Here is a 72089-nt window from a genome sequence, read left to right as displayed (position 1 = left end):
GGGGGGGGGGCTTTCAGTACCAACAGCTAGATTTACTTTCTCATGAGGAAAAATGTTCAGAAAACTTTGTATATCGGGAAATAATTCCTAATCCACTAGAACATGCCACCTGAGAGACTATCAATGATTTTGAAAATGATGACATCAAATATCATCCAGTAGAAGAAATATTACCTTCAAGTAATTTGGTTCAGTTTCTTTCCCAATGTCTAGTGACTGAATAGATATCTCATGTAAGACACAGGCCACAGTATACACAGCACTGTATATGTCATAACTGCCATCACTAAAAGCCATGTCAAAAGTCTGTACCATTAGCCATACCAATAAGGCATTGGATGCACAATTCTTCAGTGTCTCACACCTAGAAGCAGAGACTTCACAGTTAAAGTTCATTCACTCCAGCCTTGCCAGATACTCATCTGAGTATTTCAGAGAGTTGAGTGTCTGGAGAGAATTTTTAAAACCTCAAATCTCAGCATGATGGTTTGCAAAAGCTATAGTCCCATACGATGATTCAAGAGTGAAGTCACTCTTGTAATGACACCCACTGTGGGGTGGTGACCCATCTTTTCTGTATACCTAGAGATTCCCAAATTCTAAACCTCACAGCTAGAATATTGTCTGTGTCACCATAAATGATAATAACATTTTGGATGATGTCATAATCTGGTTATAATACACTTCAGGTGTTGACATGTATAAATGCAAGTTGACTGGAATCATGTTCACAAAGGCAAAGATGTCTGTATTTATTTCTATCTCTCTTCTCAAATATGAGAGAAATTGAATACCATGATCATTATGTGAGATGGTCTGACCAACCCAATTCTAGTTGAAGTGAAACATGAGAGACCATGGTCAGGGCTATAAATGTGTCATTGGGGGCCATCTGATGCAGCTAAGGAAATTGTTTATTTTTTTAATTTTTATTTATTTTTTTCTATTATCTGCTTGATACCGTACAAATTTTTATACTAATGGTGAAATGTTTCATTGTGGCTTGCCCATTATTTGAGTAAAACCAAAACTTCTTATAAGCCACATTCATCCTAGGGTCCCCCCTACTATATAGCCTAAATGGTTCTGTGGGTTGCAGTCTGATTGTTCTTTGCTTTATATCAAGTATCCACTTATGGGTGAGTACATAACATTTTGTCATTTTGGGTTTGGGGTACCTCACTCAGGATGATATTTTCTGGTTCTATCCATTTGCCTGCAAATTTCATGCTGTCATTGTTTTTCTCTGCTGAGTACTACTCCATTGTGTATATGTACCACATTTTCTTAATCCATTCTTCATTTGACAAGCTTGTACATTGTTTCCATGTTCTGGTTATTAGTAATAGTGCTGCTATGAACATAGTTGAGCTTGTATTTTTGTGGTATGATTGAGCATTCCTTGGGTATATTCCCAAGATAGGTATTGCAGGGTATTGAGGAAGATTGATTCCCAATTTTCTGAGACACCAACATACTGAACCCCACATCTGACAGAAGACTGATCTCCAAAATATATATAGAACTCAAGAAAATAGACATCAAAATATTGAACAATCCAATTAAAAAATGGGACAAAGAGCTAAACAGAGAATTCTCAAAAGAAGAATCTCAAATGGCTGAAAGACATTTAAAGAAATGTTCAACATCCTTAATCATGAGAGAAATGCAAATCAAAATGACTCTGAGATACCACCTTACACCTGTCAGAATGGCTATGGTCTAAAACGTTAATGATTGTCAACGTGGGAGAGGAGGTGGAGCAAAGGGAATACTCCTTCACTGTTGATGGGAATGCAAACTTGTACAACAAAGTTTTATAATCACTCAGTATAGGATGATAGCATCCAAAGGTAAGGCAAAGTGCTAGAACACGGTGAGTAGCATGAGGTAGTATTCAGTCTTATGAACTTGTTAAACACACTTTCCACAAAGAGTTCTTAAATACCCCCACCTGTTACTTCTTCCCTCATATCTATTTCTAAAAAATGAAATATGGAATGTCCATTAAAAATCTCTGAATAGTATTCCTGAACTACATACTTTGACATAAGTTTAAGGTCAATTTCCCCATCACATTCTTTTTAGCATTTGGGAATATAACCAATGGAGACAGGATTTCTCACAAACCCACCACAAGAAAACTCACCTGCTGAGGGGATAAGTGGCCCATGGCTTTGACAATCATCAAAGCTTTTGCCCGGTTTGCCCATGAAAGCACTGATAAACACAGGGTCTCTCCAACACAGTTATAATTGGGGTGTGTCTGTGTGTGTTACATTTTACCAAAGATTGAATGTGACTGTACAATTGTGACATCATCTTATAATCAAATGATAGAAAATCAAATCTTAAAGAAATATTTGGTAAAAGATCTGAGTTCCTTTTGACTTCATCCATAGAATAAGCTAAGGCCAGTAAAAACTGATCATGTACTTATGCTGCTCTGTAAACATGCACAGTGATTAATAGGGACAGAGATATAGAAGTAATCATATGTTATCAATACTAGGAATACCCTGCCCTGGATTATTTTACCATCAACTCCCAAAGATAAAAAAAAAAAAAATGTTCTGTTCTGGGATGCTGGGATGACATAAGAAGATGGAAGATTGTGTCCCTGTGTAAGCCCAAGGTTCCAAACATCCAGCTCATGCACTAAGGACAGGTCCTGGTCCCACAGCCTGGATGCCTCCCAAAGAGTTCAAGCTATTCAGTTGTCTCATTTATCCAGAGGGCCTGATCCAGCTGGGGGCTCCGCAGCCGTTGGTTCATAATTCATGTGCTTCCATTCGATTGGCTATTTGACCCTGTGCTTTTTACAATCTTGCATTCAACAATTCACACTCTTACAGTCCCTCCTTTTTCTCGCCAGTTGGACACCTGGAGCTCCACCTAAGGTATGGCTGAGGATCTCTGCATCCACTTCACAGGGACACATGTTCAGCCTGGAAGGAGGGGACTGGACCTGTACTGAATCCATCAGGTTTAAATGAATCCCCAGGGGAGTCTTGGTCCTACAGTACATGGAAATGGAGGGGAGGGGCTTGGGGGAATGTGGGGGTGGGTGCAGGAAGGGGGAAGACAGTGGAACCCATGACTGATGTGTAAAATTAAAACACATAATAATAATAATAATAATAATAATAATATTAATATTAATAACAATAATAATAAATATCCTTACTCTACCAGAGAAGTAATAGCTTTATTTTCTCTGACCATTCAGTGCTCTGAGTTAGGAAAATAATAAAGAAGAATATTTTTCCTGGAAAAAAAAAAGAAGATGGGAGTTTACAAAAAAACTATAAAAATTCATGACATTGCATCTACTATAAACAAGATGAGCCATCAGCACCTCCAACAGAGAGCCTTGTCCATCTCTGGTTTTGGAGTGCTTGCTCAGAAGGTAAGGCAAGGCCACAGGCTTTGTCTAAACAGTAAATCTGATAGTACTTTCATTTTCAAATTATTGAGCAATATGAAAAATGCACATGATGTATGAGCTGTTAGGCTTAAGGTATTTTTAATGAAATTAACTGAATTTCATAAGGCAAACATAAAGGTCTGATGTACATACAATAATCTAGGTAATATTTGTCTCCTGTGCTTACCTTTCTCTATAATCAGTGGGTAACATAGCTAACATATCTCCTTTTGTCCATCATTTTTTTTTTCTTTCTGGTTTATCTATTGGAGTGATAAAATATTTTTAAGATTTAATTTTAAATAAGTTTAAATACCAGTGATATATTTGCTTAAGATCTATGTCTGTTTTCCTCTATGGCAATGAATAGTATCAATGCTCAGCCCACGAATTGGGAATAGACTCCATGGTTTTGAATAGTGATTAGATTTATACTAGATTGATCTCAAATGCACAGGGATACACTTACTCTAGGTCCTGAGCACAGAGATTATGGGCATAAACTACCTCCTCAGTATAGTTCACCTATTTTATGTTTACATTGTCACTTCATTTATTCACACTAGGTATATCTGACCAACATAAATTTTCTCCTAGAAAAAAATCTTTTGAATACTTCCAGTTACACTAACACAAGACTAGTATCCTACTGGGATTTTTATGTGCCAGTATCACATGTTTGTAAAATAGAATAGTCTAAAATGTAAAATGTATGAAAAAATTTTGAGTATTCTATAATAAAATTGGGTAAGAAGTCAGTTCAAAAAGAATAATACCAGTTGTTGCTTATGTTTATGGGAAGAATAATAACTCCTATGTCTTTCTAGTCATTTCATACCATCTGACCAATAATGAGCAAGTATGTATCTTCACTCTGAAGAATTAACTCTGATTTAAATAAAATCTTTTTCCCACTTAGAAATTTTAAAACAGTAGTCAATTTACATATGAAAATTGGGATTTACGTATATATTTTTAAAATAAGATTTATTTTAGAATATTCTGTATTACCAGACAGTAGAAGTATTATTGAAAATAAAGTAACTCAAACAGGAATTTGAAATTAGAACTTGTGAAATGTAAACACTAACTCCAGCCCACTAAACGATAAGAAACATCAATTCTTCTAAGCTGTTTATGCTCTCACACTTATATTACATTTACCTCATGTTTTCCTTTAAGAAATTTTATTAATTATACAGAAAATAAACCACAAGCTCTCGTTGGATCAACACATGAGGGACTCAACTCATACACAGAGAGCCCCGCCCCTTGGACCTATCCCTGGGACATAGCCCATCTCCAGGAACCCACAGCCAACTCTCCCAGTTGCCAGTCAGCAGACAGGGTGTAGTAGAAATCTTAAAGGGTCTTATTAATAAAATCAAACCTGAGGCAAGTTATTGGGATGAATGCTGGAAGATCAGAGAGACAGAACAAGCCACAGCTACCTCACCTCACCAGTTCCTCGGCTGATCCTGTTTTCCCAGACTGGAAGCCTCTAAGTCTTTAACCAAATGAATCTTAGCTGAACTGCTGCTCAAAGCCTACAAGCTTAATCAGCCAAATTGCTTCTAGTTTCTGGTCTTCATGCCTTATATATCTTTCTCTTCCTGTCATCACTCCCTGGGATTAAAGGCTCAATTTTTGGGATAAAAGGCATGTGTTACCATGCTTGGCTATATCCTTGAACACATGTAATTCTACCTCTGGAATGTTAGGATTAAAGGTGTGTGCTACCACTGTCTATACTCCTGTTTAACATTGTGGCTGTTCTTTCTCTGACCCCAGATAAGTTTATTACGGTGCACAATATTTGGGGGAACACAATACGACCACATTTCCCCTATTTTGTCTAAAATTTATCAATGCAGCTGGACGTTGGTGACACACACCTTTAATCCCAGCACTCAGGAGGCAGAGCCAGGCAGAACTTTGAGTTTCAGGCCAGCCTGGTCTACAGAGTGAGCTCCAGGAAAGGCTTAAAGCTGCACAGAGAAACCCTGTCTCAAAAAACCAAACAAACAAACAAACAAATAAAAAGATTGTAACTAATACAAGAAAATCTATATCCAATAAGTATATAAAATATATACAGTCAAGAAATACATTAATGATGTTGAGTCCATTAACATTTGACAGATTCAGATAAAAATTTATATATATATATATACAATGTCCAGTCCAGTAACATTTGATAAACTCAGACAAAAAAATTTTCATTACTTATCCTATTTAAAACAAGTAGTACCTTTTTAAAAGTAGATTCAAAAACTGACCTTTTTAAACTTATTTTTTATTATATTTGTATTTTAATTTTACACATCAGCCATGGATTACCCTGTCCTCCACCTTCCCGCCCAGCCCCCAACTTCTACCCATCCTGTCCCCTCCATGTCCATCTCCTCCTGGGCAAAGAATCTCCTGGTGGATTCAGTACAGGCAGGTCCAGCGCCCTCTTTCCAGGCTGAGCGAAGTGTCTCTGTGTAAGCCCAAGGTTCCAAACATCCAGCTCATGAACTAAGGACAAGTTCTGGTCCCACAGCCTGGATGTCTGTCAAACAGTTGAGGCTATTCAATTGTCTCACTTATCCAGAGGGCCTGATCCAGCTGGGGGCTCCACAGCCTTTGGTTCATAATTCATGTGCTTCCATTCATTTGGCAATTTGTCCCTGTGCCTCTCCAATCTTGGTCTCAACAATTCACACTCTTACAGTCACTCCTCTTTCTTGACAATTGGACACCTGGAGCTCACCCTGGGGCCTGGCTGAGGATCTCTGCATCCACTTCCATCAGTTATTCGATGAGAGTTGCAGCATGACTGTTAAGGTGTTTGGCCATCTGATCACCAGACTAGGCCAGATCAGGTTTTCTCTCAATCATTGCCAGCAGTCTACAGAGGATGTATCATTGTGGATTTCTGGGGATGTCTCCAGCACTCTGCCCATTCCTGTTCTCATGTGGTCATCATTTATCATGATCTGTTATTCATTTTTCTCCCTTGCTGTTCTTGATCCAGCTGGAATTTCCTGTTCCCCTAAGCTTTCTTTTCCTCGAACCTTGCCCTTCATTACTCCCACTGTCTTCCATGTTGTTCATGTAGAACTCATCCATTTTTCTGTCATTGGAAGATCCATGTGTCTTTCCTAGAGTCCCATTTTCTAGGTAGCCACCCTGGACTTGTGTAGCAGTCTAGTCATCTTTGTTTTACATCTAGTATCCTCCTATGAGTGAGTACTTATCATGTTTGTTCTTCTGAGTCTGGGTTACCACACTCAGGATGATTTGTTGTAGATCCATCCATTTTCCTGCAAACCTCATGATGTCATTGTTTTTTCTCCACTGAGTAGTACTCCATTGTGTATATGTACCACATTTTCTTTATCCATTCTTCAGTTGAAGGGCATCTAGGTTGTTTCCAGGTTCTGGCTATTATAAACAATGCTGATATGAACATAGCTGAACAAAAGTCCTTGTGGTATGATTGAGCTTTCCTTGGGTATATGCCCAAGAGTGCTACAGCTGGGTCTTGGGGGAGATTGATACCCAATTTTCTAAGGAAGTGCCATATTGATTTCCAAAGTGGCTGTACAAGTTTGCATTCCCACCATCAGTGGAAGAGAGTTCCCCTTGCTCCACATCCTCTCCAGCATAAGCTGTCTTCTGTGTTTTAAGACAGAGAACTACAGACCGATCTCTTTCATGAACATTGATGCAAAAATACTCAATAAAATACTGGCAGACTCCATGAACACTTCAAAACAATTATCCAACATGATCAAGTAGGCTTCATCCCAAGGATGCAAGGGTGGTTCATCATACGAAAATCTGTCAATGGAATACACCATATAAACAAGCACAAAGAAAAAAAAAAACTACATGATCATGTCACTAGATGCAGAAAAGGCATTTGACAAAATTCAACAAACCTTCATGATAAAGGTCTTGGAGTGATCAGGAATACAGGGAACATACTTAAACATAATAAAGGCAATCTACAGCAAGCCAACAGCCAACATCAAATTAAATGGAGAGAAACACAAAGCAAAACCAGTAAAATCAGGAACAAGGCAAGGCTGTCCTCTCTCCATGTACTTAATTAATATAGTACCTGAAGTTCTAGCCAGAGCTATAAGAAAACCTAAGGAGATTAAGGGGATACAAATTGGAAAGTAACAAGTCAAGCTTTCCCTATTTGCAGATGACATGATAGTATATATGAGTGACCCCCAAAATTCATCCAAGGAACTGATAGAGCTTATAAACACATTCAGTAACATAGCCAGATACAAGATCAACTCAAAATTCAGTAGCCCTCCTATATACAATAGACAAACACACTGAGAAGGAAATCAGAGATACATCACCCTTTACAATAGCCACAAATGATATAAAATATTGTGGGGTTACTCTAACTAAGGAGGTGAAGGACCTATATGACAAGAACTTTAAGTTCCTGGAAAAAGAAATTGAAGATGTCAGAAAATGGAAAGATCTCCCATGCTTATGGATAGGCAGGATTAACATAGTGAAAATGGTGATCTTACCAAAAGCAATCTATAGATTCATTGCAATCCCCATCAAATTACCAACACAATTCTTCACAAATCTGGAAAGAATAATACTCAACTGCATATGGAAAAACAAAAAACCCAGCATAGCCAAAATAATCCTGTACAATAAAATAACCTCTGGAGGCATCACAATCCCCAATCTCAAGCTCCACTATACAGCTACTATAATAAAAACAGCCTGGTACTGGCACAAAAACTGAAATGTAGACCAATGGAATGGAATTGAAGACCCTGACATTAACTCACACACCTATGAACATATAATTTTTGACAAAGTAGCCAAAAATATACAATGGAAAAAAGAAAGCATCTTCAACAAATGGTGCTGGCATAACTGGATGTCAATGTGTAGAAGGCTGCAAATAGATCCATATCTGTCACCATGCACAAAACTTAAGTCCGAGTGGATCAAAGACCTCAACATAAATCCAGTTACTCTGAACTTGATAGAAGAGAAAGTAGGAAGCAGTCTTGAATGCACTGACACCAGAGAGTACTTTCTAAATATAACACCAGTAGCACAGACACTGAGAGAAACAATCAATCAATGGGACCAGTTGAAACTGAGAGTCTTTTGTAGAGCAAAGGACATGGTCAACAAGATAAAGCAACAGCCTATAGAATGGGAGAAGGTCTTCACCAAACCCACATCTGACAGAGGGCTGATATCCAGAATATATAAAGAACTCAAGAACTTAGACATCAAAATTCCCAACAGTCCAATTAAGAAATGGGATATAGAACTAAACAGAGAATTCCCCACACAGGAAGTTCACATGGATGAAAAACCTTTAAGGAATTGCTCAACATCTCTAATTATCCGGGAAATGCAAATCAAAATGACTCTGAGATACCACCTTACACCTGCCAGAATAGCTAAGATCAAAAATCGACCTTTTTATCTTATCATATTCATATCCTCTCATTTTTCTTTTCATAAAAGTTTCAATAATCTACCTTTCATCATTTTTATAACTTCCTCTTTTTCTTTTTAGAGTAGATCCAGTTACTACTAATTTATCCTATTATTTCTTTATCTTTTTTCTCAGGGTAGATTCAGTGATATACTTCACATCTATATTGTTTTTTTAAACAAAAGCTCTGAATCTAATCTCCTTGTTCAGCCTTTTTGCTGACCATTAACAATTAATAACTTGTAACTAACCATCATAAACACTAACAATTATCCATAAGCCAATGAAGGACCAAAACACACCCACCCCACTTCTTGGGTATATGGACCTTCTTAAAATTACTCCCTGCATTCTGGGGATGAAGACATCTTTAGTGGAATCCTGAAAAGAAAAATTTTTGGAGTTAATTGTCAAGTTCTAAGAGAGTTAGTTGTGTCATTTTTTCCAGTCTCTGCATAATGGGAAAGTGCAGGGCTTGTTTCAAGTCCTTGTTCCAGTACTTCATTGCACTGGATCATATCAGGTAGCCATCTTGCAATTGTCCTGAGCAGCTTATAGTCCAAAGATGATCTCTCTGTGGTGTTAATCAGCTAATGGCCTTACTATAGTCCATGGATCATTGTGGAGTCCCATCATCCTTCTGAAGGTTTCAATGTCACTGTTAGGCATGGTCATGGTTCCCTTTAGAATTTTTTTTTGGTGTCTCCTCTGTGGTTTGGGTCAATCACAGTCTGATAAATGTCTGTCTTTCAGAACCACAAATTTTCTTCACTAGGAGAGAAAATCTTCACAGCCATTTCTCCCCACCATTTGTCTTACCAAACTTTTCCAAACTGACCATTGACAATGCATTCTTGTAACAAGATGGTCCAGGCAATTCTTCTCTGCACAAGCAGCCATAAACTCTTTATACCATGTAGCAGCATCACCACAGTCATCAACACAATGAGAAGGAGCTTGCAACTCAGAGAAGCAGTTGCTGCCTCCATGGTCCCACTGCTGTAGGTAGAGTTTTCCTGCCTAGCCCACAGTCAGGACAAATCTCTCTTACCCATCAGTCCCACAGTCACTCAGATGCAACCAAGTAAGCACACAGAGACTTATATTGTTTACAAACTGTATGGCTGTGGCAGGCTTCTTGTTATCTACTTCTTCTATCTTAAATTAACCCATTTCTATTAATCTATACTTTGCCACATGGCTTGTGGCTTACCAGTACCTTACATCTCATTTGTTATGGCTGTGGCTGGCAGTGTCTCTCTGACTCAGCCTTCCTATTCCCAGAATTCTCGTCTTTGTTTGTCCTGCCTATACTTCCTGCCGGGCTACTGGCCAGTCAGCATTTTATTTACACAGAATGATATCCACAGCACACTGCCATGTTTTGAGGCTACTCACCAAACAGCTGTAGCTTCCCCAAACCTCCTAGGCCAGCCTCAAACTCTGATTATTCCTGCTTCTGCCTCCTTCATTAAATCCAACCAGTGTGCCACCACAACCAGCTGAGAGTAGCTTGAGCTTGAGTTGGGGCCCACAAGGCGACAGGCAACAGGCTTTTTCATGAATTTGTACCACGAACTTTGGGCACCCGATGTAGCAGGAAACTTAAATGGTCTTATTAATAAAATCAAACCTGAGGCCAGTTATTGGGATGAATGCTGGAAGATCAGAGAGACTGAACAAGCCACAGCTACCTAACCTTGCCAGTTCCTCAGCTGATCCTTTCTTCTCAGACTGGAAGACTCTAAGTCCTTAACCAAATGAATCTCACCTGAACTGCTGCTCAAAGCCTACAAGCTGAACCAGCTAAATTGCTTCTAGTTTCTGGTCTTCACAACTTACATATCTTTCTCTTTCTGCCATAACTCCCTGGGATTAAAGGCTCACTTTCTGGGATAAAAGGCATGTGTCACCATGCTTGGCTGTATCCTTGAACAGGTGGATTTCTGCCTCTGGAGTGCTAGGATTAAAGGTGTGTGCTGTCTATCCTCATGTTTAATATTGTGGCTGTTCTGTTTCTGTCCTCAGATTAGTTTATTTGGGTGCAAATATTTTGGGGAACACAATATTACCACAACAGGTCACCTGGGGAAGGCACCACCCCACAAAGACCCCATACTGGACCCTGCAACTTCTATGCCCTCCCACCATACTCATCCACCTGAGAACCTAGATACTTCCTGAGGCATGGAAATCAAACTACCAGCTCTCTTGGATCAAGAGAGCTCTCATTGGACCAACAGACCCTGGAATCTACATGCCCTGCCCCATACCCATCTGCCTGAGACCCCAGCCACTTCCTGAGGCACTGAAACCAAACCGCCAGCTTTCATAGGACCAAGAGCTCTCATTGGAAGAAGAGTAACCTCCTGAGACAAGGAATCTGCCACCCCTTATTAGACAAAGAGTGGCTTTCTGAGGTGTAGAGTCTGTCACCTCTCACTGGACCAAGAGAGTCTTCCTGAAACACAGAATCCATCAGCTCTGACTAGACCAAGAGCCCTGATAAGACCAAGAGCAGCTCCACGAGTCACAGAATCAGCAAGCTTGGGTTGACCCAAGAGCAGCTCCCTGAGACACAGAATCTGCCTGCTCCAATTAGACCAAGAACTAAGATGGACCCAGAGAGAACCACTGAGACACAGACACAACAAGCACACAGTGAACCAATAGCAACTCTCTCAGACACAGGGAACTTTTATTCCTATTAGAGGAGGAAATTGGCATATATCAAGGCAAAATTATGTACAAAAATATAAAGAGCAATATGGCATCACCAGAATCGAGCCCTCCTCCAACAGCAAAACCTAAACATCACAATATAGAAGAAACAGAAGAAAATCACCTTAAAATAGCAGCGTGAAGATGCTAGAGGCGTTTCAAGAAAAAATGAAATTGAGGAAAAGACAAACAAAAAATTGGAAGAAAGCAATAATGAACTAGAGGAAAAGATAAATAAAATATTGGAAGAAATCAACAAATCCCTTAAAGACAGCCAAGAAAACCATGAAAAAGCAATGAAACATGTGAGAGAAACAGATCCAGACTTGAAAAGGGAAATAGAAACAATGAAGACACAAACAGATGGAGTGCTGGAAATAGAAAATCTGAGTAAACAAAGAGAAAACACAGATGCAAGCATAACCAACAGAATACAAGAGATGGAAAAGAGGATCTCTGGTGTAGAGGATACAATGAAGGAAATGGATTCATAAGTCAAAGAAAATACCAATGCCAAAAAAAAATCATAACACAAAAAGTCCAAGAAATCTGGTACACCATAAAAAGACCAAACTTAAGAATAATAGGGATAGAGGAAGGAGAAGAATACCAAGTCAAAGGCACAGAAAATATATTCAACTAGATTGTAGAAGACAACTTTCTCAACTTAAAGAAGGAAATGCCTATGAAGTTACAAGAAACCTACAGAACACCAAACAGATTAGAGCCTCAAAAAACGTACCCTTGCCACATAATAATTAAACAACTAAACTTACAGAATAAATAATGTTCAGAACAGCAAAGGAAAAAGGACAAAGTAACTTTTAAAGGCAAACCCATCAGAATAACACCTGATTTCTCAACGTAGACTTTAAAAGCCAGAAGGACCTGGATAGATATAATGCAGACACTAAGAGACCATGGATGCCAGCGTAGACTAATATACCCAGCAAAACTTCCAATCATTATGGACAGAGTGAAGAAGCCATTTCAAGACAAAACCAGATTTAAACAATATCTATCCACAAATCCAGCACTATAGAAAGCACTAGAAGGGAAATTCCAACCTAAGGAAGTCAGATACACCCTAGAAAATACAGACAATAGATAATCCCAGAGTAGTAAATCTTAAAGAAAAGAAATACACACACATACTACCACCAAAAGATAACAGGAACTAACAGCCAATGGTCATTGATATCCCTGAATATCAATGGACTTAATTCACCTATGAAAAAACACAGGCTAACAGAATTCATATGAAAACAAGACCTATCTTTCTGCTTCATACAGGAAACGCATCTCAGTTTCAAAGACAGACACTACCTCAGAATAAAAGGCTAGGAAAAGTCTTACCAATCTAATGGTCTTAAGAAGCAAGCTGTTGTAGCCATCCTAATATCCACTAAAAAGAGTTCAAACTAAATCCATCAAAAGAAATTAACAAGGACATTGTATACTCATAATAGGAAAGATACACCAAGATGAAGTTTCAATTCTGAACATTTATGCCCCAAACACAAGGGCACCCACATATGTAAAAGAAACATTACTAAAGCTTAAATCACATATAAAACTTCAAACATTAATAGTGTGAGACTTCAACACCCAACTCTCATCATTGGACAGATTTGCCAAAATGAAATTTAACAGAGAAATAAGGGTCTAAACTGATGTTATGAATCAAATGGACTTAATAGATATGTACAGAACATTCCACCCTATCAAAAAAAAAAAGAATATACCCCATGGAACCTTCTCCAAGAACGAACACATACTCATTCACTATGAAAACCTAAACATATAAAAAAATTGGAATAACCACCTGTATTCTATCAGACCACCATAGATTGAAGTTAGATTTCAACAACAAAAATTACAGAAAGCCTGCAACCTCATGGAAACTGAATAATGCTCAATTGAATCATGAATGGGTCAAGGAAGAAATAAAGAAATAAAGACTTCCTAGAGATCAATGAAAATGAATGTACTACAAACCTAAACTTATAGGATGCTAGGAAAGCAGTGCTAAGAGGGAAATTCATAGCACTAAATGCACACATAAAGAAGTTGGAGAAATCACACATTAGTTACTTAACAGCACATTTTAACGCTCTAGAACAAAGTCACCCAGGAGGAATAGACACCATGAAATAATCAAATTGAGAGCTGAAATATATAAAATAGAAACAAGATGAATAATACAAAGAGACAATGACAGAAACAGTTGGCTATTTGCTAAAATTAACAAGGTAGACAAGCACTTATCCAGACTACCCAAAAGGCAGAGAGAGAGAGCATTCAAATTAGCAAAATCAGAAATGAAATGGGAGATATAACAATTGACAATGAGGAAATCCAGAGAATCATCAGGCCATACTTAAAGAACTGTACTCCACAAAATTGGAAAAATATAAAAGCAATGGCCAATTTTCTTGATAGATACCACATACCTCAGTTAAATAAAGACCATATAAACTATTTAAATTGATCAATAATCTTTAAGGAAATAGAAACAGTTATTAGAAACCTCCCAACCAAAAAAAGCCCAGAAGCAGATGGTTTCAATGCAGAATTCTACCAGATCTTCAAAGAAAAGTTAATACATTTTAAATTGTTCCACACAATAGAAGAAGGAACATTACCAAACTCCTCCTATGAGGCTAAAATTACCCTGGTTCCTAAATAAAACAAAGAAAGAGAATTACAGACTGATCTCGCTCAGGAACATTGATGCAAAAATACTCAATAAAATATTGGCAAAAAGACTCCAAGAACACATCAAAACAATTATCCACCATGATCAAGTAGGCTTCATTCCAGAGATGCAAGTGTGCTACAGCATAGGAAAGTCTGTCAATGTAATACACCATATAAACAAACTGAAAGAAAAATAGCACATGATCATTTCATTAGACGCTGACAGGGCAGTTGACAAAATCCAACACTCCTTCATGATAAAGGTCTTGGAGAGATCAGGAATACAGGGAACATACCTAAACATAACAAACGCAATTTACAGCAAGCAAACAGCCAACATCAAATTAAATGAAAAGAAACTCAAAGCAATTCCACTACAATAAGAAACAAGAAAAGGCTCTCTGTTCTCCCCATATTTATTCAATATAGTACTTTAAGTTCTAGCTAGAGCAATAAGACAAGAAAAGGACATCAAGTGGATACAAATTGGAAAGGAAGAAGTCAAACTTTGACTATTTGCAGATGACATGATAGTATACAAAAGTGACCTCAAAAATTTGACCAAGGAACTCTTACAGCTGAGGAACACCTTCAGAAATGTGGCAAGATACAAGATTAACTCCAAGAAAAAAATCAGTAGCCCTCCTACAAACAAATGACAAATGGGCTGAGAAAGAAAACAGAAAAACATCACCATTTACAATAGCCACAAATAATATAAAACACTTTGGGGTAAATCTTATTAAGCAAGCAAGGACCTGTATGACAAGAACTTTAAGTCCCCAAAGAAAGAAATTGAAGAAGATATCAGAAAATGGAAAGATCTCCCAAGCTCATGGATAGGCAGGATAAACATAGTAAAAATGATAACCTTACCAAAAGCAATTACAGATTCAATGCAATCCCCATCAAATTACCAACACAATTCTTCCCAGCCCTGGAAAGAACAATACTCAACTTCACATGGAAAAAAAAACAAAGAAACCAGGATATCCAAAAGAATCCTGTGCAATAAAACAACCTCTGGAGGCATCACAATCCCTGATTTAAAGCTCTAATATAGAGATACAATAATAAAAACAGCTTGGTACTGGCATAAAAACAGACATGAAAACCAAGGGAACAGAACTGAAGACCCTGAGATTAATCTACGTAAGTATAAACACCTAATTATAGAGATAATGAGTAGCTCAAAATTACCATATAAATTAATGAACATGTAGGAGTTGTTGGGCTTCCCTTGAATATTTTTTTCTGTAAGTAGAAACTTAGAGCCCATAGAGGAAGGGACATACAACTAATACAGTAACTAAATGTAAGAGTATTCTTCTGGTCCATCATAGGACTTTCTGAAAGTATCTAAGTCAGCACAGCACATAGACACTTGTCTGTCCTGGTTTATTTTAGTATTATGAAGAATATTAAAGATAAGTTTCAACCAAGATGCCCCTCAGCCTATGAGGAAATAAAGCAAGTTTTCTTCTAAATTTTGTGGTCTTATTTTTATATGTACAAAGATTCATGATTGCTATTTACAATGCATTCTTAGAGTTATGAAAGTTTAATTCCATGATTTACCACACTTAAATATACAGTTATTTTAACTAAATCTTATGCACCAATTTTAGAGAAGTTTAAATAAATAACTGCTGTGTAACTCATAAATGATTGAAATCAGTGATGTAATTAAAAAATTAAGATTACTGGATAGAGAAATATCTTGGTTATATTGGAATTCAGATGAAAGCTTCACAGAATTTATGTACAAATAAAGCAGATGTCCTTAACCTGGAAGAATTAAATGATGTCACTAACAGGAGTTGAGGATGGAGTAGGTGGTCATCATGTTAACTAAACAGACAGGCTCTGGAAATTCTGATTTTTCACTGACTCTAGATTTAACATAGTTGTGTGTGTGTGTGTGTGTGTGTGTGTGTGTGTGTGTGTGTGTGTGTGTGTGTGAGACCATGTATTTGTGTGCATATACACACTTACTTTTTACCTAAAGCATGTAGGAGAAGTGTGATTTGAGCACTGAAGGCCTGAATGAATTGGGCATGGTCTACGATCTGAAGCCAGTATAAAGATATTATCACACCTGTCTCATGAACTGAACAAGCACACAAAAGTTACAAAATAAAAAGTAAGCTGTTTGAACTGAGGAATGGAATCACTAGCCAGATGAGCAAAAGATGTTGGTGACAGAAGGACAAATATCGACACAGGACATGCTATACAAGTGTGAATTGCCTGAATAAACTATTCTATGCTGTATATTAATTAAAAATGATTATCCAAAGGAAACAAAACTCCATACTGTGCTGAATCTGAACCACTATAATTTTTATTTGCATCCTCCTTGAATGCTTAATCTTATCTATTTTTCTATGAAAGAATTTGTCTGTCAAAGTCTTTATATCTACATCTTAAGCCCACAGGGTAACTGATCACAAAACAGGAGGTCATATACTTTTTACATGTTTATTATTAAATGTACAATTGAGGAGAGCAATAGTCCTGTATGCCTTATCTCAAAATTAAATAGAACATATCAGCACACACCAAATCTTTCCCTACATTTGTACTATATCCTCTGAAGTCCATTTCCACTGAGGGAGGCTCATCACCCCTTTCTCAGCAGAACATTATCACATTGGCAGTGCAGGCCCTGGAATGCAAGTGAAGAAGATGAGTAGGATAATAGTATGGGAAGTATTTGCACATAAAACACAGGGTCGCTTTCCAGGTTCTATTTGCTGCTAAATATTCAATAAGGCTTCTTTGCAGCCACTGATGGATTATAAAATGATCAAAAACAATATAGGAAACCACAGATAAACAAGAAATGGGTCAATACTTGTACTGATTTCTGAGAACTGAGAATCATGGAGGAGGATCTTGGTTTAGAAATCAAATATTCAACTTAGGTTCTCATTAATAATGATTGGATTTGAGGAGGAGTGATAAGTCTTATGTAGTATGTGAAATGAAGCACACATATAGTGATACTTTATTTGTATTGAAATGTGATTTTATTTGTATGCCAATAAAGTTGCCTTGAGGTCAGAGCAAGCCAGAGCAGAAGCTGAGCAGTAGTGGGGCATGCCTTTAATCCCAGCACTTGGGAGGCAGAGCTATGTGGATCTCTGTGTGTACAAGGACACAGCCAGTATGGCAGACACACGCCTTTAATCTCAATACCAACCATAGAAGACCTGGAGGTCTGTACAAACAGGCAGTGATGAGGAGGTCATGTGGCTGGGTTTACAGCCAATAAGAAAACATAACAGAAAGTCTTTAAATAGACAGGATGCACAGAAGAAGGTCTCTTGCGGAGAGGAAGAACAGCAGAAGCAGTGAAGGGTAAGGTTTTCCCCTCTTGCTCTGACCTCGTGGTTTTTAACTCTGCAATCGGTTCTTTGTTTCTTATTTAACAAGCCTGTTGCATCTACACACAGAGATCTGGCGTTCTTTCTGGAGCTCTTCGAATATTTAAAAAAATCAAAATTTAAATTATAAATGAACTGTGATTCTTTGATGAACTAAATAGTTTGGAAGAGCAGTATTCAGGAAATTAAATGATTTGGACTTATTTTTGGTTTTCAAGACAATGGAATCACAGGCTTTGGTTAGATATTCTGTACCTGTCACTGGTATAGAGTAGGCACCACTGTGAATGCTGTGTAGAACTCAATTGCTCTAAACATGATGCTGCTTTTTCATGACATGAAATTTGTAATACAGTCCCATGATTTCATATTTTGTGAGTCCTCCAGAACCTATAATGCATGTCACTTTAGATAATCTAACAAAATCCATTGACATCATTTGCTGTGGGATGTCTTTCTTTATGCTGTGAATATGTGTTGCTCTGATTGGTTGATAAATTAAGCTGTTTGGCCAATAATTCTGTTTGGTGAGGCAGAATAAGGTTACATGGTACATTCCAACTGAAGAGAGAGGAAGAAGGCAGAGGTACAGGAGTTGCCAGTTGCCACCAAAGGAACAATATGCCAGCAGACTGGTAAAACACAAAACATTAAGCAAAATATAGATTAAGAATTATGGGTTAATTTAAGCTTTACAGCTAGTCATTAATAAGGCTGAGCTAATGGCCAAGCAGTTACAAATAATATAAGCTTCTCAGTGATTATTTTATAAGCAACTATGGGGCCATGGGGCCTGGGCTGGACTGGAGAAAACTTCTGGCTGTAATCATTTGTAAAGCTGTTAACATTAAGAGATTACTGAGGCAGTCAAGGGAACAAATTTTCCCAAAATGTCATCTTCCATGAGGTATTAATTCCAAAAATTGAGTGATGTCATGAAACTAGCTGAACTATCATCCTATATATTTATCATCCACTTGTATGTCTTGGAAAACAGACAGCAGATGAAGAGCCCCAGGGAAGAAGTTTCAAAGTATTCTGAATGTGTGAGTAAACAACTACACACAAAATGAAACGGAGACATGAAAACACAAGAAGCCTCTTATTTTCCTTTAGAAATAAAAACAGGTGGGGAAATCTGGATGCCCATTTCATGTTCTGATCAGCATAGCATGTCACAATCCAAATTTCCCAGGGTTAGGTTAGAAAAAAATGTTCATTTCAGTTTTGCTCTTGTTGCTCCTGAAGATTCTCCTTCATGTGGCAAGTTTCATTCATCCCAGGTGCTTTTGGACAAGGAAACAGAGTGAAGACAAGGATGGAAAATTGGAGTCATGTGCTTTCATGCTTGATGTAGTGCCTGGTCCAGTGGAGATAGCAGATTTGATACAACCTTTCAAAGAATGGTAAGTGCCTTGAACTTTCTATGTAGATGTCATGAATATTGAATGAGGGATCAAGAGGAAAAGGATCAGAGCAATGCCTTGAATATTCTGCCCTGTTCTCTGAACCTGCACACCATTAAACAACCCCAAATTCTTTTAGAGACCCAATGCTATTTCAACTTTTAATTTTTCCAGAAAGTGTTTTGTTTTTCTCCCAGTTACCCTAAAACTTCCAAGTCTGGATGCTGAGTGAAGAAAGGACACTATACATTGTTCCATCACATATATTCTGCCTCTTCACAGTTTGTATACCATATTGTCCTCATTCAATTCTCTGTTGGTGGACACCAAGATTAATTTACAAATTTCTTTATTCCCCCTCACTTTCCTACTTAGATTTTGAAAAAATAAAAAAATAAAACATTCTCCAAGACTTTTATCATGAAGGGCTGTTGTAATTTCTTAAAGGTTATTTCAACATTTAATGAGATTAGTATATGATTTTTTTTCAGTTTTTTTACATGGTGGATTACATTGAAAGATTTCCTGATGTTGAATCATATTTAAATCTCTTGGATAAAGGCTATTTGGTCATGATGGATGATTTTTTTCATGTTTTCTACAATTTGAAAATGTTTTATTGAATATTTTTATCTATGTTCATAAAGGGAATTTGTAATCTTTCATGCTTGAATTATTTGTGTTTTTTGAATCAGGAGACTCTGGCCTCATAAAATGAAGTTGTTAGTCTTCCTTCTCTTTTTATTTTGTGGAATAATTTGAAGAGAACTGGTGTTAGCTCTCACTGGAATGTCTGGTAAAACTGTGTGCTAAAATCATCTCACTCTGTTTTTTATTGTTTGGGAGACTATTTAAGACAGCTCTCATTTTCTTAGGGTTTGTAGGTGTGTGGCAATTTTTTAACTGATCTTTGTTTAACTTGGTAAGGGTATCTACTGAGAAAATTATCCATTTCTGTTTGATTTTTCAATTTTGTTTATTACGAGTTTTTAGAATATGACCTAATGATTATTCAGATTTACTTGATGTCTCTTGTTATTTCTCTTTTTTATTTTATGTTTAGGTTAATTTGAATATTCTGTCTTTTAGATAGTTTGTCTATCTTCTTGACTTTTTCAAAAAAACAATTCTTTGTTTCATTGAATTTTTATTGTTCACTTTTTTTCTATCTTCTAGATTACAGATTTCAGTTTGATTATACTACAGTCCATTCTTCTTGGATGTGCTAACTTCTTTTCATTCTAGAGCATTCAGGTGTATTGTACATTGCTATTATCAGATCTCTCCAATTTATTCTGTAAAAAGCTAGATGAATGAACCCTATTTTACCATCACTGTCACTTTGTCCTGTAACTTTGGGTGTATGTTACATTCATATTCATTTAATTCTATGAAGTCTTTACTTTCTTTATTCTTATCTTGATCCCCTAGTCATTTATTAGAGAGTTCAGTTTCCATGAGTTTGAAAGCCGTCTGTTTTTTTTTTCTCTTTTTGTTGAAGTTTAGGAATAATCTGTAGTAGTCTGTTAGAATGCAAGGGGTTGTTTCAATATTCTTACATTGTTTGAAACTTGCTTTGTGACTAAGTGTTTGGTCAATTTTGGACAAAGTTCCATGAGGTCCTGAAAAGAAGAAGTGTTCTTTTGTGTTTGAGTGCAATGTTCTGTAGATGTGTTAGGATTTTGTTTATAACATCTGTTGGCATGAGTATTACTCCACTTTGCTTTTGTCTGGATGACTTGTCCTTTGGATAGAGTGGGATAATGAAATCTCCTACTACAAATGTCTAAGAGTCAATGTGTGATTTAAGCTATAGTTACACTTCTTTTTCATACTTTTTAAGGTATGTTTTGTTCAATAATGTGAGTGACCTTGCATTTAGAGCACAGATGTTGAGAAGTGAAATGTTATCTGTATGGATTTCCCCTATATAAATATATAGTATTCATTCTCATCTTCTTTGATTAATTTGGGTTTGAAGTTTATTTTGTTAGATGTCAGAAATGCTTCCCTCTCTTCTTTTCTACATCATTTTGCTAAAATTTTCAAGCCTTTAACTCTGAGGTAGACTATTATGAACCAAAGGCTATGGAGCCCCCAGCTGGATCAGGCCCTCTGGATAAGTGAGACAATTGAATAGCTTGAACTGTTTGGGAGGCATCCAGGCTGTGGGACCTATACCTATCCTTAGTGCCTGAGCTGGCTGTTTGGAACCTTGGGCTTACACAGGGACACTTTGCTCAGCATGGGAGGAGGAGACTGGACATGCCTGTACTGAATCCACCAGGTTGAAATGAATCCCCAGGGGAATCTTGGCCCTGGAGGAAATGGGAATAGAGGGGAGGGAATGAGGGGAAGCTAGGGATGGGGGTGGGAGGGGGGAAGACAGGGGAACCCTTGGCTGATATGTAAAATTAAAACAAGAATATAATAATAAAAATATCTTTGATTTTGAGATATATTTATTATTATTTCCAGAAGGAGAGATACTCTTTCCACATTCAGTCTGTAATTCTGTGTCTTTTTATATTGGAGGTGATACTCATGACATATCAAAACTGTCTTGAAAAGACAAAAAAATTCAAACAAGTTGTTGTTCTTTAAAAGAAGATTTAATAATCTACCCTTTTTATCCTATCATATCTATATCCCTCTTTTTTTCTCTAGAAAGATATTGTATTTATTAACAACCCCCTTTAAATAAAAATAAACATTTATAAACAATATTTTGGGAATTCGGGCATAGTTTTTCATATTAATTCCTGCTAATTGGAGATGTTGGCCATCCTATTGCAATCCTGAGAAAATTCCAATAATGGTCAAGTTCTGAGACTATAAAATTTGTTGATAGGTACCATCCGTTAAGGTTCAGGAGATCTCATTTGATCAAATCTGATCCATAGCCTCTGGCTTCCTGTGGAAAATAAGCAGAACCTTCTTTCCAAAGCAACATATCCTTAGATCCAAATTTTGAAGTCAAGATAACATGTGTGTGTGCGTGTGTGTGTGTGTGTGTGTGTGTGTGTGTGTGTGTGTGTGTTTGTGTGTGTGTGTGTGTTTAATTTAGCAGACTTAATAATCAAATGTCTTCTTGCATTTAAAAATTCCCAAGATAACATAATTCAGACTCTCTGTGTAATATCCATCTTCATGAGGCTGTTTTAATATATCATTTTATTTTTTTACTTTATTTTATTTTTATGACTATCTATATCTTTTATCTTCTTTCCCTTAAGCATACATACCTTTTACACATATTGTAAACCATTTAGCGGACTATTCCACCAGAATCTGTCTTCGTTTATCTATAATACTTTTCTGATCATTGCCTTAAATGGCAGCCTGGCCAGGACTGAAGCAATGACTTTGGCTACTGGCTCTGCCCATCTCAGCTTCCCAACATAGCAGAGGTATACTTATTGCCAGCTCTGGAGAGTGGGTGTATGTCTCCAAAAGCAACATGCATCCAAGAATCCATTTTTATTTATTTATTTTTCATTTTTCTTTATTAAGAATTTTTCTACTCACTCCATATGCTATCCACAGACTCACCTCCTCCCTCCTCCCACCTGTGCCCTCTTTCCCAACGCATCCAGCATCCCCACATCCCCCAAATTGAGGTCAGCCATGAGGAATCAGCAGAGCCCAGCACACTGAGCCTAGGCAAGTCCAAGACCCTTCCCGCTGCACCAAGGCTATGCAAAGTGTCACACTTTATATTGCTATGGATTTTAGATTATTGATACAAATTTAAAGTTAATTTAGTTATATTGAATGTTTATTTCAACTCTTGTATAAAGTATTATGCTTATGCAACTCATTTAAAATTGTAATGCATAACTAAGAAATATAGGTTAATATTTAGTCATCTATAGGATAATCAAATTTATAATCATGTTAATAAGTTTTCTAGATAGATGTAGATATATTTCAATTCAGTATTTGATCTTCAAACACTTCAAAGATTTACAGAATATGGCATTTAAAATGTTTTCAGAACTTTGACTTTCTGAACATTGAGACATGTCTGCTCCGGGCAGCACCAATTCACTTCAGAAAAGGTGAGGGGCCATCAAAGAACCTTCATATGGAGTTTGCTTTTTTTATGAAGAAAAGGGCAAGAAACTGCTATTGCCTGACCTGTTTGACAGGGTGTTGTATAAACTAGATACACAGGATCCATAGTAATATGACCACTGAATTTTGCCAAAACAATGTGAGATGGTTCTTCAGGTTCCTGTTTCACAGAGGAGACTGTCAGAACAGGGGAAGTGCTATGTAATCTCTTTCTGTATGCTTTGAATATATACTGTTTCCATTGGTTAATAAAGAATACTATTTTGGCCTATAGCAAGAGAGCTTATAGCCAGGAAGGAAATCCAAAAATACAAAAAGAAGGCAGGAGTGGGGGAAATGCAGGCCTGCTGCCCAAGGAGCAACTTGTAATGGGACACAGGTAAAGCTATAGAATATGTGGTGTTACATAGATTAATAGTTAAGGGTTGAGTTAAGTTATAAGAGCTAGTTTGTAAGAAGCCTAAACCATAGGCCATATAATTCACAATTAAAAAAAATCTTTCTCCAAAACTGATGACATAATTAGACATAAATTAGGTCACTATACATACATGAATATTAAAAACAAATCTCACCACATTCTGTCAGATAATCATGGATTAAGGCTGGATATAAAAACAATAGCAACAACATGAGACTTACAATATCATGGAAATGTAACAATTCTTTAATGAATTAAAAATGGATCAAAATTTTAAAAAGACACTTAACACATTCTAGAACTCAGTAAAAATGAACACAGTGTACACAAACACTTTAGATATACTGATAGCCTTTGTAAGAGGCAAGTTTATGTCACTAACTGCCTACTTAAAAAGTAATTGGTTTCATATCAGTTATTTAACAGGATTCATCCATTGGCTTAAAGCAATAAACATACTTCAACATCAAGGATAGACATTACCTCAGGATAAATTGTTGGATATTATTTCAAGGAAATGCACCTAAGAAGCAAGGTTGTGTAGACATTTTAATATTTGACAAAAAAGGATTTCAAACCAAAGCGAGCCAAAAGTGTTAAGAAGGCCACTGCATACTCATGAAAGGAAAAATGACATTTCAGGTTTGTTTGCAAGACAGGGTTTCTCTGTGTAGTTTTGGAACTTGTCCTGCTTCTCACTCTGTAGACCACGCTGGCCTCGAGCTCACAGAGATCCTCCTGGATTAAATTTATCCCAGAGGAGTAGAGAGGAAAATATAATCATATATATGTCTGAAATAAATAAAATAGAATCAAACTGAAAAAAATAAAGAATCAATGAATCAAGGAGCTGATTCTTGGGGAAAGTTATTAGAATAAACAAATCCTTATCTATCCTAACTAATAGAAATAGAGAGAATATTCAGATTAAAACATGAATTAGAAATGAAAGGGGTGCAAACAATAGACACAAAGGAAATCCAGAGAATCATAGGGACATACTTTTATAACCTATATTCCACCAAATTGGAAAATATAAAATCAATGGATAATTTTCTTGATAGATCTCCCTACCAAATCTGACTCAATATCAGATATATAACTTAAATAGACCTACAAATCCTAGTGAAATAGAAGCAGTCATTATAAGTCTCCTATGGGGAGGGGGAAGCCCACAGTCATAGGGTTTTAGTGAAAAACTGAACTAGACTTTCAAAGATGAGTTAACATCAATTCTTTTTTTAAAATTTTTTCTTTATTTTTATGTGTGTTTAAATTTTATACATCAGCCATGGGTTCCCCTGTCCTCCTCCCTCCCGCCCCACCCCCACCTTCTCCTCAGCCCCTCCCCTCCATTCCCATGTCCTCCAGGATCAAGACACCCCTGGGGATTCATTTAAATCTGGTGGATTCATCAATTCTTTTAAAATTACTCAACATGACAGAAACAAAATCAATATTACCTAATTCATATTATGAGATAGAGTTACCCTGATCACCAAAACACAGATGAGCCTAATAAAGAGATAATGGCAGATCAATTTTCCTGGTGAACATCAAAGCAGAAATACTCAATAAAATACTTGTAAACCTAATCCAATATCTTATCAAAATGATCATCCCAGAGATGCAGGGATGGTTCAATAGCTGAAAACCAACTAAGGTGTCAACCATATAAACAAAATGAAAAAAAAAAAAAGAACTAACACATGGCCATGTCATTAGATGACAAAACCAACACCATTTCATCATAAAAGTTTGGAACAGAACTGGTATGTAAGGGATCTGCCTCAACAGTTGACAGCAAGTACATGGCCAACACAAAACAATTAGTAATGCTGATTTCTTTATAGCCAGTATTTTTCACTTCCCTTTTTTAAATCATATAAGACAATGTGAGTATGAAAGTACATTCAAATGTTTTAGCTGTAATAATGGAAAACCATAGTTAAGATGTCCCAGTTTACAGTGAGAATGAATAGCTAACAAAAGACCAAATAAATTAATGAACATGTAGGAGTTGTGGGAATTCCCATCATTGTTTTAGTATGAGTAGAAACTAATGTCCTCATTGTTGTAAGTACATACATCTAATTCAGTCAGTAAATGTATCAATACCTTAAGGTCCACCCATACCATCTATGGAACTTTCTGAAGGTAGATAAGTCAGCACAGCACATAAACACTTGTCTGCCCATGTTTATTTCAGCTTTATTCAGAATATAGAAGACATGATATCAAGCTTAATGCCCCTTAACAGGAAATAAAATACTTCATGTAAAATTTTATTTTTATTTCATATAAATAAAGATTAATTATTGCTATTTCCACTTCATTCATAGAATTTTAAATGTTTCATTTCATTAATCACTACAATTATTCATATACACAATGATTTCTTTTTTGCCTTTTTGAGAGAGGGTTTCTTTGTGAAATAGTCCTATCTGTACTGAAACTCACGCTATATAACAGGCTGGTCTTGAAATAAGAGAGTTCTACTTTCCTCTGCCTCCAGAAAGCTGGGTATAAAGGAGTGTGCCACTACCATCTGGCCAAGTGATTTTTTACTATACCATATACATTAATTTTAGAGAACTTTCAATAAATAGCTTATATGCAATTCACAAATGACTAAACCAGTGATGAAAATTAACAAATATGATTACTTGGCACAGAATGCTCTTAGGCATATGCAAATTCAGATGAAAGTCTCACAGGATTTATATACACATAGTGAAGTTGTCCCCAATCTGAAATAAGTAGATGATATCTTTAGCAGGAATAGGGGATGAGGCAGGATGTCATTATAACTAAAGAGAAAGACTCTGGAAATATAGATGTTTTGCAGATTCTAGATATCATGTTATGCCTGTCTCTTTGGTTGTGCATATATACACATATACACATATTTTTACATGAACATAGTAGGAGAGGTATTATCTGAGACAGAAGGCCTAAAGGAATTGGGACTGGTATACTATGTGAAATAAGTATGAAGAAAACCTCACACATGTCTCATAAATTAAACAAGCTCACATACATAATAAAGTGAAAATAAAGGTGTTCTAACTAAGAAATGGAATCAGTATTTATGTGAGCAATAGGTGTGGGTAACAGAGGGGCAAATACCAACAAATGATATGCTATACATGTGTCAATGGCCATAATGAAACCATTTATGATGTATGTTAAATAAAAATCATTATTGCACCAAAAACAAAATTAGAAACAACCCTGATTTTAAACCACTGGAATGTAATTTGCATTCTATAATAAAGGTGAATTTGCTCTGTCTTCATATGAAAGAATCTTCTTTCGTATTCCTCCATATCTACATCTTAGGATCCCAGAATAGCTTGTAACAGGACCAGAGGTCATGTACATTTTAAATATTTCTATTTAAATGTTCAATAAGATCTAGAATAGGACAGTAGTCCCATTTTCCTCATCTCAAATACTAAATAAGACATATCACCACACATGGCAAAGACTTGCTTCATATATTCCTACTTTCTCTGAAGTCCATGTCCACTGACAGAGGCTCATCATTCCATACTCATCAGAACACTCTCACACAGGCAGTACATGTCTTAGAATGCAGACTAAGTAGAAGACTGAGAACATGGTATAAGGAGGTCACATGCCAGTTTCTATTTGCTCATAAGAAACTCAAAATAGTCTTCTTTGCAGCCACTACTGGATTATAAAGTGAGCCAAAACAATGTAGGAAATCAAAGACAAAGAAGAATCAATGGGTTATTGCAAAGGTATTGATCTGTGAGATGCAAGAATCAGGAGGGAATACCATGTTACAAAATCAAATATTCAGCTTGTCTTTTCATTAAGAATGTTTGATTATGAGGAGGAGGAGAAGAGATATGTCTCATATAGTATATTAAAAGAGGAACAGTGGTCTGGTGTTCTCTCTGGGCCTTGTTGACTGTTTAAAAATCTTTTTTTTTTTTTTTTTTTTTTTTTGTTTGTTTTTTGAGACAGGGTTTCTCTGCAGCTTTGGAGGCTGTTCTGGGACTCACTTTGTAGACCAGGATGGCCTTGAACTCACAGAGATCCACCAGCCTCTGCCTCCTGAGTGCTGGGATTAGGGGCATCTACCACCACTGCCCAGCTTAAAAATCAATATTTAATGTACAAATGAACTGTGATTCTTTGATGAGCTGCATAGTTTTGGAACAGCAGAATTCATGGAATTTCTGAATTTGGCCTGATTACTGGTTCTCAAGAGAGTAGAAACACAAGATTTGGTAAATAGTCTGTACCTGTCATTTTGTAGCATAGGGCCCACTCTACATGTTGTTTAAGTTGCTCCAAATATGAAGCTGCTTTACCCTGACAAGAACTTTGTGATACAATGCCCAGTGTGTAACCATGGATTCTGACTTGTTGAGTTCTCCTGAACTAATAATGCATGCCTAACTGTGGATCATCTTTGAAATTCCATGACAACCCATCTAAAGGCATTAATATTAATGGGTTGATGAGGCAGTCCTGCTCCCTAATAATTTTTGCATGATTGCATCCTACCAGTGGCATTAATTTCCACAAAGATGAGTTATGTCATGATACTACCTGAACTCCCTTCATATATATTTATCAACCAAATTTATTCACATGGACTGCAGACATCAGATGCAGAGCCACAGAGAAGAAAGTGTCAGAGATTGTTCAAGGGTTGAGGAAACACCAGAAAAAATTCATAAATGCACAGGTGTCTCTTCTCCGTCCACAGAAATAAAAGTAGATTGGAATACATGACTGCCCATTTGATGTACTTATCTGCATGGCTGGTCACAATTGATACTGCTCAGGCATAGAGCTGGACAGATATGTTCATTTTGACTTTCCTCTGCTTGCTTGTGAGCATTCCACTTCTTGTGTCCAGTTTCATTCATCCCAGATGCTCATGTAGTAGAATGCAGAATGAAGACAAGGATGGAGACTTGGTGACAGGTTGTGTCTTCTCCCTTGCAGCAGTGCAGTGGCAAGTGGAAAAAGTGTATTTCAACAATGTTTTGAATATACATGTGATCCTTTGTATATTTTATGAAATATGATCATGAATATTTCATGAGGATAAAGGATGAGGATCAGAGCAAAGCTTTGAATCTTCTCCCCCATTTTACCAATTTGCACATCAACAAACACCCAATGTTGTTTTAGAGAATTAATGCTATTTTTCTATTTTTACTTTGTCCAGAGTATTTTCTGTTTTTCTCTCAGTTACAACTTACAAGGCTGGAAGCTGAGTTATGAAAGGACTCTACCTTGTTCTGTTACTTACAGCAACCCCATCTTCAAAGTTTCTGAAGCACAGTGTCAGGTGATGACTAATCAAATGTACCACAATTCTATTTCAATTAGTATCATTCTAATAGGGTACATATAAACAACTGTAGTGTAGAGTCAGCTGATGGTCCTTCCATTACTGTATAGGTCCTATTGCACATGCTATGGCAACTAATATTTGTGGCACCCTTAGCTGCAAAGAATTTTCACAGAGATGTACAGTTACTATTTCTGATGCTCTGAATGTGGTTGCATTATGTCTTCTGAAGCCTCATCAAGAACAGAAGTAGGAGACATATTCATTATGAACATCATCTTTTCATATTCCTCCGTGCTTCACTTACATACATGTACAAATCCTGGCCTTTAATTTCTGAGTCGAGTTCTTTACTCTCTATTTAGTAAATACGGAAGATATAGAGTATAAATGTTATGTGTGCATTCTTTGAAAAGGGAGGTTCTCACTTCCCTTGTCACTTTCCTGAAAGATGGCTGTGTAATGTAGTCCTGGAACTGTGCTCTATTGTGCAGGTCACAGAAGCCCAAATCAGCAATTAGTTATATAATAACAGATGGTCATGCTGTACATTTCTGGGCAGGGGTCAAAGAGTCAGAGTAGCAGGGAACTTGAAATAATTGGCAACACTTGAGAACAGCGTTAGAGAAGTTACCTATTTGCATGTCTTTGCCATTATTTAGGAAACCTGTGTCTTCTTTCTTTATATTTAAATTGTTTATTCTTTGACACTTACATCCCAATTACCTCCTATGCATATTTTCTGAGATTTTGCTTATTGTATCTGCATATTTTTTGAAACTGGGCATAATACACATTTTATTTTGTAGATTGTTGATGGCAGTAATCAAACACAGTATTTTATTTCACTTGGCCACTCTAATGGCTGAGGTACTTGATGTTTCTGAATAGTTAGTGTGTGAAAGTTAGTGTTTGGGCTTCACAAGTTCTAGATGCAAATTCCTGTTGGGTGATACTGAAATTTTCAATGGTATTTTTCTGGTTATAATGAAAAAATATTAAAATAATTTTTTTTGGTTTTTTGAGACAGGGTTTCTCAGTGTAGCTTTGTGCCTTTTCCTAGAACTCATTTGGTAACACAGGCTGGTCTTGAACTCACAGAGATCTGCCTATCTCTGCCCCCCCAAGTGCTGGGATTAAAGGCAAGTGCCACCACCGCCTGACTAAAATATTTTTTTTAATGTACAGGTAAATCTTATTTTTATACATAAAGGAAACACAGTGGTACAATTTCTAAGTGGAAATGAGATTGTATTTAACTATGAATGAATCATTCAGAATGGAGTATGTTGGATATTTATCAGTCAGATGATATGAATTGATTATAAAGAAACATAAGTTATTATTCTTCCCATAAAGAGAAACACAAGTTATTATTGTTCACTCTCAACTGAATATTAGTCATTTTTATTACAAAAAAATACCCTCATAAACATTCTTTCATGCATTTCACATTTTATAGTCTTTTATTTTATAAAGATTTAATACTGTCATATACAAATTTCAGTAGGATGCCCATTCTGTGTTAGTTTCAGTGAAAAGATAATCATGAGATGTTTTCTAGAAAAATATGTTGATCATAAGTACCAAATATGAATATATGACTTGCCTGTGAAAACATAAAATAAGTGAACAACAATGGGGAGGTAGAAAATGCCCTTAATTTCAGCAGTCCAGATCTGGAGCAGGTTTATCCCTGTATACTTCAAACCAGCGTGCTGTAGAGCAAAGTATCATTCAAAAGCATATAATCCATTCCTAACTATGGCCTTTGTAAGCATTAGTCCTCTCTATACATACAGTTGAATAGCGATATATATCTTTACCAAATACATCTCTGTTAGCTAAATTTATTTAAAAACAAATCTCTAAAATACAAATTTTACACCTGCACTAGAAAAACCAGAAAAGTAAAAGGATAAGACAAAATGGATATCAGAGTATATGTTAACTAGATTGCCCACTGTTTATAAAAAATTGCACAAGAGCCAAATGTGCAAACTATTGTGTGCTCATAAAATATTATTTGACTGCATTAGCCAATTCAGTTAAAATCATAAGAAAATGCCATAGTATCCTTGGCTCATACATCACATGTATTTTTCATATTGCTTGATAATCCCAAAATGAACACATGATCAGGATTGCTGTTTGGACAAAGCCTATATCTTTGTCTTTATCTGCTAAGTAAGCTCTCTCAAAGCAGAAATGGACACTACCATCTGTGGAAGATGCCAATGGCTCATGTTATTTATGGGAGATGCACTCTCATAAAATTTAAAAGCAATTGTAAGCTTCCAGGTTCTTATATCATTCCAACCTCACAGCACAAGACATGTGTTTCAGTATTAGAAGGTGGTTCAGTTCATTACAGTCCTTCTATTGACTACAAAGGATTATCTGTAGATCTCTGTCCATAATAAACGCCATACCCTTTTACAGAACACCACCTGAATACAAATACCTTCCATTGGCCTTAGCTTTTTCCCTGGATGAGATCAATAGGAACCCTGGCCTTTTGCCAAATATTTCATTTGTATTTCAATTCCCTGAAGGTGGTTGTAAGACTGTGTCAAAATTATACAGTCTCATGCCTTTGTCTGAAGAAAATCAAGATTTTCACCCTAATTATAATTGTAACAAAGAGACTATGTATATAGTGGTGCTGAGTGGACCAGAGTGGGCAACATTTGCCATGGTCAGGACATTCCAGGACCCCTACAGATCTCAACAGGTGAGACATTTGTGGTGTGGGTTTGCAAGAAATGGTGACTCTGTTGGTACCACTCCCAGATGCTAAGAAGAGTGTGAGGAGGATACTAGCCTCACACTTAAGTCAAACAATGTGGTTCAGGGATACTGTTCAGAGATTTCATGGGACCTCATTTCAGTTTTCTTTTTCTTTTTCTTTTTTCTTTTTGAAATTGAGATGAGGAAAGAAGTATCAGGTAGGAGGATTTTTTGGAACTCTTTGCAGAAAGTTTGTTTACAAGTTCTTAGGAGTTCATGCAAACTCATGCTGCACCCCTGTGTCCTAGGTCCTTCAACTTACCTATGGACCTTTCCATCCCATCCTGAGTGATCATGAACAATTTCCCAGTCTGTATCAGATGGCCCCCATGGACACAGCTCTACCCCTGTCCGTGGTTTCTTTGATGCTTCACTTCAATTGGAACTAGACAGGACTGTCCATCTCAGACAATGACCAGGGTACCCAATTTCTATCACATTTGAGAAGAGAGATGGAAAAATATAAGTCTGCTTTGCCTTTGTGAGAATGATCCCAGTCAACATGCATTTATACATGTCAAGAGCCAAACTGTATCATAACCAAATCATGACATCATCCACAAATATGGTTATCATTTATGGTGACACAGACAGTACTCTTGCTGTGAGATTTAGAATGTGGGAATCTCTAGGTATACAGAGAATATGGGTGACTACCTCACAGTGGGATGTCACTACAAATAAGAGAGACTTAACACTTGACTCATCCCATGGGACATTAACTTTTGCACACCACCATTCTGAGATTTCTGGCTGTAAAAAATTTGTCCAGACACTGAACCCACTCAAATACTCAACTGAATACCACACAAGGCTGGGATGGATGAACTTTCACTGTGAAGTCTCAGCTTCTAAGTGTAAGACAGTGAAGAATTGTTCATCCAATGCCTCATTGCAATGGCTGATGGGACAGATTTTCAACATGGCTTTTAGTGATGACAGTTATGACATATATAATGCTGTGTACACTGTGGCCCATGCTGTTCATGAGATGCTTCTTCAACAAGTGGATGATGGGAAAGGAAACTATTCTAACTGCTTCAAGGTAGTTTTTCTTCTATTGGATGAAATGTTGTGTCATGAATATAATACCCTTAGAGTCTGTCAGATGCCCCAATTTACTGGTTTAGTAAATGTTTAACAAAATAGACATATTTCTGAAAAAAATTCTGTTAAGGATGTAATCTATAAGTTGGTATAAATCTTAATGCAAAATCAATGGAGTGGAGGACACAATTTATCAAGGAATATTAGTAATTATCTTACAGAGAATCTGAATACCATTGCCCCGCTCTACATTGGAAATCTTACAGTCTTTCTACATTAATGCTCTCCATGAGAATAAGAAGAAAAGCCTTTGTTCAAATAGGTAGTAATCAGTGTAACAGATGGTTTTTACAAGTGTTCTCAACAGATTCTGTCCCAACGTAGGCTCTGGGGAACTCCTTTGGCACTCTGAGTATAATTACATTGGAAACAGTGCTACAATTCATTTCAGAACATACACGTGTATTTATATGTGTGGATGGATGGTTCCCACAGTGTATGTTTCTGTGTTTCTGTGTGTATATATGTGTTACTGTGTATATGTGCTTCTGTCTATCTGAATATCTATCTGTCTGTAGAACTGAGCATAAATTTGTCTGTGTCAGTGTCTTTTTTTATGGGAGTTTGTTTGTTTTTGTGTATAACTTCCTGTGTGTGTTTTTTTCATTATATGTGTATCCATATCACTATTTGTATGTTTTGCATATGTGTTTGCACATATGTATCTGTGTTTCTGTATCTTTGTCTGTCAATTTGTCTTTTCATGGGAGCATTAATTTGTCTGTGTCAATGTCTCTCTGTGTGGGTGATTCGATCTGTTTATGTCCCCTTATGTATATTTCTCCATAAAAGTGTGCATTTGTGTGTGAGTCTGTGTGTTTTGCAGGTTTCTGTTTCTGTGTTTCTATTTGGGTTCGTGTGTCTGTCTTTTTATGACTGTATTTTCATGTGTGTGTGTCTGACAACTATATGTATATGTAAGTGTATGTATATTGTATGTAGCTGTTTGATGTATGTAAGTCTGTATGGATGTGAGTCTCTTTCTCTGTCCGTGTGTTTCTTTCTTTCTATGTGTGTGTGTGTGTGTGTGTGTGTGTGTGTGTGTGTGTGTGTGTGTGTGTGTGTGTGTGTGTGTGTCTGTGTGTGTGTGTGCATTTTTCATATCAATATTAGGTATCTGTATGTATATCTGGGTTTCTTTTTGGTTGTTTCCTCTGAAAGAACTTAAAATCTAGTAATGTTATGATACTTTTATTTATCCACATACTTTTACTGTATTTCTCCCCGGGACACCTTCAATAACATTGCTTTTAAGAAGAAATCAGTGTGTGTTTTCTGACATCAAGAAAGGTCACATACACTGTAGGATGCTGCCTCTCTTCCAGCTGCACTCCTTTCTGAGGAAGACTCACTTCACTAATCCTGTTGGAGAAAAAGTGAATATGAACCAGAGAGAGAACCTGCAGGCAGAGTATGACATTTTCCAGATCTGGAATTTCCCAAACGGATTTGGACTTAAAGTGAAGATAGGAGAATTTAGCCCACATTTTCCACATGGTCAACAGCTCCATTTAAATGAAGACATGATAGAGTGGGCCACAGGAAATAGACAGGTGGGTCTTACCTAACTGTAATAGTTTTTGATACACAGTGGTAACATTGTCATGTGGTGAAATAGATTGTCACATTAAGATGCATTTTCTAGCCTCCTACTTTATGTTTTTTGTTTTCAGTTTTTGATGTGACATTTTATTAATTCTTTGAAGGTCTCAGACACGCATGCCACACATACAGTAAATTTTTATCACTCCAAAAAATGTTTCTGGTTTTTAATATAAAAAGAAAATTGTTTGTTATCACTGTACTATATTATTTCCAAGAAAGTAAGCATTATTCTCTCTATGCCTTTCTGATTACTACACAGTGATTGTCCTTTTTTTCTGATGAATCTTTGACATAGATGCTGAAAGACTGAGACAAAATGTAAGCAGGATTAAAGTAAACCATTATTAGTTAGTATATAATTTGCTTTAATCTTTTTTTACCTATAGGTTCCTAAATGGTCAACATCTCTAACTATACATTAAGATAATATTTTCATAACCCATTTGGAGACCCTATGAATGATAACATTGTTCTCTCTTTTTTTTTTTCCATTTTTTTCTATTAAATATGTATGGATGTCTTGTCTGCATATATGTCCCTGCAACACTGGTATGCCTGGTGCATATAGATGCCAAACAGTGACATGCTTTCCCTGAGAAGTGGAGACAGTGCAGAGCCACCCAGTGGGTGCTAAAAATCAAACTTGGGCCTTTTATCTGTTCAAAAACTGTTATAGACTACTGGGCCAATTCTCCAGTCCTGAAGCATGTCCTGTGTAAAAGAAATTGCTCACTAGATCAACATTTCTTGGTCCCACTAATTCATTCACAGTCCACCCAAATAAGTGTGTGTCTAATTTCCTTATGTGTAGGGGGAGGGAGTATTAGTAGCAAAATAAATGGTTTTTGAATATTTATAAATGATTTATTCTACTATAAGTCTATGGTATGCTATAGGTATGACTTGGGATGAGGGTAGTTTTATAGTATCCAACTGCAACTTCCCGACTAGCAAGTAGCTTGAAATTTAAAGAAGCTAACTTCAGAAAAGTCTTTCTTCAAGCTTGACATAAAGTTGTATCTCATGGAGAATAGATAGTATAAAATCAACAAAAAATATTCTTCTTCAAAATGGCAAGGAAAGTTATTATCAATGAAGAAGACATATGAGCTGAAGGTATAGAAACTGAACTTTCTACCCATTCAGAGAGCATCAATGAAATTTCAAGAGTTCTCTTCTCATCCAATAACTGATGGAAGTGGATGCAGCGATCCACAGCCAGGCCCCAGGTGGAGCTCCAGGTGTCCAATTGTTGAGAAAGAGGAGGGACTGTAAGAGTGTGAAATGTTGAGACCAAGATTGGAAAAGCATAGGGAGAAATAGCCAAATGTATGGAAGCACATGAATTATGAACCAAAGGCTGTGGAGCCCCCAGCTTGATCAGGCCCTCTGGATAAGTGAGACAATTGAATAGCTTGAACTGTTTGGGAGGCATCCAAGCTGTGGGACCTGGACCTGTCCTTAGTGCATGAGCTGGCTGTTTGGAACCTTGTACTTACACAGGAACACTTGGCTCAGCCTGGAAGGAGGGGACTAGACTGGCCTGTACTGAATCCACCAGGTTGAAATGAATCCACAGGGAAGTCTTGGCCCTGGAGGAGATGGGAATAGAGGGGAGGGGATGGGGGAAAGGTGGGGGTGATGGTGGGAGGGGGGAGGACAGGGGAACCCATGGCTGATGTGTACAATTAAATCTCAAATATAATAATAAGAAAAAAAAAAAGAAATTTCAAGAGTGCTCTAATCAAGCTTACTTGAGCATTACAAAACACATCCATTGGAGGCATACAAAAGATTAGGAACAATGCAAGCACTGCTCTACTCCCAGATGTAAAATTTTCAATGCAGAAAAAAGGAACAACATATAAAGATACAACTCCAAATGTCACAGTCTTAGGCTTAAATGTGAGTATGTTCAAAGACATACTAAAAGAAGAATCCAAACAATGATTACAATAGTATTCCAGAATATCAAACAGGACACAAATCACCTCCAGGAGAATGCAATGAGATCACAAAAACTTGTGTACAATAAGGAACAGAATGAGCATGTAACTAACATATTTGAAAAGGTATAAACTCATGAAAAATTTCAAACTAAAATATATTGGTGACTAAGGGGGTCTATCCCCTTGATAGCCCCCTCCCAGGGTCTGGGAAGAATCGACTACCAGCTAATAATTAATCTTTGAAGAAAAGAAATAAATCTATGTATACAAAACTCCTTAGTTCATATACTTTATTATTATTCTGTGATGATTCTCTCTCTACATAGCTTTTATTCTCCTCTCATTTCTAGCTCCTTTCTTGCCTGGTTTCTCTATGTATTTATCTACTGTGGTGGGTATTGTGTTCCCTGAAATATTGTGTGTTCCCCAAAATAAACATATCTGGGGTCAGAGAACAGACAGCCACTAGAACAAAACCAAATTTGTGGCCAGAAAATGGGAAGAGTAAGCCATATCAGAAGTTGGGTGGTGTTGGTGCACACCTTTAATCCCAGCACTTGGGAAGCAGAGCTAGCTGGATCTCTGAGTTCAAGGCCACTATAGAAACAGCTAGTCATGGTGAACCATGCCTTTAATCCCCGAAACCCAACCTTTAATCCCAGGCAGTGACAGCAGAAAGAGAAAGATACATAAGGCGTGAAGACCAGAAACTAGAGCAATTAGAGTAAAGCATGTAGTTAGTTAAGCATTTGGTTGGTTAAGCGTTCAGGCTTTGGAGCAACACAGTTCAGCTGAGATTCATGTGTAGGAGAATGCAGAAGCTTCCAGCCTGAGGAAACAGGATCACCTGAGGAACTAGGAAGGTAAGATAGCTGTAGCTTGTTCTGTGTCTCTGATCTTCCAGCATTCACCCCAATAACTGGCCTCAGGTTTGTTTTTATTAACAAGTACCTTTAAGATTCATGCTACAATCTACTGTTCCCTCTAAGTTCTATCATAATTCATCTTAATTCTCCCTCATCTAGGTCCTTTTCATCTTGTTCTTACCCAGATAGGACTTCCCCATCTGACTCTTCCTCATCTTCCATCTCATCCACATGTACTCTCTGCTCAAAATCCTTCATATCCCTCTCAGTTCTCCGTCTCTTAGTTTTCCAAGTTCCTCTCAGGTCTCCCAGAAATCCAGTTATAAACCCAAGCAATTACAAGCCCCTGGGCAAGCAAGATCACCAGGCTTGACTTCTATAGGCTCATAAAGGCAGGTAAGATTTTTTTCAGGCAGTGACCACCAGGCTTTCTTTTATAATCCAAAATGGGAGTGGTAAAAGAGAAGGTCAACTGAGTGCTAATGACCTGTTAGTATATCAAAAAGGGGATCTATGTGCTCAGTCTACATTCCTAGAAATAGTTAGGTAAGAAGTTAAAGGTCTCTAAAGTTAGTAAGGCTGTAAGAAGGGAGTATCTGAGATAAATTGTGTAAAGCTATTACTTAACATCCATATGACCTAGGCGTTGTCTCCTTGTGGAATTTACATTAAGTCAGGAGACTTGGTTGTGGACTGTTATCTCTTGTTAGTCATTGAAAGTGGCCAAGGGAGATGTCTGATTCCAAAGAAAGCCTTTCCTGAGGCTGTTTTCCAAATACTTGGAATGTGTATGTCCAGAGAGTGATCAGTCCACACTGTTAGCCCTTCTTAGGGAAAAGTCAATTGGGAAAACTACAAAGACACATATGATTTTCATAACAGAACATAGCTGATATATAACAAGCTAAATAATATCAAAAGGTCCTTGGAATTTCGCTTTCTCTGGAGGGATTCTCTGATTCCTCTAGGTAGGGACTTTGCCATAACCTGAGTTCTTATGATATATTACTGTTGCCCACAGCAAAAATATGCAAAGGAAGGAAAATAAATCCAATAAATATCCCAATAAAAATTCTCACTAACAGAATATTTCAAGTTAAAAACAAGATGGCAGACTTGAAGACAAGGCAGAAGAATTAGAAACCTGATAATGTGACAAAGGTAAAAATAAGGGCAAATGAAAGATATATGGGACCAGGGGGATAGGATTAAAGGATCAAATTTACAAACAATGGGCAGAAGAGAAGAAGAAGGACTCACCTAGACATCAACAGTACATCCAGTGAAATACAATGGAAATTTTCCACAATATAGAGAGATGTGTGGACACGTAGAGACAGGAGGCATTTGAATTCTAAAGACATCAGAAGAAGGAAATCTTCCCATGACATATTTTACTTAAAATTTGAATTATGAAAGCAAAGAAAGGTCATTGAAGGCTGCAAAGATAGAACCACATTTCTTAAAAGGTCCCTTCTAGATAACAGCAGATTCCTTCATGAAGTCTCTTAAAAGGGAAGAATATCAATGATGTGATTCAAGTAGTTAGAGATACAGCTGACAAACCCAGATACTATGCTCAACAAAGTCATACTTTATAATCAAGGCTCTTCGTGGGTATAAACTTGATTACATCTGGAATTTATTAAACCTCAAAAATAGAAGGCATACTTCAGAGATATTTTTACTTAATTTCAAGTAGGAAAATAGACTTGTTATCCAGATCTTTAACAATTGAAGACATTCCTTTTACCAGGTGATGGTGGTAGATGCCTTAATACCAGCACTCTGTAGGCAGAGGAAGGTGAATCTTTGAGTTCTTCCTGAAATCAAGTTCCCTGACAACCAGGGATATAAAGAACAACCATGTCTGTGAAATTAAACCAAAAATAAAAGAAGGAAAGAAGGAAAAGGAAATCATGCCAATAATTGACATCTTTTAAGCTGGGAAAAAGACATATCCTTTATGTGTATCTTAAGGTGAGAAATGTCAACTTTAAATTCCAACATTGGATCTTGAAAATTCACCCTTAATCTGGGCTATATCCTCTGCTGGAATTCTATATAAGGACACTGAAAAAGGAAACTTGTACTATTTGTCTGCTTGCTCTCACCTTGCCAGTGAGTCCATTTCTTCACTGGCTTTAGAAGCTAAATCTATGGAAATTAAGTGTTTAATAAAGATCAACTGAGACATTCAGTATCAAATAAGGAGAAATTTCTACTTTCCTGGACTTACTATTGATACCTAGCAATTGTTAGATTAGCCAGATCATATCCTAAAAGACATCATAATAGATTACAAAAAGACAGAATCAGATTCATTTTATAATTTCTGTTACTCTAGAGAACCCTGTCTAATACAGAGACATAGCAATGTTCAGTGATGTATGTAATGTATAAGAATTCATAACCACTCTAGCATTTCTATGGAACACACATGAAGAACCACTGCACACTGAAAATCAGGATAAATACAATTGATCATACAAAACAAAGACAGTATGAGAACACTGGACAGAAAAACAACTGTTATCAAACTATATAATGTATTGCATTAACACAATGGACAATAATTAGCAAATAATTCTCAGTAACAATTCAATGTTAAACTTCACTTTCTCTAATCATAATACAAAAATGTCAAGATTGTTTTGTAAATACCAACATTCAATTTTGCTTCTAAAAACAAACTGCATTTACAAACATGCAGAGATCCCTTCTGTAAATATGGAGGGAAATACTTTTGAGGAAATGGAATATAATAAAGATAATGAGAGACTAAACACTTGGATAGACATAGACGGAAACAATTCTCAACTAAACACTCACTAAGGTAACTAAACAGCACAACAGAAAGATCTGTCCCTGTGACAAACATGACTACATTTCAGGGATACAGGATGGTTCAACATATGCAGATCTATCAGTTAGTAAATGCTGCACAAAAATTGACTCAAGCATAGGACTATGTGATCATCCAAATATGTGCAGATAGGGCTCTTACCAGAGTCCAGCATCAATTCAGATTTAACATTTAAAACAAACACAACCTGACAAAATAGAAGGAAGACATCCTGATTGATAAGATTTTCTTTTTATTATACCAGCCTTTTCACTTTAAATTTTTCCCTATGGCAATTCTATTGACAACATTGTACTATATGAAGAGAAACTCAAAAAGTTTCCATGAAACTTCTCAGACATCAGTCATATGTGGTGGTGCACATCTTTAATCAAAAGTCTTGGACGGAGGTTTAAGCAAAACCTTCTCAGTTTTTTGGCCAGTGTGGAATACATAGAAAGTTCAAATGAGCTAGGGCTGTATATAGAGACCATCCCTCAAAAGAAATGAGCAGAAATTGGAAATAAATGATATTTTTAGTTCCATCCATTTGCATGAAAATATCATGTCATTTTTTTTTCTGCTGAGTAATACTCAATTGTGAAAATGTACCACATTTTCTTTATCCATTTTTTTGAATGAGGGGAATCATCCAGAGCAGTGTAACTCAGACCCTGATATATAAACACACAATGTCCTCATTCAAAGTGGATATTAGAGACAGAAAGCAAATGAAAACCAGGCTACACTCCACAGCCCTAGAGAAGCTAAGTAACAAGGTAGACCTTAAGAGGGATACATGAATCATCCTAGGAAGAGGAAATTGATGAATTCCTGTGTAAACTAGGGGTAAAAGGAAGAGGAAAGAGGATGGGGAATGGAGACATGAGTAGCTGGGATGATCCAGTTGGGGGAGGAATGGAGAAGGAGACCAACAAAAGAGGCATCTTGATAGAGTAGGGCACTATGGCATTGTGGGGTTAGGAAAAATCCTGGTGCCAGAGAAGCTCCCAGGTTTTCCCAAGAATTCCCACAGCTAAGACTCCAAGAGAAGTTGCCTGTACTGGCCTTATCCTGCTATCAGATTTTTGACTACCTTCTTTCTTTCATAGAATCTTCATCCAATAACTATAGAAGTAGGTGCTGAGATTCATAGCCAAGCACTGGGCCACTCTCTTGCAGTCTAGTTAAATAGAGATAGAGGAATTATTCAAGCAAGTGGGGTCAAGATAATGACAGCAACACACAGAGAAAGCTGACCCAAGTAGTAGGAGCTTAGGGTCTCTAAACCTACAGCTAGGGGGCCTCCATGGTACCTACCTAAGCCCCTTGCATGTGGGTGATAATTATTTAGCTGAGTCTGTTTGTAACCTCTAGTACTGGGACAAAGATCTGTCCATGGTACATGAGATGGATATGGAACCTATACCATATGGTGGGATTAATGGTCCTTCTTGAAAATCGTCCTTAATCTTAGCAAGTACAAGAAGAAATAGTAAACACAAAATACAGATATAAGGGAAGAAATGTGCCCACTGGTAGCATACACCCTTAATCCCAGAATTCAGGAGGCAGGAGAGGCAGATCTCTGTGTGATCTAAGTCAACCTACTCTATATATGTAGATGAAGTATACCATCAATACATTGTGAGTACATGTTCCAAGAAAACTACAACAAAAAAGTAATATTTATTGGTAATCATATTGTGTAGAAAGTGAAAGAGGCCATGCATGGGAGACACTGTGATTTTGAAACAGAAGTCAATACTGAATAAAGAATGCAAAGTGAGTATGCAATAAGAAGCAGCTGTCTAATGAAGTATATAGATCACTATCATCAGGTTCTGATTATACAAAGTTTTTGTTTTATAAACTTTAAAAAATCTTTTAATTAACTTAAACTATTTAATTTTTATTCCAGTTCCCCAAATTCATGCAATCTTTCTAAGGCACTTTAACCTTAGGAAACAGTGTGCCTTCCTGCTCCATACATACCAACCCAGCACTTCTTCACCTTCACTTCAGGCTCTGCATGTTTAGCTGTTTTTTTTTTTTTTCTTTTACACTTTGTTTGTCATGCTTTGCAGTGGTGTTTATTGGAGTTCTTGTTTCCTGTCAGAGATTTGAAGACATATTTCCCATGTTGCAGATCTTCATTTATCCTAGCTTGCTGCGCTGTTGCTGTGACTAAACACTGACCACAAGCAACCTGAGGAGTAAGGGTTAATTAAGCTCATGGGTTACAGTTAAGGGAAGACAAAGGAGAAATCTGGAGACTGTAATTAAACTCTGAAGGAACACTGCTTACTGGCTTGCTCTGCTTGACCTCTCAAATAGCCCTGCTTAGAGACAGCACTGTCCATTGTACCTGACAGGTTTCCTTTGCCCAGGAAGTTCTGAATCCTTGCATTCCTGCAGCTGCTTAGACCAAAACAAGCCCCCACAAACACAGAGGCTTATATTAATAATGAAATGTATGGCCTATTGCCTCAGACTGCTCACTAGCTAGATCTTACATTGTAAATTAACCCATTTCTATAAATCTGTACTTTACCATGTGGGTAGTTGGCTTACTAGTATCTTCACATCTTACTCCTCATGGCCATGGCTGGCAGTGTCCTCTGTCCTGCCTTTCTTCTTCCTCCTCTCTGGTTAGAATGTCCTGCCTAGCCCTATCACCATTGGCCAAACAGTTTTATTTATCAACTAATCAGAGCAATGTATTTTCACAGCATACAAAAAGACATTTCCCCATCAGCCCACAGTAGACTGAACATTCCTACATCAATTACCATTAAGAAAATGCATAATTAATATGACAGAAGGCAAGTTCATTGGAGAGAGATATTTCATTTAGGTTTCCCTCTAACTTTTCAATGTACTTTCTGTCAAGGTGATGAAAAATTACTAGAAAAAGTATATTTGCCCTCTGTGGTGTTTACCCCCAACAAATCACCCATACTTATTCCTAAATTACTAAAATTGGGAAGCTATTCTAATTACAACAGATTGTTTTCATACATTTGCTTGTTGGGCATTTTAAAATACACTAAGTTTAATGTCGTCACTCATTTGGTGTATGTAAAATAAGCTTATCAATATTACACCATGCTAATATAATATAGTTATGGAAGGAATAGGTAAAACTTCAGATATCTGAGTGTGTCTAATTTTCCTCAGATGCCACCCTCTATGTGTAGTGTTGATTGTGGTCCTGGATTCAGAAAATTCTTGCAGGAGGGAAGTGCAGCCTGCTGTTTTGATTGCATCCCCTGCCCAGAAAACGAAGTTTCTAATGAGACAAGTGAGTGATTTCTCCTGATATAAATCCTTCACATAGATCATTCTCTCCCAAATACACTGGGATAATCAAAAGTTCTAAAAGACCACTACACAAATAAACCTCATCACTTTCCTGATTTAGTTTTTATATGACTAGTATCATTAACAATATCACTTTAAGTAACATGTTATGCCATGACATATATCTTTGACTCATTGAAAATACATTGTAGGTGAAATTTTTTCAAAGAAACAGTTTTGATAATCAAACTATAATGTGAGGGAATTCTACACAGTGTCTTAAATAGTGACTAGTCATCTCTGTAACTACATGTGGATTAGATTCTAGTCATGAATTTTTAAAAACATTTATTTTTTTCTATTTCCATGTCTGTATGTGTCCCTCCATAGTTATGGTACCATTTATATATACCATGTAAATGCATTAAATCAATGGAGAACAGATTATGATATCAGATCAATTGAGCTCATTTATGTGGGTACTAGAATCTAAATCTAAATCTCTGTAAGATTAAAGAAGAGTATAAATAAATACTTATAAAATTATAAGAAACTTTTCAGTATGATAAAAAATATTTCAAGCAATATCCATAGAGCCCCCTTTTAGGATGTTCAATGTGATTTGAAATCTAGGGAATTGTGGAAGATAAGTGTTGGCACATAATGTAGAAAATATTGAATCCTACAGTCAATTTGTTTGTAAACAGCACATAGTTAATGATGTCACAAATTAGAAGATTAAAATGGTTTTGAATGAAAACAGCTAGCTATAATTATTTCAAATGGTGTTGTCACCTGCACAGCCCATGTTAGTCAAATGATTATTTGTTAAGAGTTGGTTACAGAACAATGGCAGATACATAGGTTTTTATTGCCTATCATCTGTTATAATGAAAGACTTTAAAGGCTATTTATGCCCAGTAAGATGATTCAGAAGTTAAATCCCTTTCTATTAAAGCTGATGATGAGTTCTTCCCTAGGACCCATATAGTAGGAAGAGGTTTCCAACCCCTAGAGGTGGTGTTCTGATCTCTATGCACTCACACATACAACATACTCCTGGAGTGTCCTTTTATTATGAGCATGGTGTTGTCAGTATCTACTTCACACTGGAGGACACTCACGTAGTCTGAGACTCACATAGATGAAATTAGGGAAAGAGGAACGAAGGTGGTTGTCTGTTCCCAAATGTGATAGAGTCAAGAAAAAGGGCTTGTTAATGCTAAGTGTGTGCAGAGGTTTCTGTCTTCAGGGGGATAGAACAAGAATCAGGGGTAAAGCATTCCTACTGCCAGATAAGGACTCCACTGGGGACATATTTATTTGATTTATATTTTTTGCATTTTAGAACATAAATTATATTTATGTAACATTCTTCTCTCATTCTCATCCTCCTTTTTTCCTCATATAAACCCTTCACTCTCATATTTGTGCTCTCTTGTTATTTTTACATGTAGACACACACACACACACACACACACACACACACACACACACACACACGTTACTGATCCTGAAGGGACTCTAGTGAGGATGATTATGGCAAATATGGCTCTAGCAAGTCCTGCCCCATTCCTCCATTCCATTTGCCTTGCTAAAATCCATTAGATTCCACTGATAGATTGAATGAAATTGGCCCTATCAGAGGGTGTGGGCTTGTTGTAGAAGGTGTAGTCTTATTGGAGGAAGTGTGTCACTGTGGATGCCGAATTCAAGGCCCCTTAAATGCTTAAGCCATACACAATGAGCTTACTTTATGTTGCCTATGGATCAAAATATGTAAAATGCTCAGCTTCTTCTCCAGCACCATGTCTGCCTGCATGGCCCACCATGATAAAAATGGACTAATCCTCTGAACTATAAGCCATACATTTAAATGTTTTCTTTCATAAGTGCTACTGTGGTCATGGTTCTCTTTATAGCAAGCAATAGAAACCAAAAAATAGGCTACATTCCTAAAGATAGCCACCAGGGTCTATTCCCTTATTTGGGTACTTCCTCCTCCTGAGGCTATCAAGGTCCAGCTACCAAAGTATTGAAGTTCAACTAGGAAAAACTCCCTTCTGGGTCTCCTAAGTAACATGTCCAATCAAAATGAAACACTTCATCCTAACATGGGGTTCCCATTTTTCCTTCATAAACTGCCATTTTCGTAAAGGCCATATCTCTGTCCTCTCTATTCAGAGGCAGTTCTTTGTCCTCCCTATCCTAAAACCATTTACCTATCTCTCTTGTTTCTCCACCCTTCTCTGTCATTCTCTGTCTCTTGTTTTTGCTTCCTATTTCCTGGCCATTGTCTTTTGGTGCAAATAAATATACTTCACGTTGAGAACTTGGTCTTGACGTGTCATGTGCAGACTCCAAGGATACCTACTGATTCTGTTTAGAGTTTCTTTTATTTCAATGGATTTGGGCTGGTAATTTGAAAGTAGAAAGCAAATCACAGGACTTATCCAAAAGAAAAAAACAGTCTCCATCAATTATAATAACAACATTCATAAAACAGACAGAAAGACATTACGAGGCACTACAACCATGGAATGTGATACTATAAAATAAACTCTGTGCAGAATAATGGTTAATGATTTTACCTCTGCCAACTCACCAGTTGAAGTCCTTTCATCATAGTGCTCAGAATGTCCTTAAAATACCTGTGTTTTCTGATAATATAGCAATGGCACCATCAACACACAGTGAAATAGACAACATAATAATTGTTTGATTTAATTCCTCATTGAAGACAATGAATGACTATTTTGAAATGGAAGCATTGCTATGCAGCAATGTACTTCAATTATATCATCAGAAACAAATGCAGATATTACAATGCTTCTTCAACACACTTAATTGAAATATCCTGACAATAAATGACCTAAGCTGCATTAACCATACTTTCCTCTCTCCCTCAGATGTGGATAAATGTGTGAGGTGTCCAGAGGACCAGTACGCCAACAGAGAGCAGGACCAGTGCATTCACAAAGCAGTGATCTTTCTGAACTACAAAGAGCCCTTAGTGATGGCTCTTGCCTTAGTGGCCTTGTGGCTCTCTGCATTCACAGTTCTGATTTTTGGGATATTTGAGAAGTACCTTGACACTCCCATTGTGAAGGCCAACAACCGAAATCTTAGTTACATATTGCTCATCTCACTCATGTTTTGTTTCTTGTGCCCCTTGCTCTTCATTGGTCAACCCAACTCAGCTACCTGTGTCCTGCAGCAAATCACATTTGGAGTTGTATTCACTGTGGCTGTTTCCACTGTGTTGGCCAAAACAGTGACTGTGCTGCTGGCCTTCATAGTCACTGCCCCTGGAAGGATGAGATACTTTCTGATTTCAGGGACACCCAACTACATCATAGCCATCTGTACCCTCATCCAAATTATTCTCTGTGCAATTTGGCTGCGAGTTTCTACCCCCACTATTGACACTGATGCACACTCTGTGCATGGCAAAATTATCATTGTGTGCAACACAGGCTCAGTTAATGCATTCTACTGTGTCTTGGGGTACCATGGCTCTCTTGCCATAGGGATCTTCATTTTGGCTTTCTTGGTCAGGAATCTCCTTGATAAATTCAATGAAGCCAAGTTGCTGACCTTTAGCAGGGTGTTGTTCTGCAGTGTCTGGGTCACTTTTCTCCCTGTCTACCACAGCACCAAGGGCAAAGTCATGGTTGTTGTGGAGGTCTTCTCCATTTTGTCCTCAAGTGCAGGTCTGCTGGGATGTATCTTTATCCCCAAGTGCTACATAATTTTGTTTAAACGAGAAAAATTCTCTTGCAAAGATAAGGGAGAAAACATCTTCCTGAACACTCTTTTCATAAATTGTTACTGATAACTGTAGTTTTAGTACAGAGCCACCTACTCTGATATAATTAAAGATGTATGCATTAGCTAGTGATTCTTATAGTGTCTTCTAAAGATGATGTCAAGAAATACCATGTGGCAGGGCGAAGGTGGCACACGCCTTTAATCCCAGCAATTGGGAAGCAGAGTCAGGCGGATCTCTGCAAGTTTGAGACCAGCCTGGACTACCAAGTGAGTTCCAGGAAAGGTGAAAAGCTACACAGAGAAACCCTGTCTTGAAAAAAAAAAGAAATACCCTGTGTACTACTTTTCTGTACATCCTGTCCTAACATGTTCCACTCAGCCTCTTATAATAGAAGCCCTGGTTCTTGGATATTAGCACATAGGGAATGTGTTCTTTTCTTTCCCTAATTCAGAAATAGACTTGAAATACACTCTGAGTAATTCTTTTGATATCTGAGAGCATGTGTATCTTTGAATGTAAAAGAAAACAAGAGGAAATTTGATGTAGAGTGAATGAATGTTTTCAGGTGATGAATCTAATTTTCCCCTTGCAGAGGAAGACAGGAGAATCCTGTTGTATCCTGGAAGTTAGAAAAGTAAAACTTACAAGACAGAAAGATGTTTTGTTTGTAGATCGAAAGAATATTGAGAAATATGGAGAGATATCTCAGCATTTACAATCACGTGTGACTTTCTCAGAGGAGATGGGTTCACTAACCTATCCACACATCTTACAGTCCACAGACTCCTATTCACAATAGGTCTAATGGATCTGATACCATCTTCTGTCTTCCAAAAACACCTACACACAGATGTGAACATGATAACCCACTCAAAAAGCATAAACACCCAATGGAAATTAAATGAATGTTTATTATTATTATTATTATTATTATTATTATTATTATTATTATATGTTTTAATTTTATACTCACCCATGGGTTACCCTGTCCTCCCCCCTCCTGTCCCCACCTCCACCTTTCCCCCAGCCCCTCCCCTCCATTACTATGCCCTCCAGGACCAAGACACACCTGGAGATTAATTTACACCTGGTGTATTCAGTACAGGCAGGTCCTGTCCCCTCCTTCCAGGCTGAGCATGTGTCCCTGTGTAAGTCCAAGGTTCCAAACAGCCAGCTCATGCACTAAGGACAGGTTCTGGTCCCACAGCCTGGGTGCCTCCCAAACAGATCAAGCTATTCAATTGTCTGAACTCTCATCCAATAACTGATGGAAGTGGATGAAGAGATCCCCAGCCAGGCCCCAGGTGGAGCTCCAGGTGTCAAGAAAGAGGAGGGACATGAAGAGAGTGAATTGTTGAATCCAAGATTGTGAAAAGCACAGGGACAAATAGCCAATCAATGGAATCACATGAATTATGAACCAATGGCTGTGGAGCCTCCAGCTGGATCAGACCCTCTGGATAAGTAAATGAATATTTTAAGTTGAATTTTACATATCACTATAGTGCAACACTTGGTTTCTTTGTTTTCTTATTCATTGAAAATAGATTTTCTTTCACAAAATGTCCCCTGATTATGTTTCCACCTCCCTCTACTCCTCCCCACATCCCTTCCTATCCAAATCCACCCCATTTCTATCACTCATTCAAAACAGTCAGGGTTCTATGGGATAATAATAAAAATGTACTAAAATAAAGACTATCTAACAATCGGAATTGATCAAAATTGGCAAACAAAAGGAAAAAAAGCCAAAGAGAATGCATGGAAATCTGACCCATGTGTTTGCATATTCAGGGTTTCCATATAAATCATATGTACATATATATATATGTGTGTGTATACATATATATTTATTTGTTCATTTTAAGTACATTATGTATATCCTAAAATAGTATATGTGTTTGTGTGTGTGTGTGTGTGTGTGTGTGTGTGTGTGTGTGTGTGTGTATCTGCTAAAAAACTTGGGGGAAAGAGGGGAACTCTGAAACAGTATTATAAGACAAGGTTTTCCAAAACTGAGATTTACTGAATTTTCTGTTTTCATCTATTTCTGGGCACTTAGTCTACAATTAAATGTAGTTTAATTCTTTATTAGGACTCCTTTGCAGCAAAGTAAATTCCCATTAGCTGGTGGTTATCAATTTGAAAGTGCTTCTAAATTAGGAAGGAGGCTTGTGTCGATTCTACTCTGGACTTGGACTCCAAATGGGAAAACATCCAGGTAAGTACTGTTCCTATATACTTAGATACTGTGATTCCTTTTGTATATCAGTGCTGTTTATTTGGAAGGTCTTTTTTCTTTGGTGTCCTGAATGCCCTCTGGATTTTGTATTCTTTCAACATATGCATCCAAACTAGTCTGTGCCTTGTAACAAGATATGTGAAGGAGACAACCATATTTTTATACTCATGAGGTATGTAATGTTTCTTATATTCTCTTCCATTAAGCATTTTAACATTAGCATTGTTAAATATTGTTGAAAAAAGCAAACATGATGGGAGTACCCCATCTGCCTTTGGATTTGTACTCAGGAAGAGGATACATAAGGATCATGAGTTCAAATATATCCCTGAATCATTAATAACATCCAAGCCAAACAGAATCACAAGATTATATCTCAAGGTAATTTGTGAATCTATGAAAAAACAGAGCCAGCAACAAAAAACAACACCATTTTACAGACAAACTTACTTGAAAAGTATGATCACAAGCAGCCTGACATTTAAGTCAACAGTGGACCACTTAGATTATAGGTATACCATTCTATACATTACAGCAGAAAAATACCTATCACAAGGAAAAGTACAATAATAGAAAATGAACAAAAGACAAAGGAGAAAAATAAAGGCAACAGAATAAACATCACTAAATGTTTTTGTCACACATATAGCACATTTTAGTATCAACTTTAAAAGTTTCAAGATAGAAATCACAATGCAGTGATCTCTACCATTAGTCCAAAGTGAACATGGTAAGTAATTTACTTCTTTAAGTGTGATGAAAAATAAATGAAACATGATTTCATTTTCTTGAAGCTGAAGACAACTGTGATGTCTGAATATTTTACCAAATTGTTTACATGAATAGGGTTTTTCTCTTGTATGAGTTTGACCTCATTTCCAAACTTCAAAATGATATAAATAGATGTTAAAAATTTTACAGCACTGGAGATATGACTGGGCAGTCAAGGAATGTTCATTCCCAGGACCAAGGTCTGATTTGTGACAACTTCCTGTCATTCATCTCCAATATCCAATGGTCTAACATTTTTCAGGAACCAGTTTGCATGACCACATACCCACACAAACACTGACACATCACATAATTATGTGATGAGACAACCCTTTTAAACTTAGTTTTCTTTTTCTCACTAGAATTTCTGTCTGTTGATTTCTGTATTTACTTCTGTCTGTTGCAGAATCAAGATTATCTGATGGTGATTGAACAAGGCCTTGACCTAAGAGTACAACACAATGTAATTACAAGATATTTTATTGCTTATAAAAAAACTGTGGCATTTGTTTTTACTGTGGGTAACTGGGATATCTAGTCTCCATTTTTTGTTTTTGTTTTTGTTTTTGTTTTTTCACCCACATTGAGTATTTATGCTGTTAAATCAGATATTGGTTGCTTACTCTTACAAATTTGTGCCACCATTTCCCTAGTTAACTTGCAGGCAGGACATCATTTTAGATCAAAGGATTTTTGGATGTGTTTGTATTTACAATTCTCATTTGTTAGTGGCCAGAGTACATTTCAATACCAAAGACACTAGAATACTGGGTGAAATCTCAATGAAGGCACCAGATCAACTTCTGCACGTTCAATCTGTTATGAAGGTGAAGCTGTGAAGGTCTTATTAATTGGTTCTTGTCACCCGTCTGTGGAGAACAACCTATAATCCTGGCCACAGCCTGGGTTGTTTGGTGACTACCATGGGATCCCTATAAGCAACAATGTAATTAGATGTGACCCAACTTCATTTTGTGATGTAATGGCCAGTTGGGTCTCTATCTCCCTTGTTTTTTTAGTGAATTTACTTAGATCCCCTTTAGGCATTTATGTAATATAGAAAGCTCTACTGTATTAGGTTTACACAATATTCCTCAAGTTGCCTTTAATTTTAGCCATCTTCCTACACATTTCCTCATGCTTCCTTCCTGCCAGCCCTCTCCACATTTGATCAAACTGTATGGTCATGGCAGGTTTCTTGCTATCTAATTTTTCTACCTTAAATTAACCCATTTGTATTAATCTATACCTTGCCATGTGGCTGGTGGCTCAACAGTATCTTCACATGTTGCTTGTCATGGTGGTGGCTGGCAGCACCTCTCTGCCTCAGCCTTTTACGTCCCAGAATCCTCCTCTCTGCTTGTCCTGGCTACTGGCCAACAGTGTTTTATTTCTTAACTAATCAGAGCAACAAATTTACCCTACAGACCATCCCACAGCATATATTGCTTTACTCCCATTGACAAAATGTTCACTCTTTCACAAATATCCTGTTTTTTCCTCTCATCCCTCAACTGCATCAAAGTCAAATATTCACTCAGATATTAAAATAAGAAGTTTGAATTTACTTTGAACACTTCTGAATTTTACAGCAGAGAAGAGTATTCCACTCTGCACTTTTTCCAAATGGCTAGGTCTTATGAAATGTATGGCTGAGTAGGTTATAAGAGACAAAGCAGGAAACAATACTAGACATGATATTTTTAGGCAACATCAATAGAGAAAGATAAGAGACAGGACTTGCAATGTAATCTAATATTTTTGGCTATGTACCAACTGTATATTTGGCAGTGAAACTTCATTAAATACAAGTTCAGGAAGATGATTTTTCTATGATCTTTTGAAGACAATGCCTGTCTATTCATAACAAAATTGTGCATCACTTGAAGATAAAGATGCATCCAAGCAGGCTTTATGTGGAAGCCAAGAAGGAGAAAATCTCCAATGCCACAATGACCTTGCCCTTGGTGCTAAGGTACACAGTGAAAAAACTGACCCAGACATTACAGAACAATAGCATGCTGAATGTCAAGACCTTGGCTTCAATGAATGTGCTAGGCAGATTCCTGGATATGAAAACCACAGTGAATCTCCACAGAGTCAGGCAGGCCATGTATCCAAGGACACAGTGGAAGCCAGGGACTGAACACTTGATACACACAATGATGGTGTAGCCATACACAGTTGTGTATTGATATCAACAGAGGGAGGATAAGCTGCTCACCAGACTGCACAGAAAGTACCTTATCCTTATTCCAGAGGCTGTGATTATTAAAGCCATCAGCACAGTCACTGTTTTGGCCAACACAGTGGACACATCCAAAGTGACTACAACTCCAAATTTCTGCAGGGTGCAGTAGCTAGGTTAGGATGGCCTATGAAGAACAAGGGGCATAAGAAACAAAATATGAGTGAGCTAAGCAAGATGTAACTGAGTTTTTATTTGTTGACCTTCACATTGGGAGCAATGCTTCCTTTTCATAATGTTATCTCTATGCCGAACAACACCAAGGACTCATTTTATTTCTATTTAAGGTTATTGATGAGATAGATCATTGTTCGTGTTTTCAGGAAACACGGATTGTGTAGTGTATTTTGGAGGCTATGATGAAATTATTTATATTGCTGTATTCACAGAAGATATATTCATTAACCATAGTTTTGTGGAGTGCATTTTAAAAATCACAGATCACATGCATTCAGTGTCTCCTGAGGTCTCTGTATCTTTTAGGAATGCTGCCTCTATGAGACATAAAGACTTTAAAAAAAAACAAACCTGGGACCAGATCCTGATATATTTTCGATTTCAAATTTGCCAGCCATAATTCACTGAAATAGAAACTACTCTAAATGGAATAAGTAAGTCATATGTATCTGTATATGTTTACAGCTGTATATACGTATAAAAGTAAAAAGGGAACTCATGAATTTGAGTGTTATTGGGCTTATATGGGCTTAAGCAGGATGATCAAAGTCAGAGAAATTTTATGAATATAATATCAATATTTGAGAACTGCAAAGAATAAAAATAAATAAATACAGCACTAGATGTGTCCTTCTCTGGTATTAGGGACAGCAACTTGCAAGTCCTTTTCATAAGAAGCAGTAACCCTGTCCCTGAAAGGAAACTATATACAAACTTAGCAATGAAATATCTCTACATCTTCATTCCATCACCTTTGGGAGTATAGAGCCTCTTCTTCCTTCCTAAGTTTTAACTTATTAAGACCCAGACCCTGTCAAGTGCTCATGGGTGAAGTAAATACTGATAAACAGCATGAGAAAGTCAAAACAAGAGACTTTAAGAAGGAGTGGTAACAGAAATTTTTATTGAGCAATAGTACCCGTAACTTATTATCATCACCATGGTAATTGGAGGAAACTGTATTGTAATTGCTCTGAACCTTTGAGTAATTGCAGAGAGACATGATAAGCTTCCAAGATTTAAAGTATTTTCATTTAGAAGAACGTTTTATGGAAAGATGTAATTGGTTAATTTGTTTAAGGGGCAATGAATTTTCTTCTTAACTCATCACAAAACAATGGGTCATGAACTTTTTTAAGTGTTTATTATTAAATGTAAGAAGATGGAGAAGAGAACAGTAGTCATATTTGACTCATCTCAAATATTAAATCACCACACACAACAAAGACTTACCCTGTTTTTTTCTTACATTCTCTGCAGTCCCTATCTATTGAGAGAGGTTCTTCCCATACTCAGTGGATCATTATCACAGTGGCAGTGCAGGTTCTAGAATGCTAGTGAAGTAGATGAGTAAAAAAATTGTATGAGAAGAATTTATAAATAAAACACAGGGTCACCTCCATGTTTCTATTTGCTTCTAAAATACTAAAAAAGACTTCTTTGTAGCCACTAATGGATTGTAAAATGGGCAAAACATCATTGGAATCCACAGATAAACAAGAAAAAATGGGTCAACACATGTGAGGACTGAGAATTAGAAATGAAATATTCAGCTTATCTTCTCATGAATTGGTTGGTAGGAGGAGTGATATGTCTTATATAGTATATGAAATGAGGCATACAGGTCAGGTGTTCTTACAACGTTTAATTTGTAAATAAACTATGATTCTTTGATGATCTTGATAGTTTTGGAACAGCAGGATTCAGGAAATTAAATGATTTGAAATAATTATTGGTTTTCAAGACAAGGGAATCATAGGTTTTGGTTAGATATTCTGTAACTGCCACTGGTATAGAGCAGGCCACACTATGAATGCCATGTATAACTCAATTGCTCTAAACATTAATCTGCTTTTCCATGACATGTACTTTGTGATACAACCCCAGTGTGGAACCATGAATTCTTAATGTATCAATTCCCCTGAACCAATAATACGTGTCTCACTGTGGATAATCTAACAAAACACACTGACATCATTTCTAAAGCTGTTAACACTAACAAAAAGCTGAAGCAGTCATTGGAACAAACTTTCCCAAAATGTCATTTTCCCTGGGGCTCTACTTTCCAAAAAGATGAATGATGTCATAAAACTAGCTGCACTATCATACTATATATTTATCATCCAAATTGTATGTCATAGACCATGGAGAGCAGATGAAGAGCCCCAGGGAAGAGAGATTCAAAGTATTCTCAATGGGTGAGGAAACAACTGCACAAAAGAAGAAAATGAATCATGATACATAAGTAGCCTCTTATTTGGTCACAGAAATAAAAGCGAGTGGAGATATCTGGGTGCCCATTTGATGTTCTGATAAGCATGGAAAATCACAATCCAAATGACTCAGGGTTATAGCAGAAAAAATGTTGACTTTGATTTTACTCTCCTTGCTCCTGAACATTACACTTCACGTGTCAAGTTCCATTAATCCTAGTTGCTTTTGGACAAAGAAGCAGAGTGAAGACAAGGATGGAATATTTCAGTCATGTGCCTTCATACTTGCTGCAGAACATGGGCCAGTGGAGATAAATGAGTTAATACAGCCGTTCAAAGAAAGGTAAGTGCCTTATACTTTATACATAAATGTCATCATGGATATTTTGTGAGGGGTCATAGGATGAGGATCAGCGAAATTCCTTGAAACTTCTGCCTCGTTTTACCAACCCTCACATCAATAAACATCACCAAATTCTTTTAGAAATTCAGTGCCATTTTTCTACTTTTAATTTGTTCAGAGATTGTTTTGTTTTTCTTCCAGTTACCCTCTAAGTTCCAAGCCTGGAAACTGAGTAAAGAAAGGACTCCATACCTTGTCACATCACATATGGTCTGCAACTTCACAGTTTCCATATCACAATATCTAGTGATGTCTCGTCAAAAGGAACCTAATTCTAATTCAGTGAATGTCACCCTAACTGGGTAAAAAAAGGAGATAGAGTAGAGTCAGCTGATGGACACACCACCAATGTGTAGTTTTTAACACATTGCAAGGACAAATGTTATTATTGGCACACTAGCTACAGAAAATTCTCAGTTACTCTCTCAGATGATCTCCTTGTGGTCACATTCCCTACTTATGGACTAACTGAGCATTAATATTATCCATTCCCACACATGAATACAGACATATATTTTTACCAAATCCGTCTCTGTTTTTTTAATTTATTTAAAAATATACCCTTAAAAAAGATTTTATGGCCACAAAAGATAAACCAGAAAGAAGAAAGATAAAGAGTGTCAGGATGGCATATGTCAGCTTTATTGTTAACTGATTATGAATTGGGAGTAACACAGCCAAATGTTGCCCAACTATTGTGTATAATCTGACATTTGAGGTTGCCTTATCCCATTCAGGTAATTTCATAAGAAAATAGTATAATCTCAACGGCTCACATATTATGTGTATTTTACATACTACTCAATAATTTAAAAATGAAATCACAACTAGCTTTACTGTTTGGTCAAAGGCTTGTGAGTTGTCTTTACCATTTGAGAAATTATTTATAAACTAGAGATATACAAGGCACTCTGTGGAATAGAGTTATGGCTCATTGTAATTATAGGACCTGTATTCTCATGAACCTTTAAATGTTTTTTTGTAAGTTTCCATCCTCTTATGTCATCTCAAAATCCCAATGCAGAAAATGTATTTCAGTCTGTGGGGGTGCTTTGGTATACCATCCAGTACAGCATATGTTGATTACACACAATTACCTGTAAATCTCTGTCTCTATTAATCACTGTATCCTTTTACAGAGGAGGAAATGACAACAATCAGTTTGCACTGGCCTTAGCTTTTTCAGTGGATCAAGTCAACAGGAACCCTGATCTTTTACCAAATATGTCTTTATCATTTGGATTTCTAGCAAATGATTGTAAATTCATGTCAAAAGCATATGATTTCATTCAATCTTCTGTAAAACATCATTATAATGCACCTAATTACAACTGTATTAATCTGGAGATTTGTTCAGTGGTGCTTTCAGGACCTAACTGGGCAGAATCTTTAGTAGTTGGGAAAGCAATGGACCTCTACAATTCTCAGCAGGTGAGATTTTATGTGGTAGTTTACAAGAAATTCTGACTCTATTGGTGCCATTCCAAGATGCCGAGAAGAGTGTGAGGGAGAAACTGACCTTACAATTATGTCAAATGACATAGTTCAAGGGTACTATTCAGAGATTTTATGGACCTTTCATATTTCTCTTTTAAAAGTATAGATAAGGGAATAAGTAATAGGAAAAGGGGTATTTAAGATCTCTTTGCAGAAAAGTGTGTTTAACAACTTATTTTAATGCTTGGTACTCATGGTCATCCCTGTGCCCCAGGTCATTCAGCTTACATTTGGACCCTTCCATCCTATCTTGAGTGATCATGAACAATTTCCTTATTTGTATCAGATGGCCCCCAAGGACACATCTCTAGCCCTGGCCATGATCTCTCTCATGATTCACTTCAGCTGGAACTGGATTGGGCTGACCATCTCAGACAATGATCATGGTATCCAGTTTCTCTCATATTTGAGAAGAGAGATGGAAGAAAATACAGTCTGCCTTGCCTTTGTGAACATGATTCCAGTCAACATGCACTTATATGTGTCAAGACCTAAAACATATTATAAGAAAATCATGACATCATCCTCAAATGTGGTTATCTTTTATGGTGATACAGACAGAACTCTAGCTTTGAGCTATAGAATGTGGGAATCTCAAGGTATACAGAAAATATGGGTCACCACCTCACAGTGGGATGTCACTACAAGTATGAGAGACTTTACACTTGACACATTTCAAAAGACTCTAACTTTTGCACACCATCATCCTGAGATTTCTGGTTTTAAAAATTTTCTCCAGACATTGAACCCTCTCACCCCCAATGAATACCTTGCAAGTCTAGAGTGGATGAACTTTAACTGTGAAATCTCAGCTTCTAATTGTAAGACACTGAAGAATTGCTCATCCAATGCCCCATTGGAATGGCTAATGGGACAGACTTTTGACATGGCATTTAATGATGGTAATTATGATATATATGATGCTGTGCATATTGTGGCTCATTTCTTCCAGGAGAAGCTTCTTCAGACAATGGATAATATGAAAGTATATCAATTTAATTGCTTGAAGGTAGTGTTTCTTCTATTGGATGATATTTATTGTCATCAATGTGAGAGTCTTTAATAGTCTCTCTGAAGTCTCATTCCAGTTGATTAGGGAATATTTTACCAAATATAAAGCTTTCTTACCATTTTTTCTTTCCAAGAAATTAAATCTAGAGGTTGGTATAAATCTCAATTGCTAAGGGAGTAGAATGGGATACACAACTTTATCAAGGCACATCAGTGACATTTTACAGAGCACTTCAATGTCATTATCTTCTACTACTGGAAACATAGGAGTCCTTCATCATTAATGTTCACCATGATGTGAAGATAAGCTTTTTTTTAAGATAATCTTTTTTTAGTTAGTTATCAATTAAGTGGTAATCAGTATAGGTGATCATTTTCTAAAGTACTATTAGCTGATTCTGCCCCAAATTTTGGCTTTGGAAAACATATAGAAAATAAGATAGGATTCTGCTCAGTATATACATGTGTATCCATATGTATGGGTGGATGGCTATTGTTGTTTATGGATGTGTTTATGTTTGTTTCTGTGTATCTAGGTGTTTATCTATGTTGATGTGAATGTGTTTCTGTCTATCTGCATATCTGTCAGTTTGTAGAAATCAACCTTAATTTGTCTTACATCAATGGTTTTCCTGTAGGTGTCTATTTCTATGTGTATCTTCCTGTGTGTATTTGTCAGTGCATGTGTCTACACTACATGTGTTATTTGTGTGTATTTTTGGACTAAATTGTGCACAGTATATCTCTGTTTTGGTGTATCTGTGTGTATTTGTGTGTGTGGCTGCCTGTCATTGGATTTAAGCATAAGCTTGTCTGCATCAATGTCTCCTTATGCATTTGTATGTGTGTATATCCATGAATTTGTGAGTGTGTGTGTGATTCTGTGTAAGTTTAGGTTTTTATGGGTTTCCTTTTCTGTGTGTATGTTTGGGTGCACAAGTGTGATTTTGTGTGTTTGTGTGTTCACATATGTATCTTGACTTACATATGAATGTGTGAGAAAATAGAATGTGGCTATATTATGTATATATTCTCTATATGTATGAATGCATGTATGTGTGTGTGCATATTTGATATTTATGTGTGGCATCTGCATTTGTGTTTGGTAGTTTCTGCTGAGAGAACTTCAATTCTGGGGATATAATGATAATTTAATTAATCCCCTTGCTTTCACTGAGATTTCTTGACAGTGCACCTTCAATAAAATTGTATTTATGTTGAAATCTGAATACATTTTTTGACTTCAAGGAAGAGCACACACACTATAGAATGTTGACTGTCTTTCAGCTGCACTCCATTCGTAGGAAGACCCACTTCACCTATATTGTTGGTGACAATGTGATAATGAAACAGAAAGAAAAACTGAGGGCAGTGTATGACATTTTCCAGATTTGGAATTTCCCAAATGTTCTTGGACTTAAGGTGAAGATTGGAAAGTTTAGCCCATATTTTCTACTTGGTCAACAGCTACATTTATATGAAGACATTATAGAGTGGGCCACAGGAAGTAGAGAGGTGGGTCTGACCTACTGTTCTGATTTCCATTAAACAGCATTCCCTTTTGTTATTCCTTGTAATTTAGTGAAATGAAATAGATTGTCACATTAGGGACCATTCTTTAGCCTCCTATAGTATGACTCTCCTTTTCACTTCTTGGTATGATGTTTTATTAATTCTTTGAAGATATCAGACATGAACACAGTGAATATTTATCATACTAGAACATGTTTCTCTCATTAATATAAATATAAACATGCTTGTTAGCACTGTTTAGTACTATTTCCAGTAAAGTGAAATTCTCTTGGCACTCTGAGTACTACACAAGGATTTTCCTCTTTTCTGCTGTACCTCTGACACCAGTGCTGAAAAACTGAGGCTAATTGTAAATGAGGAGAAAATTACACATATGCAAATCATTATTTTTATTACAGATTGAGTTCAAGAATAACCAGGGCTACAAAGAGAATACTTGTCTCTAAAAACAATACAAAAAAATAAAGAAATGGGCAGAAAGAAGGAAAGAAAGAAAAGGAAGACATGCTGTTAAATAAGATCATCACTTAATTTTTTTATATAAAACAAAATTTTATTCATTTTACATACCATACACAGATCCCCCTCTCCTCCCTGCTTCTGCACCCCCGATCCTTGCCTAACCCCCTGAGCCACCCTTCATCCCCTCCTCTAAAAACGTAAGTTCTCCCATGGAGGGACAGAAAAGCCTGGTACCTTCAGTAGAGGTAGAAACAAGCTCCTAACCCCCTGCCTCAAGTGTGAACAAGGCATCCAACCATAGGTAATGGGATCCAAAAAGCCAGCTTATGCACCAAAGATATATCCTAATCACTTTGATAGGAGTCCATCAAACAGATCCAGCTACACAACAGTCTCCCATATGCAGAGTCTAGTCTGGTGCGATGCACGTTCCACAGCTGTCAGTTTAAAGATTTTGTGTTCCTATGTGCTTGATTGAGCTGGTTTTGTAGATTTCCCCAGCATTACCTTGATCCTCCTTTCTCATATAATCCCTCTTCCTTCTCTTTAGCTGACCTCCCAGAGCTCGACCTGGTCCTTGGTTCTGTATCACTTCATTTTTATGCCAGTACCAAGCTTATTTTATTACTATAGGTCTATAGTAGAGCTTGAAGTCAGGGATGATAATGCCTCCAGAAGTTGCTGTATTGTACAGGATTGTTTTAGCTATGTTTGATTTTCTGTTTGTCCATGTGAAGTTAAGTATTGTTCTATCGAGGTCTGTGAAAAATTGGGTTGGGATTTTGGTGGGGATTGAATTGAATATGTAAATTTATTTTGGAGGGTATAACCTATTTAGCTCTGACCTCTCCCTTGAGACCTCTGCCTCAGCTGGATCAGGCCCTCTGGATAAGTGAGACAATTAAATAGCTTGAACTGTTTGGGAGGCATTCGGGCTGTGGGACCTGCACCTGTCCTTAGTGCATGAGCTGGCTGTTTGGAACCTTGGGCTTACACAGGGACACTTTGCTCATCCTGGAAAGAGGGGACTGGACCTGTCTGTACTGAATCCACCAGGTTGAAATGAATCCCCAGGAGAGTCTTGGCCCTGGAGGAGATGGGGATAGAGGGGAGGGGATGGGGGGGAAGGTGGAGGTGGGGGCGGGAGGGGCAAGGACAGGGGAACCCATGGCTGATGTGTAAAATTAAAACACAAATAGAATAAAAATTAAAAAAAAATTATTTTGATACGATTTTTATTACGTTGATTTTACCTGTTTATGAGCATGGGATATCTTTTTTTTATTTTCTAATACCTTTTTTAATTTTCTTCTTCAAGGACTTAAACTTCTTGTAATACAGATCTTTCATTTGTTTGGTTAGAGTTACCCCAGGATATTTTGTATTATTTGTGGCTATTGTAAAGGGTAATGTTTTTCTGATTCCTTTCTCAGCCTGCTTATCATTTGTGTATAGGAGAGCTGTTGATTTTTTATATTAATGTATCCATCCACATTCCTGATAGTACTGCTCAGTTGGAGGAGATCCCTGGTTGCATTTTAGGGGTCACATGTAGACTATCATATCATTTGCAAATAAAGTTTGACTTCTTCCTGTCCAATTTGTATGCTTTTCATATCCTTTTGTTGTCATACTGCTCTAGCTAGGACTTTGAGTATATTGGATAGATAATAGTCTTGTGTTGTTCCTAAATTAAGAGGCATCACCTTGAGTTTCTGTCCATTAATTTGATGTTTGCTAACAGTTTGCTGTAAACTGCCTTTATTATGTTTAGATATATTTCTTGTATTTCTGATTTCTAAAAGAACTTCATAATGTAGGGTTGTTATATTTTGTCAAAGACTTTTTCAACATCTATTGTGATGATCATGTAGGTTTTTTTGTTATTTATATGACTGATTACATTGATAGATTTTCATATATGTTGACCCATTCCTGCATCTCTGAGATGAAGCCTAATTCATCATGATAGATGATTTATTGATATGTTGTTGGATTTGGTTTGCCAGTATTTTATTGAGTATTTCTTGCATCGATGTTCATGAGGGAGATTGTTCTGTAATTTTCTTTCTTTTCATCTGTGTGTGGCTTGGCCATCACACTAACTGTAGCCTCATAGAAATAAATTGGCTATGTTCCTTGTGTTTCAATTGTGCGGAAAGAATTGAGGAGCATTGTATTATTGTTTCTTTGAAATTTTGGTACAATTCTGCACTGAAACCATCTGGCCATGGGCTTTGACCTACAGGTAATAGGTCTATTTAAATAGTTATCTGGTCTTGATGTAATTTTGGTATATGGCACTTATTTAGAAAAATTTCAATTTCTTTTATATTTTCCACTTTTTTTGGAGTACAGGTATTTGGTGTATGACTTTATGATTCCCTGGATTTCCTCATTCTCAGATGTTATGTCTCCTTTTCCATTTATGATATTGTTAATTGGATATTCTCTCTCTCTGATTTTTAGTCAGTTTGGATAAGGGTTTCTTTCTATCACGTTGATTTTCTCAATGAACCAACTCACTGTTTCATTGATTCTTTGTACTGTTCTCTTTATTTCTATTTTATTTATTTCAGACCTCAATTTGATTATTTCCTGGCATCTGTTACTCCTGGGTGAGTTTGCTTCTTTTTCCTTTATAGATTTCAGGAATGCTGCTACGTCGCTAGTGTTCAATATCTCTAACTTCATTATGTAGGCATTTAGATCTACTAATTTTCCTCCTAGTATGGCTTCCCTAGTGTCCCATAAGTTTGGTATGTAGTCCATTCATTTCTGTTTAAATATAAGGAGTCTTTAATTTCTTTCTTTATTTCTTACTTGACATACTGGTGACTCGGTTGAGCATTATTCAGTGTGCATTAGTTTGTAGACTTTCTGTAATTTCTGTTTCTGTTGAATTCTAACTTTAAGACATTGTGGTTTGACAAAATACAGGAGAATATTCCATTTATTTTTGTAAATGCTGAGATTTGCTTTGTGACCATGTTTGTGTTCACATACTTAAAGAAGGTACCCTAGGGTGATGAGAAGAAGTATATTCCCTTGTGATTGATTTGAATGTTCTGTAGAAATTTATTAAGTCCATTTGAGTCATAACATCTCTTAGTTCCATTATTTCTCCATTGAGTTTCTGTCTGGCAGACATGTCCTTTGGAGAGAGTGCACTGTTGAAGTTTCTCACAAACACCGTGTGGGGTTTTATGTGTGATTTAAACTTTAGTAATGCTTCTTTTACATCTGTGGGTTCCCTTGTATTTGAGGCAAAATATGTTCAGAATTGAGACCTCATATTGATGAATGTTTCCTGTGATGAATATGTACTATCCTTGTTAGCCTCCTTTGATTAATTTTAGTTTGAAATCTATTTTTTTAGATATTAGAATAACTACACCATCTTGCTTCTTAAATTTGTTTGAAAGGAAAGGTTTTTCCTAGGCTTTTACTCTGAGATAGTGCCTGTCTTTGAAGTTGTGGGGTGTTTCTTGCATGCAGAAGAAGGATGATGGATCCTGTTTTCATATCCATTCTGTCACCCTGTGTCCTTTACAGGCAAATTGAGTCTATTGATATTAAAGGATATTAATTACCATTGATTGTTTATTCCTGATATTTTTGGTGGAAGTATTGTATGTTCCCTATTTGGGGAATTTTTTGGTGTGGGATAAAATATTTCCTGTGTGTAACTGGGTGTTTCTAAATTCCTTAGGTTGGATTTTTTCTTCTAGTGTTTTCTGTAGGGTTAGATTTGTGGATACATATTATTTAAATGTGTTTTTTTATGAGAAAGTTTTCTTCTATGATTTTGTTGAATATATCCTCTGGGCCTTTGAGCCACTATTCTTCTCTTTCTATCCCCAATATTGTTAGGTTTGGTCTTTTAAAGGTGTCCCAGATTTCATGAAGGTTTTGTGTTATGACTTTGTTGGCTTTAATGCCTTCTTTCCCTGCTGAATCTATTTCCTCTATTGTATCTTCAGTGCCAATGAGTCTCACTTCCATTTATGGAATTATTTTGGTTATGCTTGAGTTTCCTGTACATATGATCAGATTTTAATTTCCAGCATTCCCTCAACTTCTGTCTTCTTTTTTCCCTCTATTTTACTTTTCATTTCTTGCACTGATTCTTTCACCTGTTTTATTGCTTTTATTTGGTTTTTTTGCCTTTCTTTAAGGGATTTATTTATTTATTTCAACTTTATGTTTCTCTTTGCCTCGATTCCTAAAGAGGATTTTTCATTTCTTCTTTAAAAGACTCTGTCATTTTAAAATTATTTTTAAGGTCGCCTTCTTCTGTTTCTTCCGTTTGAGGATATAATTGTCTTGCTGAAGAAGAACCAAATGGTGCTGCCATATTGGTCTTTATGGTGTTGAATATGTTCTTACACTGGCATCTACCCATCTTTTGCTCCAATCAGTGCCAATGATTTCTGTGTGTCAGGGAACCACACTTGGTATAATCAGCATTCTTGCTCCAATTGGAGCTGGTGTAGTCTGTTTCAGGGAGCAGTTTTGGTTTTGTGGGATGGGAAGGTGTGGGCAGAGGATTGGGGATTATAATTTACAATGTCTCATGAGGCAGTGGTAGTAAGCCCTGCCTGCAGGAGTCCTGCCTGCTGGCCTACAGCTTGGGCTGCAATGGGTGGGGGTATAGGGGCACAGGCTGTATTCCTGGGCCTAAAGCCTAGAGGCAGAGGTCATCAGGTAGGAAAACAGACTCCAAATTGAAATCTTTTAAGATGGAAAAAATACATATATTTTATTTGGTGTTTAATTTGAGAAGACACAACGTTAATCCAGATTATTTATTTGGGAAATCTAATATTTGTCTAGGGCTACACTCTCTGTTGGAGGACATTGAAAAGGAAGCTTTTGCTGTTTATCTATTTGCTGTCAACTTTCTAGCATGTCTGTTGTTTCAAAGGCATTACAAACTATTTATTTGGGTTTCTAGTGTATATTGAAGATCAGTAGAAACATTCAGCCTCATGGACTAAGAAATTTCTGGATTCTTGGTCTGTGAAATTGTTTACAACAATAATTGGAATAGCTAATCCATAGCCTATAAGACATGAGAGAGAGAGAGAGAGAGAGAGAGAGAGAGAGAGAGAGAGAGAGAGACAGACAAAGATATGTAAGACATATTCATATTCTAAGTTCTTTTACTGCTGAGAACCCTAACTGACATAGAGACAGAAAAGTGCTCAACAGTGCACATAAATTATAGGAATTCATAAGGATTCTTACAGTGTTATGGAAACACTAGAAGAACTTCTACACATGGAAAAGTAAGATATACACAAATCATCAAGTAATGCAAAGATAGCAGTAGAACACAGGCCAGAAAGACATCTGTTAGAATATCAACTAATGCAGTAAAATAATAAGCCATAATTAGGATACAATTCTCAATAACTTTTAAATATTAATCTTCATATTCTCTAATGAAAAACACAAACATTAACATTGGTTTGTAGAGCCAACAGTCATTTTTGCTTCCACAAATGAACCTCACCTGCAAACAAGCCGAAATTCGTTCTGTAAATATGTAGGGAAAGAATGTTGAAGAAATGGAACAAAATAAAGAAAACTGGAGACTAAACACATTGATTTATGTGGTAGAAAAATTCTCAACTAAACACTGAGTAAGATAACTCAACAACAGAACAGAAATGTGTGTCCTGTGTCAAAGATGACATCATTCCAGGGATATAGGGATGGTTCAACACGTGCAGATCAGTAAAGTAAATGTGGCACATAAACAGACTCAAGGATAGAAGTACATGATACATGATCATCCAAATGTGGTCAAAAAGAGCTCTTAGTGATGTTCAACATCCATTCAGAGTTAAAAATTAAAACAAACAAAAATCTGAAACAGTAGACTGAACACATCTTGACTTGATAAGTTTTCTTTTTTATTGATTAATAGTTATTGCCCATACCAGTCACATTTAAAAAGATCAGTCTTATTGTCATCATTGTAATAATTGAGAAGCTCAAAGAATTTCCATTAAAATCATTAGTGAGGTCAGATGTACATGGTGGTTCATATCTTTAATCCAAACTCTTGGCAGGCAGAGATCGACAAATCCCCATCTGTTTGTCCAGTCTGGCAAGTCTAGCAAATCCAAGCAAGCTAGGTTTGCAAATAGAGACCCTGCCTAAAAATACATGGTCAGAAATGGTACAAGTATATATATATATATTTCACTTTTCTTCAAAATAGTCCTTAGTATCTTAGCAAGGAAAAAAAGAATTTGTAAACATTATTAAAGAAAGGAAGGGGAGAAATGTGACTGCTGACAGTATATATATATATATATATATATATATATATATATATATATATATATATATTCTTTTTTATGGTAGAAGTCCAAGTGACAGCATATATTTTAATTCCAGTATTCAGGAGGAAGAAACACAGATCTCTGTGGTAACTATGTCAGCCTAGTTTCTATCAGGAGCTGAGGTCTCCCAACAACATTGTGAGACTCTCTTTCATAAAAACGCCAAAGAAAAGGAAGTTTTGTAGTTATCTATATTGTGGAGAATATGATAGGCCCAGTGCATAAGAGACAGTGAAGTTTCAACACAGAAATCAAACTGAATAAAGAATGCAAAGTGAAGACACAAAAATCAACAGTTTTCTGAAGCAGCATTCAGATCGCTCTAAGCAGGTTTTAGCTGAAAAAAAAAATGCCTTTTATTTTTAAACTTTAAGAAATGCTTTAGTTAAGATTAAGTAATGTAACTTTTATTCAGGCTCTCCCAGTACTTAAAGCTTTTGTAAAATATTTTCACCTCAGGAAACACTCCACCTTTCAGTAGTGACAATTTCAGTGAGCAACAGTTCTTGTCAACTCAGCATGCTATCACTACAAATGTACCAGGCTCTGCTTTTACCTAATGTTCTTATACTCACTTTCGTGCTTTGCAGTGCTGTTTAATTAGAGTTCATGTATGCTGTCTGAGATATGAGGAGTTACTTCCCCTGTATCATATGTTCACTAGTTCTAGGTTGCAATGCAATTATTGGGATTAAACAGTGACTAAAAACAAAGTGAAGAGTAGTAGTTCACTAGGCTCACAGATTACAATCAAGGGAGGACAAGGTAGGATTCTGGTGTCTGCAACTAAAGCACAGACTCTTAGGAGGAAAATCTCTTCTTACTGGCTTGATCTGCTTGTTTTCCCATATGCCCTGTCTAGGGAAAATGCCCACAGTGGGCTGAGCACTTCTAAATCAAGTGCCAATTAATAAAATGTATTGCAGGTAGGACAACAGGCTAGTTCAATGAAGAGGATTCTTTTAGCTCAGGTTCCCACTAACTTTTTAATGTACTGTGTGGTAAGTTGACTAAAATTAACTAGAAAAACCAGCTTGCAAGCACCACAGTGTTTGCCTAAAACTAACAACCTATTCTTCTTTCTAATTTTCTAGCAATGTGAAGCTACTCAACTTTATATAAATGTTTTCACACATTCATATAAATGACATTATATAATATACTAACTGAAATGTAGTCACTCATTTGTTCTATATAAAATAATCTTATTTCACCATGTTCATCTAATGTAGTTATGGATAAATCGGTATAACTACTGATGACAGGATGTGTCTAATTTTCCTCAGATGCCACCCTCTGTGTGCAGTGCTGATTGTGGACCTGGATTCAGAAAATTCTGGCAGGAGGGAATGACAGTCTGCTGTTTTGATTGCAACCCATGCCCAGAAAATGAAGTTTCTAATGAGACCAGTGAGTGTTTGATGCTCGATAAATTCTTCCCAATGATCATCTTCTCTAACCTACATGGGATGATTAAAGCTTTTAAAGGTCCACTCCACAAGTCAAATACATCACTTGATATGTTCATTTTTATAGGAATGTGATCAATAACAACATATCTTCAAGTAATATGCTTTGCTATGACATATAGCTTTGACTCATTGAAAATACATTTCATGTGTCTTTTTTTTTTTTTTTCAAATAAACAGTTTTGATAATCACACCAGTCTGAGGGAATTCTACAAAAAGTAATTTCTAGTGTGATTATCTCCTCTAAAATTACAGGTCAATTAAATTCCAATTGTGAGTCTTTAATAATATTTATACATTAAATTTGAATGTAAGTTTAATGTTCCATTATGTGCAGGAGTCAGTGGAGAACAGATCAGAGCATCAGAGCCACTGAACTCTGTTATGTGGCTGCTAGGAACCAAATGAAGTTCCTCTGTAAGATTAATGGAGAAAGAAATAATTACTTGAAAAAATTTCAGAAACTGTTTAGCATGAGACAGAAAACTGGAAGCAGTATCCAGAGATCCCTTTATAAAGGATCAATATGTTCTGAAGTCTAGGAAAGTGTGAACAAATGATGGTACCTGATGTAGAAAATACAGTGTCCTGTGTTCAATATTTTTCTGTTCATCACCCATTTAATAATGTCACAAATATAAGACTAAAATTGTTTTGTATGAAAGCAACTTGCCACAATTTTCTAAATAGTGTTGTCTCCTACACAGCTCTTTTTAATCAAATGATTATTTGATTAGAGTTAGCTCCATGCAAATTGCAGATAGATTATTTTTCTCTTCTATTGCCTGTCTTTGTGTACAATGAAATGAAAGTCTATAAAAGACACTCATGGCAAGTAATATTGTATAGCAATTAAATTCCTCATTGTAGGAAGACGTACCCAACTCCTAGAACTTTTCTTCTGCCCTCCAGCACTCACAAATACAATATTTACTGAAGTGATTAAACAAAGTCTAGCGAAATTGTTTTAAATGTAAAAACATAAAGGAGTAATGGGTATTTACAATGATAAATACAACAAAACTTAAGCAAAAATAATTTATTATTTCTTTAACAATTTGTATGTATGTGAGATGAGTGGTTATGTGTACACAATTGCACATACATGTGAGAGGCCTCCAATGTCGCTGTAGTTAGAGTTAGAGCCAGCTGTGAGTCACCTGACATGGGTGCTGGGGACTGAACTCAGGGCTTCTATAAGAGCAGTGTATTCTCTTCACAACTGAGCCAACTTTCAGTCCCCTAAATAAATTAACTAATTACATGTGTCTTTAAATGCACATTGTTCTAGATAAAAAGACTTAAAACCTAGAAGAGCATTATGACTATACAATAATCCTTGGATTCAGAGCAATTGTAATCACATTTACTTATTTTGCCAGGTTACAGATTACAACTTATGAATGGAGTCCTATTCCTAAAAACAAACATTCTGTGCTATCACTCTTATTTGAATGTTCTTGTGTTGAGTTGCTCATTGTGTATATCAGTATCTCCTTCACACTGGAGGACACTCACAGTCTTGGTATCACATAGATGAAAATTCAGGGAGTAGCAAGGTGCTTGTCTCTTCCCAATAGTGATGGAATCTTGATGTAGGGCTTTTTAATTATAAAAATATACAGAGGTTTCTGCCATAAGTGATAGGGTTACTGTTTCTTATGAACAAGCCTCAGGATTACAGGGTCACTCCTGCCAGATAAAGGCACAACTAAGGGGATATTTATTTAATATATTTAATTATTTTTGCATTTTCAATCATCCAAATTATATAAATTTCTTCAATCATTTCAACCTCCTAATTACCCATATAAACTGAATCACTCTCAAATTCATGAGCTCTTTTCTTATTATACATGTAGACACACATATAAATCTATACCCATACACAAACACCCACACAAAAACTTAACGTTTCTGAAGGTACTTTAGCCAGAATAAGTTTAGCTAACATATCTTTATCAAGCCATATCCTTTTCCCCCTTTCCCACTGACTTGCTAAAAACCATTAGATTATTGAAGTAGTTTGAATGTGATTTGCCCCAATAAGATCATTACTTATTAGTAAGTATTGCTTTGTTCTAGAAGGTGTGGTCTTTTTGGAGAAAGTGTGTCACTCTGGAGGCAGAATTTGAACTCTCAGATACATGTAAGCCACACCCAGTAAATCAGTTTATTACTGTTAATCAAACATGTATAATTCTAAGATACTTCTACAGCAGCAGGTCAGCCTGCATGCCACCATGACCAACCATGATAATAATGAACGAAATCTCTGAATTATAAGACACCCAATTGAATGTTTTTCCTTATAAGAGTTTCCAAAGTGATGGTTTCCATTCACAGCAATAGAAATACTACTTAAGACATTTACATTTCTTTTTGGTTTTTTTTGAGAAAGGATTTTTTGTGTAGCCCTGTCTATCCTGGTACTAGCTTGACCTTGAACGCACAGAATTCTGCCTGCCTCTGCTTTCCTTGTGCTAGGATAAAAGACATAAGACACCACCTATGGGCTGACAATTATATACTTAAAGCTAACCACCAAGAATTGTTCCCTTGTTTGGCCACTGCCTCCTCCTGGGGTTGACTATCAAAGTCCATCTTTCAAAGTATTGAAATAAGGATAGCAACACCCGCTGTGGCTGTCCTAATAGACTTGACTATCCAATTAAACACTTCATCTCAAGATGAGCTGACCCTTTTACCTTTATGAACTGCCACTTTTCTAAAGGGCATGTCTGTCTCCTCTCTATCCAGAGCTAGTTCTTTGTATTCCAACAAAATACTTGTTACCCATCTCCCAAGTTCCTTTCCCTTCTCCCTCATCCTCTATCTCCTGTCTTTATCTCTTATTCACTTACATTTACCTCTGAGGTCAAAATGTTGAGAACTTGATCCTAGGGTATCTCTTGCTGACTATGAGGTTTCCTACTGATTCTGTTTGGTGTTGCACCTTTGTCAATGTATTTGGGCTGACAAATTCACACTAGAAAATATATCACAGGTCTTGTCCCAGTAGAAGGCACAGTCTCCATCTATAATGTGGACAGAGTTTATAAAACAGAAAGAAAGAAAAAAAACATCACCAGGCCATATATCTGTGCTTCTGAGACTTTAAAATATACATTGTGCAAAAACAATGGTTAACGATTTCAGCTTCTGTCACTTAAAGACTTTAAGTAACTTTATCATTGTATCCACAATGGAGCTAAAATATCTGTGCTTTCCTTAAGATGACAAATGGAATCATTAACACACAGTTAAATACACAATATAATGATGGATTGGTTTCCTTACACATAAATATAATGAATGAATATTGTGAAACTGAAGCATTGCCATGCAGCAGAGCCTTTCAACTACATCTGCAGGAAGAATGGGGATATTGTAAAGCTTCTGCAACACACTTAATGGAAATGTCTGGTATCTAAATATGCTGAAGCTGCTCGAATCATACTTTCCTTTCTCCATCAGATGTGCATCAGTGTGTGACATGTCCAGAGGACCAGTATGCCAATATAGACCAGAACATGTGCATTCACAAATCTGTGGTCTTTCTGAGCTATGAAGACCCATTGGGGATGGCTTTGACTTTAATGGCCACGTGCTTCACTGCATTCACAGCTGTGGTTCTTGGAATCTTTGTAAGATACCATGACACGCCTATTGTGAAGGCAAATAACCGCAGTCTCAGCTACATCTTGCTTATCTCACTCCTCTTTTGTTTCCTGTGTCCCTTTCTCTTTATTGGACATCTGAATGCAGCTAAATGCATCCTGCAGCAAATCACATTTGGAGTTGTATTCACTGTGGCTGTTTCCACTGTGTTGGCCAAAACAGTTACTGTTGTTCTGGCTTTCAAAGTCACAGCCCCTGGAAGAATGAGGAGGTTCTACCTGACTTTAGGGGCTCCCAACTATATCATTGCCATCTGCACCCTAATCCAAATTATTCTGTGTGCAATCTGGCTGGGAGTTTCTCCTCCATCTATTAACATTGATGCACACTCAGAGCTTGCACACATCATCATTATGTGTGACAAGGGCTCAGTTACTGCATTCTACTGTGTCTTGGGGTACCATGGCTTCCCTTGCCTTTGGGAGCTTCATTGTGGCCTTCTTGGCCAGGATCTCCCTGACACATTCAATGAAGCCAAGTTGCTGACCTTCAGCATGCTGTTGTTCTGCAGTGTCTGGGTCATTTTCTCCCTGTCTACCACAGCACCAAGGGCAAGGTCATGGTGGCTGTGGAGGTCTTCTCCATCCTGGCCTCCAGTGTTGGCCTTCTGGGATGCATCTTTTTCCCTAAGTGCTACATCAATTTTGTTAAGACCAGAGAGAAATTCTCTCCAAAAGTTAAAGGGGAAAAGATCTTTCTGAACTGACATATCCTAAATTGAAACTGACAAGTTTAGTGCTGGTACAGTATCTCATTTTAGGATACAATGCAAGATTGTATTCATTAGCTTTTGTCTCTAACTCTTTCTTAAATGCCAT

The 72089-nt window shown here is 36.8% G+C and overlaps 2 pseudogenes; both read left to right on the top strand.

Moving 5' to 3' along the window:
• Positions 1-28473: 28473 nt before the first annotated feature.
• On the top strand, positions 28474-47244 carry LOC118576424 (annotated as a pseudogene).
• A 7763-nt stretch (positions 47245-55007) lies between these two features.
• Positions 55008-71972, top strand: LOC118576425 (annotated as a pseudogene).
• Positions 71973-72089: the final 117 nt, after the last annotated feature.

This window comes from Onychomys torridus, unplaced genomic scaffold (assembly GCF_903995425.1).
Source record: "Onychomys torridus unplaced genomic scaffold, mOncTor1.1, whole genome shotgun sequence".
NCBI lineage: Eukaryota > Metazoa > Chordata > Mammalia > Rodentia > Cricetidae > Onychomys > Onychomys torridus.
This window is presented reverse-complemented; position numbering and strand designations above follow the sequence as displayed.